Source organism: Zingiber officinale, chromosome 9B (assembly GCF_018446385.1).
Source record: "Zingiber officinale cultivar Zhangliang chromosome 9B, Zo_v1.1, whole genome shotgun sequence".
NCBI classification, from domain to species: Eukaryota; Viridiplantae; Streptophyta; class Magnoliopsida; order Zingiberales; family Zingiberaceae; genus Zingiber; species Zingiber officinale.
Window position 1 is genome coordinate 19,354,097 of NC_056003.1, and position 72,089 is coordinate 19,426,185.

Consider the following 72,089-nt stretch of genomic DNA (forward strand, 5'->3'; position numbering starts at 1 on the left):
GGTCGAACTATGTCTCTCTTCTTCGTGAAACTTCTCATCAATGATAAAGTCTTATGGTGAGCATAGATGAAAATGGTAAAAGCCTTGGATTGCTCAATCACCTTTTTATATCGTGGAAGTTTGCCAATACTTTCAAGCATGAGATTAATAATGTGAGTTGCACATGAACTCCAAAAGATCTCAGGTCGTTTTTCTCTCATCAATTTAGCTGCAGCCATATTGTTGGTGGCATTGTCTGTAACAATCTGAACAATATTCTGAGCTCCTACTTGTTCAACACACTTGTCAACATACTCAAAAATAAGTTCAGCTGTATGCACCTCCTCTGAAGACTCCTTAGACTCTAAAAATGTAGTACCCTCCTTGCAATTAACACACAAATTTAAGATGCTTCTTCTTTTTCTATCACTCCATGCATCTGTCATGATCGAGCATCCATTCTTTGCCCATTCTTCTTCATGTTTCTTCAGCAATTGTTTTGTTCTTTCAACTTCGGCTTTCAATAGTGGCTCCCTAAGTTGATATTGAGTTGGAGGCTTGAATCCTGGTCCAAATTGACCCACTGCCTCCATTAGTTGCTTGAAGCTATCATTATCAACAGCATTGAATGAGATTCCATTTTCATAAACTCATCTCCCAACATATTGTTGAACTTGTTGAGTTCTCTCTTTGAAAAGAGCCTCATTTATATTTTTTTGACGAAACACTTTACTTCCATTGGAGCCTGCATTTTTTTGAGCAATTGCCGATGCATATCTATCCATGGGGCCAAGTGGAAGAGGTTTTTTAACTCCATCCATCCCTTCAATTTCAAGACCTTCTTCTTCATCTAAGGAAATAGCCACCTCTACTCTACAACTTTGTTCTTCCATTATTTTGTTCTTCCATTATTTTGTTCTTCTTTCTGTTCCTCCCTTCTAAAATAGCCTGTTTGCACTTATTTTTGTCTTCTTGAGATGCTTTTCGACAACCCGATACATTTCCAGGTATATTTCCAATGTGCTCCTTTATCCTATACACTCCTCCTGACACTGCTTTTCCACATAACTTACATTTAATTTTGTCGAGGTTCTTAGGATCAATCAATATCCCAAACTCTCATCCGATGTCATTTGATTTTCTTCTAAGAATTCCGGATTCGGGTTGAGTGACAGATGCTGTTGAAGATGGATTGCTTGCCATTGATAACAGATAATCTGAAGGAAAAACAATTATATATAACAAGACATAATATGATAATAAAATTTAATTATACCATACAAATATACAATACAAAATAATGAAAATATGAAATATAACATTAAGTCATTAACAAGTCTGAGAATATTTTTTTTATATATCTTAATCTAATTAATAAAATTTATTAGATATTTGTTTAAATAAATTTAATTTTAAATATTTTTTTATATTATTAAATCTGTTATATACTTATATATAAATTAATAATATTTATTAGAATTTTTAAATTTTTTAATTTAATTTTCATATTTTTAAAACTGATTTATATAAATTAATAATATTTATTAGAATTTTTAAAATTTTAATATAATTTTAATAATTAATATTTATAAATCCGATTAATATACATTTATAATATATAAAATTTATAAATATGATTTATATAAATTAATAATACTTATTAAATATTTTAAAATTTTAATATAATTTTAATATGTATAAATCCGATTAATATAAATTTATAATATATAAAATTTATAATTTATAAATAATTAAATGTGATTTATTAATTTATTAATATTAATATGTATTATATGTTTTTTAATTTTAAATATTTTTTATATTTTTAAATCTGATAAAGTGATAAATGATAATATTTATTATAATTTTTTAAATATGTTAATATATAAATTAATATTTAATATTATTTATTTAAAAAAATTAAATATATTATTTATATATTTAGTTACATATGATTATATAAATTAATAATGGTTATTAGAATTTTATATATAATTTTATATATTTAAATTTGTTTTATATAAATTAATAATATTTATTATAAAAAAGATAAATTTTAAATATATTTAATTGGGATCTTAATTTTATTAGGGTTTATGAACTCAACCTTATTATGAAAATTACCCCGTTAGGAGTTAGGAATTGTTTTAATTTATTAAATCTAAAAAAAATAAAAAAAGAAAGAAAAAAAACGCTAAAAACGTGTCTCTGTCGCGAGTCTCGCGACTCGCGCGACGGCGCGGACGCCACGGGCCGCCATCGGCGGCTCGCGGGAGGGCTCCGGCGCTGCCGGAAGCTTCGCCGGACGAGTCTGATGCGTCCGGCGAAGTCCGGCGTTGCTTCCAGCGGCGCCGGTAGCGTCGCACGGAAAGCTTTTGGCACAGCCAGAAGCATCGCGACTCTACCGGCGTTGCTCGAAGCAACGCCGGACACGTACGGCGCGTCCGGCGAAGCTTCCACCAGCGTCTGACACCTGCGATGCGTCCGGTGTTGCCGCGACGAAGATTTGAGAAACAAAAAAAGTGCGATGAAACAAAAATGAACAGAAACAAAAACTTATCGGAAGCAACGCGATCAGGGAAGACGAACAGTCGGCGAAGAGTCGGGGCAATGAAACAAACGAACGCCTGGCAAATACCTAAAAATCGGGTTTAGCATGCCTTAAAAAGCTTGGCCCGCCGAGCCCGCCGAGCCCGCCGAACCCGCCGAAGCCCGCGGAGGACCGTCGAGGACCGCCTAGGCGGGCCAGCTGCCTAGGGCTTCTGCCTCGCTGGTTTCCGGCGCAGCATCCTGCCGCACCGCACCTAGGCGGCCGCCTAGGGCGCAATTTCGAACACTGAACAAAACATTTGCTGTTCTTGCTTGATCTTGCCTCGTTGTGTGTGTTCAGCTTGACGTTGGCATTGGATTTTGGCATTTCCATTTGAATGGGGTATTTCTTCCCGGATTGAAGTTTTGATTGGAAGCTGTGTTAGGTTTCCATTGTGGCTTTGTTTTGGTTTAGCGGTTTTGATTTCTATAGAATAAACTTGAGAAGTTTTGAACCTGATTTATTTTTCCTTGCACTGCTTCTACTGGATTGTTTGGTTTTGAATTAGCTTCGATAGTAGAGATTTGCTTCTGTATCACGATCGTGTTTCTGGTGTTGATGTTGGACAGATTGAATTATGTGGATTCAATTCAAAGTGGTTTTGTTTTTCTAATAGATGTGGATTTGGTTTGGATTCAATCCAAGTTTGTTCTGTGTTTCTGTATGGTTGGGTTGGAGTTTGTTTTGGTTACCTTTGGAATTGATCAATACTGGATTAAATTACTGCTGTTTATTTGGTTAGCTTTGTTGAATTTGGGGTGTCATTGAATTGCTTTTGAAATGATGGAATTCAGTTTTTCTAAAACAGATTAGAGGATTGAGATTTTAGTTCATATGTTCTTTTATTGTCTACGGTTTTGGGATTGTGGCCAGAACTATGATGCTCTACTTATTCTTCTTATCGGATTTGGGATTTGGGATTTGGTTAGTTTTAGATAGTAAATTTTGTTTGGGGAAATCGAATCAATGGTTTTGGGATTCTTTTTGGGTGGACACGTTTTTGGTAGTTAGACTTATAGAAAGAGGTATGAATTCTGTGATTTTCCACTTGGAGATGGGAATTCGAGGTGGATTCTTCTAGTTTTGATAATTGCTATAGGTGTTGAATATTTTTTTCCTTTTGTACTCAGTTACGTATTGCAAGCTTTTAGTTGTTATTATTTTATTTTGTTACTTCGTTACATATGAGTGCAGGTACGAAGGAGACGAAGCACAACATCACTCTAAAGACATCGAGAGATGAACCTGAGTCAGAATCCTCTTTCGACGATGAAAAAATGGTAATGATGGTAAGGCTATTTAAGAAATTATGTAAATTTAGAAAAATTAACCATCCGCAGGGTAGAAAGAAAAGGACGATCCGATGCTACCACTGCAATGAAGAAGGGCACGTCAAGGATAACTACTCCAAGCTAAGAAATAAGGACAAAGGAAAGAAGCATGTCCAACCGAACAAATTCAAGATATTAAAAGCGACGTGGGACGATACGTCGTCCGAATCAAAAGTTGAGGTCTTCTCCGGACTTGCATTAATGGTAAGTCATCAAGACGAGGACTACGATTCAAGCTCGTCCGAAATGAGCATCGATGAAGGGGGAGCTACGTCGGAAGAAAGTAGCAGTTCAAGGGGAAACACGGATAACGAGATCGACAAGGTAAGTCAGGTACGATCCCTTTCTCCCGATAAATTATTTAAGTTTGTTAAATTGTTAACTAAGGATTGATGTAAGTTAGAAAAAGAGATTAAAAATTTAAAAGTAATTCTAGCTAAATCTTTCCTATAAGAAGAATTAGACAAATTAAAATTAGAAAATAATGATTTAAAAATACAAGTAGATAAAAAATCATGCATGTTCACATAATTTTCGAAAATACAACAATCTAAATTGGTATTTTAGATATCACAAGGGAAAAATTAGGAATATTTCAAAAAAGTATATCCCTAAAAAATTCTTAATTAATCCAATTGGTTGGAACCTATATTGGGTTCCAAAGTCTTGTTTAACCTAAACTCTAAATTAGTCTTAGCGCTTTCAGCGAGAAAATTAAACGTTAAATTTCTTTATGAGGCTTTGTCTAAGAAAGTGGTTGTTACTCCAATCCAAGAAGGCCTAGTGCCTCGCCACTGCTTGAAAGCCAAAATATTGAAATAAAATATTCAATTAACTTACTAATAAAGCATTAAAATTGAAATTAAATAATTCTTTAAAAAAAATTCAAATATTTTTTTTAAAAAAATTACTTAAATTTCTTTTTAATCGTAGAATTTTTAACTTAGAAAATTTTCTTGCTTTAAATTCTTTGCTTAGAAAAATTCTAAAAAATATTTATGATTGCAAAATTTTAGAAAAATTGTTTTCTTGCAAAATTGTCTAAACTTAGATTTTTTTTAAAAAAAGTATTGAAATAAGTTTTTTAAAGTTTTCAAAATTATTACCCTTAGATTTTTCTTAGAACCCTATTTTTTTATGTGATCAAAGGGGAGAACGAAAAGGTTAAGTCTAGGGGGAGGTAGATGATCAATTTTTATTTTTTTTTGTACTTTATTGCAATATTATTTGTTTTACTCTTATGTCTATTTACCCTATCTTAACTTAGGTTTTTCACATCAAAAACGGGGAGATTGTTGGAACCCCAAGGTTATTTTGATGTGATCAACAAGTTAAGTTAGGTCCTGTGGTGTTTTAACCTTGTGTCTAAGTGTGCAGGAGCTTAGGAGCACATGGGGTCGAGCAAAAGACGTATCTAGTGAGAAGGACGGCATGGGAGAGAGTCGACAGGCTCGGTGCATCCAAGGAACGAGGTGCTGCGGAAGAGTACGCGAGTGGACGAGAAGGAGGCGCGCGGTGTTTCAGAGGGACGAGAAGCCGGAACGGAAGGTTGCTCGAGAAGGCCGAAATTGGGTTCGGGTGAGCCTTATTTTGGTTGGCTAAAATCACCCAAACGAGCGGAGCTGGAGCAGAAGACTCGGAGTGAGGTGAGCAGCACCGGGCCAAAAGTCAACTAGGTTGACTTTAGTGGTCCAGGCGCCCGAACCCATTCCTGGTGCCCGGAACTGTATTTTGACTGGATCACGGTCAAATGTGATCCGTTGCAAAGGGGATAAAATTTTATCCCCCTCCTAGGCGCCTGGAACCATCCAGGCGCCCCGACCAAGGCTATAAATATAGTCTTAGTCCAGAAGCTATTCATTCATTCAAGCAATTAGCAAACCAACACTTGTGCACATCCATTTTTAGTTTAGCTTCTATTTTTTGTACGTCATTGTTGTAAGAGTCTTCTCCACCTGAAGGAGATACTAGTGCGGTTCATTCCTTGGATTAACAACCTCCTCGGTTGTAACCAAGTAAAAATTCTTGTGCATCTATCTTTTTAGTTCTTTCTTTAATTAATGCAAGTGTTCTTTTGAAAGCCCGAAAATGGTAGTCTTGTTTTGTATTTGGGCAGGCTATTCAACCCCCTTCTAGCCAGCCAACGTGGTCCAACACATTGTAACAGCTAACCGTCGAAGTAGCTACTACAACGTTGTAGCATCTAACATTCTAAGTAGCTGCTACAACGTTGTAGCAACTAACATTCCAAATAGTTGATACAATGTTATAGCAGCTAGTTGTCGAAATAGCTGCTACCATGTGTAGAAATTAGTTGTTGAAATAACTGCTACACGTTGTAGCAGATAGTGCAGGGATTTTACGTTTTAGCATAAATCGTAATATATTATTAGGATTTGAGAGAATTAAGACTTAAATTTAAACGCCTTACAATCAAATGAAATGTGGGAAATTGAAGCTCTCTAAATTGGCAAGTTTGCTGTAAATTATACAACTAAAAAAATATAAGGCATTATTTAAAAAAAAAGGAATAATGTTGTAAGATAGTATTTTGTAGGCTTCAAAAGCTCTTATTGCATCCTGTTTACACTTGAAGAACTAGTGTATAGCGCCCTTAAAATGAATAACTTGTATAGATACTTTTATCCAGGTGTCATAAACACCCGACGAACGTCTAATAAAGACAACATATGTTTTGTCCTATATTAATTAAATAGATCATTTAAAATCACGTATAAACAATACATATTATGAATAGAAGGCATTACAACTTAAAATAAAACGACCTAGCAAGTAGTCGTTATACGTTGAAGAAGTTACCTTTCAAAGTAGCTGTTACACCCTGTAGTAGTTAACTTTCCAATTAACTGCTACACGTTAGAGTAGCTAACTATCGAAGTAGCTGCTATAATGTGTAGCAATTAGTTCTTATATGTTGTAGTATAAATCTTAATAATATCTTAGGATTAGAGATAATTAAAGATTGAAATGATTTTAAATAAATTTTTACCAAGTTTATATACATAACGAAAATATTTTTAGGTGTACTATCTGTTAAAAAATGTAGCTGCTACAAAAACATTACATAACCAAAAAATTATTTAAATTTATTAAAAAAATATTCACAATGAAAGAACGGATTATTTGTCAAATATTTTTTAATAGAGTTTATGCTATAACGACACGATGTATAGACCATAGTAGCTACAAAGTGTAGCAGATAGTTAGACAGTTATCTGCTACCGGTTGAAAATTAACATTTTAATGTATCATCAAAATTATCATTATTATCTGATGTATTCCTTTGATAGAATTAAATGGTGAGTCAGAGAACTTCTTGACTTATTGTATTACAGGTGTGGTGTAGATGTGTGAACACTGGCATCTAATTGAGCCTTACAGACGCCACCATGGCATTCCAATAATATGCTAGTTGACTAGCTGGTTGCCCTTCTTGTCTTTTCCATTTACCTCACGTACTGGTGGGAGAAGTTTGAGTGATCAAATCAACAGAAGAGGCTTCTTGAAATTCATAGAGACAAACAGTTTGGAAGATGAAATAATAGAACATGGAAGACACATGGCCAAATTTCTGACAAAGATATTCCTTTCTGAACCCCAAACTGGCTACGTACAGCCACATGAAAGCTTACAATACACTGCGGAAGACAAAATGACCGCCTTGTCATTTCCATTTTGGTAGGAACACACAATACCAGATTTCGAACAAAGACAATGGATGCCATTAAAGGAATTATGAAGGTGATGTAGGGAAGATGGTTGCATAGTTATGCTACTCATAAAAGTGTCATGAAATGAAGAATGACGGAGAAAGTGAGAAGGCTCGTAAAAGAGTAATGATGTGGAAGTGACAATGCCAAGCGTCTCTCTGCGATACCATCATTTTATAAGAAAACTAGGCCGCTATAAAATCCGAGAATGGAAGTATCATGTGCCCACAGTTACCCTTCTACCAAATTCAGATTCTGCTTGTGTTCACGGGCCATGATTTATAACAAGTATGAGTGGTTATTCTATCGATGTGACGAATCAATGATCCGGAGTCTGTATGTCTCCATTATTATTAATTGATGAGTCGTCATATATTAATTGGTATTAGCTGGCTGCTATAATGCCTAGCAGCTAATGTAGGGTAGCTGCTATAACGTGGAGAAGCGATAACGTGGAGCAGCTACTATAGGAGGGTAGCAGTCTACATTGTGGAATTAGCTGCTATACTGTTATAGTAGTTAACATTTCAAGCAGTTGTTATAACGTTGTAGTAGCTAGCTATCGAAGTAGCTATTACACTATTGTAGCAGTTAACATTCTAAGTAGCTGCTACAACGCTGTAATAGCTAACATTCCAAGTAGCTGTTGCACCGTTATAACTGTTAACATTCTAAGTAGCTATTACACCATTATAGTAGCTAGCCATCGAAATAACTTCTACACTGTTGTAGCAGTTAACATTCTAAATAGCTACTACAACGTTATAGCAGCTAGCCGTCGAAGTAGCTGCTACATCGTTGTAGTAGTAGCATTCCAAGTAGCTTCTACAATGATGTAGTAGCTGTTGGTGCGGTTAGCACTAACGATCTAACTCAAGTTTTGATGAATAACAAAGTAGGTTAAGTTAGTTTCATATTGATCTAACACTTCGACGAAGTGTGTAGGAGAAGTCCATCTAGGTCAACAGGTCGACCTGATAGCTGGCACAAAGCCCAGACTGGTCGACGGGTTGACCATATGTCTGGCATGAAGTCCAGCTAGGTCAACGGGTCGACCTGATAGTTGGCACGAAGCCCAGACTGGTCGATGGGCTGACCGGATGTCTGGCACGAAGTCCAGCTAGGTTGACGGGCTGACCTGATAGTTGGCACAAAGTACAGATGGGTCGACGGGCTGACCGGACATCTAGCAGGTAAGTTGAGGTAAGTCAATAGAGGGGAATGACTGTGATGACGCGTTCTCAAAAAGAGAACTTAGGCGCTGATCCAACTTAGAATCATTTTGGAACTCTAAGTTGAGATCTTGACTAGATTCCGATCTTGGTGAGATGGAATGTAATTAATACTCCTGTTTAATTATAAAAATTGTGCTAACACTTTGTTTTGCAGGATATATAATTTGCATTTGTACTTCGGACTAACATTTTCTTGCAGAGAGTTGAATTGCTGGAAAACAGAGGTCTAGGCGCCCGGAATGCAAATTCTATCCCCGATGCAAATTCTATATAAGGAGGATGCACCCTGGAGCAAAGAACAAAAAACAACAAGATCTTCCAACGCTTGCTCTGTTGTGCTGTGCTCCTGCGACGCTGCGAAGCGACTCCGACAACAAGCGGCTTAAGTTTTTCTTTTCAGTGTTGTCGGTATTCCTTTATAATAATTCGTGTACTTAGTTTTTGTAATAACTTTGTGAATTATTAGTAATTGCCCAACGAAAGCACTCAACGAGTGCGGGCCTTGGAGTAGGAGTCGACCAAGGCTTCGAACCAAGTAAAAAATTACTTGTGTTAGCGTTGTGTTTTCATCTTTCTGTTGCGTACTTGTTTAAATATATTCGATCGATATTCACCGCCTCCCCCTCTATCGATTTTCATGATCCAACATGTGGTATCAGAGCGGGTACCGCTCTGAATTGGTGCAACCACCAATCGAGTAAGGGGGGTTCTTTTTAAAGAAAAATAGATATCATTTGTGTTTAAAATAAATCCTTAAGTCTTTCATTTTTTTCCCTCCAAAATTATTTTCGAAAAGTCATTTTCATCTTTTCACCATTTGTTAATATTAGCAAAATAGTGTACTTTTCAAAATTTATAATAATATTTTTTTATAATATTTTATTTAAAAATAATAATTTTTTCGCATATTTTCTTATCTCTCACATTGCTTACCCCAAGACAAAGTCTTGGAAATTGTCTATTTTTTTTGCATATACCAATGTATATTCAAGAAGGACAAAGCATCCACGAACCACCATCATACGAAAGAAGATTTCAACTACTGGAGGAGAAGAATGGAATATTTCTTAGGAAATCTAAATTTTGATTATTGGCTGATATTGAGAAAACCTTCTCAGAACTCAGAACTAAACAAAAATGTAAATAAAATTATTTATAATATTTTACCTAACAATGTTTTATGCAGACAAGAAAAGTACAAGAATGCACATGAGCTTTGGACCCAATTGATCAAGCTTCACGAGGAGCCGATGGAACTAGACGATCAAGTCAAAATCAAATCTGGACTTGAGTCAAATCCAATCAAAAAGCCTATTGAATTAGGGGGTTGCACTCAAGGTTAGTAATATTTACCAAAATACCCCTGCTAGTAGTAGTTTAAAAAATATGCATGTCAATATTTCAGAAAATATACGTGAAAATAGTGTATTTGATAATACATGCAAAAATATCCCTAGGATATTATCTGATGTAACAAATTTAATTAATTTATAAAATTCAGAAAATCTGAAAATAATTAATAACCCTAAAAATTCAAATGATAACCAAATAAATTTGAATGACTCTACCTCTAAGAAAAATTCAACTAATAATATCAAAAATATTATTTTGCACAAAAATTTAAATAAATTAGCAAATTCAGAAAAGTTAAATATTAAAAATTCAAATTTAAACTTAAATAAATTTGAAAATTCAAATGATAATGATGACAAGGTCAATATTGATCTAGATAAAATTAATAAATTTCTTAATAAATTATTTAATAATCTAGACAATATCAATCCAAAAAATCTTATCCAAACCCAAGATAATTTAATTAACAAAAAATTAAATTTTAAAGACAAGACTAATCTAATAAATTCAACTAATCATATTAACTTAAAAGGTAAAGAAAATATAAGGATAAAATTAAACACTTTGACAAAATCAAAACTAAATTTAACAAACTTAAATGTTAAAGATAACATGTTAAACAAAGATAGTCTCGAAAATTAAAAATTAACAATAAGGTTAAAAATAAACCTTTAAAGAGATATAATTCAATTAATTCAAAATTCAAAATTAATAAAAACTTAAACATTAAATACACTCTTTTAAAGAAGGACAATTTGACCAATTCAATTAATTCAAAATTTAAAACTTAAATTAAAGTTACAAATTAAACATTAAATCTTAACCAAAACTAAAACCTAAATCAGATCAATAATTCAGGGGAAGACTCCAGAATATCTGACACCTCCAAAACAAACCTACCTGACATGGTAACCAAAACCAACCTATTGGTGTAGTTAGCACTAACGGTCTAACTCAAGTTTTGATGAATGACAAAATAGATTAAGTTAGTTTTGTTGTTATCTAACACTCTGGTCGAGTGTGCAGGAGAAATCGAGACAGGTCGATGGGCTGACTTGATGTCTGGCACGAAGCCCAGCTAGGTCGACGGGCAGACCGGATAGCTGGCACGAAGTCCAAACGGGTCGATGGGCTGACCGGACGTTTGGCACGAAGTCCAGCTAGATCGACGGGCTGACCGGATAACTGGCACGAAGCACAGACGGGTCGAAGGGCTGATCGGACGTCTGGCAGGTAAGTAAAGGTAAGTCATTGGAGAAGAGTGACTATGAGGATGCATTCCCGGGAAGGAAACTTAGGCGTCAATCCGACTTAGAACCATTTCGGAACTCTAAGTCGAAATCTTGACTAGATTCCAGTCTTGGAGAGATGGAATCTAAGTTATACTCTACTTGTTGAACTTAAACTGTGCTAACATCTTGTTTTACAGGGTATATACTGTTAGGATCGATGGACGCGGCTAGAGAGGGGGGGTGTGAATAGCCGACCTCAAATTTTTTCATTTTTTCCTACGATTAGGGTTAGTGCAGCGGAAATAACAAATAGAAACGAAAAAGGAGAAGCAAACCTCAACACGAAGATGTAACGAGGTTCGGAGATGATACTCCTACTCCTCGGCGTGTTCGTAAGGTGGACGAAGCCTATCAATCCGTCGGTGGATGAGTCCCCGGAAAATCGGCTAATATAAACTCCTTATGGGTGGAGAAACCTCGCCACAAAAACTTACAACAGCAAGAAGGAGTACAAGTACAGCAAGAAGCAAAATACAATACAACTGTAAAACCTTCGCTTACTTGCCTTCTCTTCGACTGGATGAAGCAGCAGCTTCAAGCGACGCCTACAACAGTAGGAACCCAGCCGAAAGGAAGCTCACGCGAAGCTTAGACGAGAGCTCAGAAAAGCTCTAGAGAAATAGTAGTAGCAAGAAGGAACAGAGAGGAAGAAGAAGAGTAAGAGAGAGACTCCACTGTAGAAGCCCTCGACCCTTTTATAGCCTGCATCCACCTGCGAGAAGAACAGAGGCCAAAGACAGCAGAAGAATCTAGCCGTTGTCTCTCAACGGCTAGGGCCAGACCGATCAGACATCACCCTGATCGGTCTGGGGCTGATCTGATCGGTCGTGGGGACCGAACAGGCTCTATGCTGATCGGTCCCTAGACCGATCAGAATGCTTCACAGAGAGTTGCCCAACTCTCTGTGCGTACCCTGATCGGTCCCGGGGACCGATCAGGCTTCATGCTGATCGGTCCCCAGACCGATCAGTAAGCTCACAGAGGCATCACTGGATCGGTCTGCCGACCGATCCAATGGCTAGGTTAGAGCTTCCCAGCTCTAAACCCTAACGTCTGGTCTAGAGAACGAGCTACCGAGCCCTCTCTGACCTAGTCCGGAGAACGAGCTACCGAGCCCTCTCCGACTTCCACGTCTGGTCCAGAGAACGAGCTACCGAGCCCTCTCTGACCTAGTCCGGAGAACGAGCTACCGAGCCCTCTCCGACTTCCATGTCCGGTCCAGAGAATGAGCTACCGAGCCCTCTCTGACCTAGTCCGGAGAACGAGCTACCGAGCCCTCTCCGACTTCCACGTCCGGTCCAGAGAACGAGCTACCGAGCCCTCTCTGACCTAGTCCGGAGAACGAGCTACCGAGCCCTCTCCGACTTCGTCCGGTCCAGAGAACGAGCTACCGAGCTCTCTCCGACTTCCCATGCCAAGTTTCCATACTTAGACTTCTCCATGCCAAGTCTCCATACTTGGACTTTTCTCGTGCCAAGCTCTCTGCTTGGACTTTTCACCAGTTGTCTGGTCAATCTTGACCCATCTGGATTTCCCTTGCCTGGTTTCACTCACCAGGACTTTCCAACTGCCTGGTTTCACTCACCAGGACTTTCACAACTGCCTGGCTTCACTCACCAGGACTTTCCCACTGCTTGGCTTCACTCACCAAGACTTTCACCAACTGCCTGGCTTCAGTCACCAGGACTTTCCCACTGCCTGGCTTCACTCACCGAGACTTTCACTTTCACCTAGCTTCACTCACTAGGGTTTTCACCTGGCTTCACTCACCAGGATTTCCAATCTGCTTGGCTTCACTCACCAGGACTTTCCGTCTGCCTGGCTTCACTCACCAGGACTTTCCAGTCAAGTATCCGGTCAACCTTGACCTACTTGACTCTTCTTCATTCAACCTGATCAGACCCTGATCAGTATCTCTCCGCATGGACAACTGCACCTGCATTGTCCATGTCTACATGTCTTTCTGCATTGTCAAACATCGAAACCATGACCAAGGTTTACGCTTGGTCAACTAGGTCAACCTTGACCTACTGGAAATTGCACCAACAATCTCCCCCTTTTTGATGTTTGACAATACCTTTAAGTTAGGCTAATCCAATAGCCTCAACTTTCTTCATGCACTAGGTAATGAAACATAAGTTACAACCTTACATTCTCCTTCTAAGAAGGCAACCTCCTTCTTAGATAATGAAGGCCTAACTTAAACCCTTCATTCTCCCCCTATTGGCACACATCAACAAACTCTCCCCTTGAAGAGTAAGTTATCGTTGTTCACAACTTCATTTGTTGTGATCAACAAACTCTCCCACTAACTCCAATGTTCTTCCTTAAACATTCTCTAGACATTCTCTCCCCCTTTTTGATACACATCAAAAGGAGTAAATCAAGGTCAAGAGTTTCTTCCTAATGAAAGTCTCATACCTTTCATTGAAACCCTTAATTTCCCCCTTGAAACTAAATTCAACAATCAACTTAGTGATAATCCCATATCACTCAAGTCTTTAGGAGTAAAAACTCCCCCTAAAGGTCAACTCCCCCTTGACCATTGCACCAACAATGTCTTGGTGAGTTTCAAACCTTTATAACTCTAAACCACCAACTTCCGTAGCTGAAATTTCAGTCAACAAGTCGAATTTCAGCAATTTGGCACGCCCTGATCGGTCACCAGACCGATCAGGCTCCCTCTGGATCGGTCCAATGACCGATCACACAGACCTGGACCGATCAGGGAACCTCCTGATCGGTCCACGACCTCTGATTTCTGATTTCTGAATTTTTCTTCTCCCGAAATTCAGAAACCTCTAGAAAATCACAGAAAATTTCAAAAATTGTAAAATTTTGAGGATACATTCCTTATAACATATACTATCATGGAAAAATAGTTTTCTATGAAAATAGCTTCCATTTTTCAATATTGATACAAAGTTCACAAGTCTTTGAAATAGCTCAAAGTTAAGTCATCTTTGTATTAACTTGTTCAATGATGAAGGCTATTACTAGAAAAGCTTCATCAAGGTTTTTCAAATCAATTTTGAAATGATTTTAAACCCTTTAATTTGGGATCACAATCTTAGAACTAAATGTACATGACTTGTACACAAGCTTTCCCTATGATCCCCCATTTAGAATTAGGTTCATCTAGGTACAAGAACCATGCACCTTGATCCTAACTCATCATCCTAATATCTCACACACATCTAAGGTGTATCAAACACATTCAAGTCAATTTTGATGTGAGATATGGGTTTAGGTCATCTTAGGCTAAGTTCTCATGCATTTTCTAAAACAACAACTTGATATCCATATCAAATTGTGTGGTTTATCCTTAAGTCAATTTAATTGATCCTAAATGCAAGAGAAGAGATGATGACATGGCATATAATGATATCATAAATGAAACATGTGCCAATGTCATGATGTCATGACATAAAGTGTGAAACTTAAATAAAGCATGACATTTAAACTAACCTAAGCATTATCATGACATTTTAAATGATCATAAAATAAATATGATGTCATGACATGGCATATGGCAAACAATATATGGCAAATAACATGTAAAGGTATAGAAAATACCTAATTCTAGCCTTAGTTGCCATTTTTGATAATTTCGATCATTTTGCCATAAATTCTATATTCCTAAGTGTAATAGACCTAGCATCTTATACCAAAGATTTTTAGATCACTATGTGCCAATTAGATTAACCCTAGAGAATTCCTCGAATATGGTTGGCACATGCTAATCATCTTAGGAATAACTTTCCATTTCATTTTCAAGGCTTGATTACACCTTGAAAAATCCTAAAGTGCTAGAGAGGGGGGGTGTGAATAGCCGACCTCAAATTCTTTTGTTTCTTCCTACGATTAGGGTTAGTGCAGCGGAAATAACAAATAGAAACGAAAAAGGAGAAGCAAACCTCAACACGAAGATGTAACGAGGTTCGGAGATGATACTCCTACTCCTCGGTGTGTTCGTAAGGTGGACGAAATCTATCAATCCGTCGGTGGATGAGTCCCCGGAAAACCGGCTAATATAAACTCCTTATGGGTGGAGAAACCTCGCCACAAAAACTTACAACAGCAAGAAGGAGTACAAGTACAGCAAGAAGCAAAATACAATACAACTGTAAAACCTTCGCTTACTTGCCTTCTCTTCGACTGGATGAAGCAGCAGCTTCAAGCGACGCCTACAACAGCAGGAACCCAGCCGAAAGGAAGCTCATGCGAAGCTTAGACGAGAGCTCAGCAAAGCTCTAGAGAAATAGTAGCAGCAAGAAGGAACAGAGAGGAAGAAGAAGAGTAAGAGAGAGACTCCACTGTAGAAGCCCTCGGCCCTTTTATAGCCTGCATCCACCTGCGAGAAGAACAGAGGCCAAAGACAGCAGAAGAATCTAGCCGTTGTCTCTCAACGGCTAGGGCCAAACCGATCAGGCATCACCCTGATCGGTCTGGGGCTGATCTGATCGGTCGTGGGGACTGATCAGGCTCTATGCTGATCGGTCCCTAGACCGATCCCACCTCTCTGTGATCGGTCCCGGGGACCGATCAGGCTTCATGTTGATCGGTCCCCAGACCGATCAGTAAGCTCACAGAGGCATCACTGGATCGGTCTGCCGACCGATCCAATGGCTAGGTTAGAGCTTCCCAGCTCTAAACCCTAACGCCTGGTCTAGAGAACGAGCTACCGAGCCCTCTCTGACCTAGTCCGGAGAACGAGCTACCGAGCCCTCTCCGACTTCCACGTCCGGTCCAGAGAACGAGCTACCGAGCCCTCTCTGACCTAGTCCGGAGAACGAGCTACCGAGCCCTCTCTGACCTAGTCCGGAGAACGAGCTACCGAGCCCTCTCCGACTTCCACGTCCGGTCCAGAGAACGAGCTACCGAGCCCTCTCTGACCTAGTCCGGAGAATGAGCTACCGAGCCCTCTCCGACTTCGTCTGGTCCAGAGAACGAGCTACCGAGCTCTCTCTGACTTCCCATGCCAAGTTTCCATACTTGGACTTCTCCGTGCCAAGTCTCCATACTTGGACTTTTCCCGTGCCAAGCTCTCTGCTTGGACTTTTCACCAGATGTCTGGTCAATCTTGACCCATCTGGATTTCCCTTGCCTGGTTTCACTCACCAGGACTTTCCAACTGCCTGGCTTCACTCACCAGGACTTTCACAACTGCCTGGCTTCATTCACCAGGACTTTCCCACTGCCTGGCTTCACTCACCAGGACTTTCACCAACTGCCTGGCGTCACTCACCAGGACTTTCCCACTGCCTGGCTTCACACACCGGGACTTTCACTTTCACCTAGCTTCACTCACTAGGGTTTTCACCTGGCTTCACTCACCAGGATTTCCAATCTGCCTGGCTTCACTCACCAGGACTTTTTCGTCTGCCTGGCTTCACTCACCAGGACTTTCCCACTGCCTGGCTTCACTCACCAGGACTTTCCAGTCAAGTATCCAGTCAACCTTGACCTACTTGACTCTTCTTCATTCAACCTGATCAGACCCTGATTAGTATCTCTCCGCATGGACAACTGCACCTGCATTGTCCATGTCTACATGTCTTTCTGTATTGTCAAACATCGAAACCATAACCAAGGTTTACGCTTGGTCAACTAGGTCAACCTTGACCTACTGGAAATTGCACCAACATATACATCATATGTTTGCCTCCGGACTAACGTTTTCTTGCAGTAAGGAAGCTGCTAGAAAACTGGGGTCCGGGCGCCCGGGATGGTTCCTGGCGCCCGGAGGTCTGAGTGCCCGAGAGGCGAAATTCTATCCTAATGTCGCCTCGCCAAGTGGAGCTCACTGATTAGCTCGGCTACGTCACATCCAGGGCGCCCTGAAGGTTCCAGCGCCCCGAACCTCATATATAAGGAGGGTCAAGGCTGGAGTCAGAAACACAACTCTCAATTCGATCTCTGGTGCTCCTATGACGCTGCTGACAACGCTCCGGTTTTTCATTCTTCATTTTTGTCAGTATTATTTTCTTTATTAGCGTTCATGTACTTTAAATTGTAAATATTTTCGAATTGTTAGTGAATTATCCATCGAAATCACCCTCGTGTGCGGGCCTTAGAGTAGGAGTCGACACATGCTCCGAATCAAGTAAAAACCCTATTTGTGTCACTTCTTTTTGTTCATTATTTTTCCGCTGTGCACTTACTCTACGAAAATTTTTAAACCGATATTCACCCCTCCCCCCTCCCCCCCTCTATCGAACGCTTCGACCTGGTGCATTTGACTAAGTGGAACTAACTGAAGGTACCCTTTCGGATCCTAACTAGTTAGACCACGGTTTTGTACTAAGTTCAATGGATAAGACTATTTGAAAAACCTCAAAAGCATGGTTACTCTAATGATGTCCAAGTGACTCATCATAGCCCAAACGTTTATCCAAAGAATGTCTATTTGTTGAGCCCAAAGTTAAACCTGAATCTAACATAAAGTTAAATCAAACCCTAAAATTAAACTTAATTTCATCTCACAAAAATTATAGGATTTCCTGATTGAAAATTTAGATTTCGTGAGATGACTAAGAACTAAACTTTAAAATTAAATTAAATTAAATTAAATTAAATTAAATTAAATCAAATCAAATTTAATTTAAATTAAATTAAATTAGATTAAATCAAAGCAAATTAAATTATTTAAATTTTAAATCTTTTTAACTTAAAATTTATGTTAATTTTTTTTTAAAAAAAAATATTATAAAAATCATTTTAACTTAAAACTTATTTTAAAAATCCTTTTAATTTTAAAATTATTTTAAAAATCCTTTTAATTTAAAAATTATCTCAACTTAAAAGATATTTTAAAAAATGATTTTAAAAACCTTTTTCCTTTTAAAAACTATTTAAAAATATTTCAAATTTTTTTTAAAAAAAAATCTTTTAAAAAATACTTAAAAATTCTTTTAAAAATTATTTTAAAATAATTTCAGAAAATCTTTTTTAAAATTATTTTAAAATCATTTTTAAAAAACTTTTTAAAAATTCTTTTAAAAATTATTTAAATTTTTTTAAAAAAAATTATTTTAAAAAAAAATTAAAAATCTTTTTAAAAAATATTTTAAAAATTATTTAAAAATCATTTTAATAATATCTTTTAAAAATTATTTTTAAATCATTTTTAAAAAACTTTTTAAAAAATATTCTTTTAAAAATTATTTTAAAATCATTATAAATAATCTTTTTAAAAAATTCTTTAAAAATCATTTTAAAAAATCTTTTAAAAAATCTATTAAAAAATTATTTTAAAATTATTTAATAATCTTTTTAAAAATATTTTTAAAAAATTCTTTTAAAAAATTATTTAAAAATAAGTTTAAAAAAATCCTTTAAAAAAATTCTTTTAAAATTTATTTGAAAATCATTTTTAAAAAAAATCCTTTTAAATATTATTTTAAAAATTACTTAAATATTTTAAAAAAATTATTTTAAAAATTATTTTAAAATATTTTTAAAAATTCTTTTAAAAATTATTTAAATATCTTTTAAAAATCATTTAAAAAATTCTTTTCAAAAATTCATTTAAAATAGTTTTTTTAAAATCATTTTAAAAATCTTTTTAAAAATCCTTTTAAAATTTATTTTAAAATATTTTAAAATAATACTTTTAAAAATTACCTAAAAATTATTTTTAAAATTATTTTTAAAATTATTTTAAAATCATTTTAAATCATTTTTTACAAAATTATTTTAAATTTATTTTAAATAATTCTTTTAAAAATAAAATTATTTTAAAATCCTTTAAAAATATTTTTAAAAAATCTATTTTAAAAATTAATTATTTTAAAAATCTTTTTAACTTAAAAATTAGTTTAACTTAAAAAGTATTTCAAGTAAACTTAAAGTTAAACTAAATCTAAATCCTAATGAAATTATTAACATTTGATTAACTTAAAATTATAAACTAAATTAAATAATTAGTAAATAATTGAAGTAAAAACTTCAAATTTTAACTCTACTCTAAATGAGACCTAACCTTAAAAATTAACCATAATTTAACTCAATCAATCTTAATTTTAACATTAGTTAATATCTTATTCACTATAATTAAATCATAATTTATCATTATTAACGATTCAAATTGAACCTTAATAAATTAATACTAATTCTATACTTAGCTAATCCTAATTAAACATAACTTAAGTTACTTAATCAAAACTTAAAGATTAAGTAAAAGAAAAACAAAATATAAATTATAACTATTATTTTTAATCCATTTCAATTAATACGAAATTTAATCAGATAAGTCAAGTAAAATAAAAAGTTAATCAATAAATTATTGATAATGATTAACTATTATTAAGTTTGTAACAAATTACTTATTACTTATTACTTATTATTGAGAATAATTGATTATTGATTAATTTCAATGATCTTATTTTTATCAAACAATTATACCAAGTATATAAAAATACTTATGTAAATAATATACTCGATAAACATAAGTGTTACTAACACTAAATCCCTTAAACACTTAGGTAGAAGGGGAGAGATAAATTAAGGAGGAGTAATAAATTCAGGAGAATATGAAATTTAAAGAGAGAATCAATTTTTTTTTAAAAAAAAACTCTCCTAAATTTTATTTAAATTTCTTAGATTGCTTTTCTAAAATCCTACCTCAATTTTTTTAAATATATATATATACTTTGAAAATATTACTTTAAATATTTTTTTCTGGTAAATATTTTTAAAAGTTTTATTTAAAAATTATATTAGGTTCAGGGGAGGATTAAATTGCCCTCATACTTATTTTCCCATAATTAAAAATATTTTGAAATTACTTTTTGAAAAATATTTCCTTAAAAGTATTTTAAATCCTTTTAAACTAACTAAGTTTTTTTTAAATTGAATCTTACTTAGTTTTGAAAATTGGTTTTGAAAATCGGATTTTACAAACTTAGTTTTAAAAATTGGATCTTACTTGATTTTTGAAAGTTGGATTTGAAAATTAGATTTTACAAACTTAGTTGGATTTGATTTTATAAACTTGGTTTTGATAAATTTATTTTTGTAAAGATGGTATATTTGAAAATTAACCTTTATAAAACTTATTTTTTAAAAAAATTGTGTTTCAAAAGTTTCTTAAATTTGTAAAGCTTATTTTGAAAATTGGGTTAATTTTGTAAAGTTTATCTTTAAAAAAATACTCTAATTTACAAAGTTATTTTTAAAACTTAACTATGTTTTGAAAAGGCCAGAAGTTAAAGTTTAAAGTAAAATGTTCTATGGATTCTATTTTAGACTCTCCCAAGTCAATCTGACTTTAATTCAAATTCTTTATTGCATTTTCGTTCATTTCCTTAATTGCTCAATTTTTTCTGTGTTATTTTTGATGAATGTCAAAGAGGGAGGGTTAGGTGGTTTACGTTAGTTAAAACAAAACAACGAAATACAAAATATAAACCAACTTAAAAAAACCTTATAATTGCTGGTTTTACTTGCATCTTTTTCACTAACTTAACCCAGGTTGTCATTGCATCAAAAAGGAGGAGATTGTTGGTGTGGTTAGCACTAACGGTCTAACTCAAGTTTAAGTAGGTTAAGTTAGTTTCATATTGATCTAACACTTCGACGAAGTGTGCAGGAGAAGTCCAGCTAGGTCAGCGGGTAGACCTGATAGCTGGCACGAAGCCCAGGTTGGTCGACGGGCTGACCGAATGTCTGACACGAAGTCTAGCTAGGTCAATGAGTCGACCTGATAGCTGGTACGAAGCCCAGACTAGTCGACGGGCGGACCGGATGTCTGGCACGAAGTCCAACTAGGTCGATGGACTGACTTGATAGTTGACACGAAGTCCAGACGGATCGACGGGCTGACCAAACGTCTGGCAGGTAAGTTGAGGTAAGTCACTGGAGGGGAGTGACTGTGATGACGCGTTCCCGGGAAGGGAACTTAGGCGCCGATCCAACTTAGAACCATTTCAGAACTCTAAGTTGAGATCTGACTAGATTCCAATCTCGGTGAGATGGAATGTAATTAATACTCCTGTTTAATTATAAAAATTGTGCTAACACTTTGTTTTGTAGGATATATAATTTGCATTTGTGCTTTGGACTGACGTTTTCTTGCAGGGAGTTGAGCTGCTGGAAAACAGAGGTCCGGGCGCCCGGAATGCAAATTCTATCCCCAATGCACGTCGCCACGTGAAGCACTCAGGTTGGACGGGCTACATCACACTCCAGGCACCCGGAAGGGATCCGAGCGTCCGGAGCCTCCTATATAAGGAGGATGCACCCTAGAGCAAAGAACAACGAATAACAAGATCTTCCAACGCTTGCTCTGATGTGTTGTGCTCCTGCGACGCTGCGAAGCGACTCCGACAACAAGCGGCTCAAGTTTTTCTTTTCAGTGTTGTCGGTATTCCTTTCTAATAATTCCTGTACTTAGTTTTTGTAATAACTTTGCGAATTATTAGTAATTGCCCAATGAAAGCACTCAATGAGTGTGGGCCTTGGAGTAGGAGTCGACCAAGGCTCCGAACCAAGTAAAAAATTACTTATGTTAGCGTTGTGTTTTCATCTTTCCACTGCGTACTTGTTTAAACGTTTTCGATCGATATTCACCCCCCCCCCCTTCTATCGATTTTCACGATCCAACAACAGCTAGCCTTTGAAATAGCTGCTACACCATTGTAGCAGTTAACATTTCAAGTAGCTGCTACAACGCTGTAACAGCTAGTTATCGAAGTATCTGTTACACCGTTGTAGCAATTAACATTCCAAGTAGCTGTTACAACATTGTAGCAGCTAGCCATCGAAATAGTTGTTATACCGTTGTAGTAGTTAACATTCCAATTAGCTACTACAATGTTATAGCAGTTAGCCGTCGAAGTAGTTGTTACACCGTTGTAACAGTTAACATTCCAAGTAGCAGCTACAATGTTATAGCAACTAGCCTTCAAAGTAGCTACTATACCGTTGTAACAGTTAACATTCCAAGTAGTTGATACAACATTGTAGCAACTAGCAGTTAACATTCTAAGTAGTTACTACATCGTTATAGCAACTAGCTGTTGAAGTAGCTGATACATTATTGTAGCAGTTAACCATCGAAGTAGCTGTTACAACTTGTAACAGCTAACTATCCAAGTGGCTACAGGCGTCGGCCTTGTACCTTGTAGTGTAAATCCTTCCTTCTAATATATACTAGGATCACAGTTGGGAATTATAACTTAAAATGAAATGAATTACCATTCATTATGAATTAATAATTGGGAAGTTCTTTATAAATTATATCCACAAAAACTAGTAAGAAAGTAGCTAGGGTTTGTGTGTTGTAGGATATATCAAAGTTGAAAAATATTATACAGAGCTGAAAAATAGACAGTTGAGTGGAAAGACTTACGATTGAGAATGGAGATGGGTAGTAAGCAAATCAACATCAGCTATGTATTCGGTGGCAGTTTCTCAAGCTTCCAGCCAGTTCGAGAACAAGCATACGATTATAAGTTGTCCAAGTAACTTGTAGCGTCTTTGCTTTTGCTTGCCTGGCAGAAACATGCTGCGATGGAAGATAGCGACAAAGGAAGGGACGAGAGGGAAAGAAAAAGCGAGGAAAATTTAGATTTGGAAAAATACCTTCACCTCCCATTTTAAATAGAGAGTGGAAGGAGAAAGAATAAAACGAATATTTTTTTTTTAAAAAAAATCGAACTATCAACATTATATTTATGCATCGCTCACGATCATGCAGAAGCCTTGCCTAGCATTTCATTTATATATTTGCATATTTTAATATTAAAATCAGAATATTATAAGATACACTTTAATTTTTACCGATAACAAAAAATTATCATTCGGATTTAACTAAATAACTTATTTTTAAAAAAAATTAAAATAGCAAATCAACAAAAATTAAAGTCCGATTCAATTATTTCAAGTCGTGGGACCATCCACGCCGTCATTACCGGATTCCGCACGGAAATTAAAATGCATCTAATCGATTAAAGAAAAAGCAAAAAAGAATAAAAACATCTTCTCTCTCTCTTTAGAGACACGCGTCCATCGTTCGTTCACGCGATGGAAACAAGGATGAATCACGCGAGCCAGCAAATGCGAGAGCGAGAACGGGAGACGGCGACGGGTGACTCTGCCGCGGGTCCCACGCCACGCCACACTTCTTAATCAGATGCCCTTTCCGTTCCTACTTATTTACCTTCTTCACCACCGCGAACGCTACAAGTCCCGTAGTGACCGAGAGGTAATTTGGACGATATAGAGTTGTAGCAGTACGTTACGTTATAATCAATGTCGAGCAGGTGACACGTTCTCGGATCCAATTGGTTTGTCGAATCGTAACTTGGCCGCCGCCAGCTTACGACAACAATTGGGAAGGGACAGGATAAGGGACCGCTGCTCCACTGAGTCCGAGCTCCGCCACGTGGGCCACTGCGGGTCGCAGGATCACGAAAGGGACCGCAGCGGGACCGTCCTTCTCTCGCCGCCATCAATGAATTTTATCGATTGATAAATCATAAATATGCTGCATATGACGAATCTCATAAATATTTAATACAATTTCATGTTGAGATTAACATATGGATAATGTTAATACTATTCAATTTTTTTGGTTCTTAACAGGGAACAATTAGATTTCTTCTCTAGTCGCAATCAGAGAGTTGTGTGGATAAGCCAGCAATTTCCAGGCATCATGAATTGATGATCTGTAAAGTCAGTCAAGCACTATGCTGCCCTCCTAAAAGCATATTTTGGATTCAATGGGTAATGGATTCTATGTGTGTAAAAAGCATGGATATTTTTATAACTTTTACAAGATTTTTTTGATGGTAAATTATTTTGTGATTAAATATAAATTTGATATACGATTCGTCTTCTAAAGTTTTTTAGGTATCTAAGTATTAAATTTTAGTAAATAAAAATCAGATCTAAGAACGTTACAGATTTAAGAAGGATGAAAATTTTCTATAGAATTAAATCAATCATTTTTATAACTAATCGGTGTAAGATAAATATTTGATATCAATTAAAAAAATTGAAATAGGATTGAATTTACACTTTTCAATATAAAATCAGAATAAAAAATGAAAGATGACTCACATAGAGTCTAGGATTTACTCTATGCTTACTAAGAATAAAAATGTATAAATTATAAGAATAAATTAAAATATGTAAATAGACTTTTTAAAATCCAAAATAAATTATCAATCTATTCAATTGATTAAATAGGGGAAAATGAAAGTTTAAATTGATTCGATAAAAAAAATAAGAATAAAAAAGATCTTTCATTAGTTGTCAAGCTAATTTAGAAACTCGGATAAAAAAGATATATAGCCGTCGATAAGCCTACGGTGTTTAGAAACTCTCAACCTTCCTGATTCTTCCCTAGATATTGGTGTAAAAAATTACAACATTATTACATCATAGTCCCCAAATGCCAAAGAACTTTATAATAAGAAAACTCTTGTTTAGCTAAACTTTTATGGAGTGTAATTGGTAAGCTAATGTATCAATCCAATTATGTTCACACTCAACCTTTGCAACAAGAGATAAGAATTGTCTCTAATGATACGGTGCAATGGCAAAATATTCAAGGAACAACTATAATTAAGTTGCCATAATATTGTCATGTAAAGTGAGATTCATCAAGTATTTTTTTTCTTGATGTTGTACATGATGTAATAGACTTAATATAAAATTTAGAATTCTTTATAAATATATTTTATTTTGTGATAATCAATATGTAGCGCTCAATCGCACTCACAAGGTAGAAAAAGTTATTGGTGAAAACAAGATACTACATGAGTGTTTGTGTGAACGTCATCAATCTATTGGACTACCCTTGAATTGCTAAACCAATCAGTCAATTGATTCACCCTCGGAAGAGACATACATGCATGAGCGCTCCTTGTGATAAATCTTCGTTTTTAAATTATGGATAATGCTAAATGATCAAAATTTGGTCAGTTAGAATCAATATATGCAAGTGTACACATGAGTATTTTAGTAATATCATATGTGTATATTAATTACATGCATGTACATGCATGCATTTTAATTGGAGGATAAAAAATTCTAGCTGGCCAGATTCTGGCCAACCAGAATTACCGTTAAATTATTGATAAGTTATTCTTCACACTATGAAGAGACTGTGGCAAAGGAGATAGGCATGAGGTGAATCGACAATAGAACATTTATGACTATACGCGAGAATAATTCCTTTGTAATTATTGATCGGAAGTGAGTTATGAATTACTATCATGAATATAAGTGAGTTATGAATCATTCTCGATGAGAATTATGTAAATATATTATGAGTCTTAGAGTATGAATCTAACTATAACAATTCATTTAGATAAGTATAATATGAATGTACTTATTGATAGTTGATCTGGGGTGATCAGTGGATCTCACATGGACAAGAAAATGTAAATTTGCATAAAGTGGTTCCCATAAAGTGGATGTCGAGTCGATGCTTGACTCACTAACCTTCTGGTTTCCAGGCCGGAATAGAAAAAAAAAGTTTGTTATCTCTTTATAAAAAATAGTTCTTTTCAGCATCCAAGATACATATACACACATACGTCTAAACCCTAAGATTGTTCCTTTCCTCCTCCATCCTCTAACTTGAGTGTCAAATTAAAGTGTCTACATTGAGAACCCCCTAACTGTCATTCTAACCTCTTTTCTTCTTATCGGTTGTCATCCAGGCTTGCATAACCACACCATCCTCGTTGTCACCAAGCAATTGGCGATTAAGTTAGCAACAAATCCAACTCACCGGTGATTCACTCATAGACATTCAAGGCAGTATCAAATTGGCGTCGTTTGTTAGAAAACTGAGTTAAAGACCTGAATTAATTAAAATGTGAAGATGGATGATACTAGAAAACTAACGTCATCATCATGTCAATAGAGGATTTTGACAAGTTGTTGGCGGCAACGATGCAAGTAGTATTAAAGGGACAACCCTCGCATCCTCTAATGATAAATCCTTCAACTGAACTACCACCCAAATCGATTGAAGCGACACCAATGCATAAAAGGTACCTTGGCCTATGGGTACACCGCATATGGCTTCTCCCATATCAATCGGTAAGTCAGTCGCAAGAGAACATTCTGTAGAATCTTTTGGTGAAACCCCTCATCCAGATTTTTCAAGGGAAAAGGGCGTTAGATATGGTAAAATAGAAGCTCTTCGAGGCCCTCTATTTTCAAGGGGCATCGTCCAAGATGAGTTACCAAGGCACTTTCAGACATTGCAGATTGAGAAATATAATGGTACTACAGATTCTAAGGATCACAATTGTAAATTTGAGAACGTTTCTTGGTTACATCAATATATAGATATCGTCAAGTGTCGAGTTTTCTCAACCACACTCTCAAGCTTGGTGCAAAAATAGTTTAGTAAACTCTTTGCCTCTTCTATTCGAACTTTTGAGGGGTTTAAAGCTGTCTTTATGTAGCATTTTGCAACCAGTCGAAGATACTAAAAAACACCGCATTATTTATTTGCCCTCAGGTAGAAATTCAAAGAACCCCCGAAAGAATATTTATAACGATTTAATTAGGTGGCCATGGATACTCCCTTGGTTACCCCAAAAGTGCAGGTTAGTGCTTTCTCACAAGGCTTGATTTATGGAGATTTTTTCAGATCTCTAGTGAAAAAAAAACTCCTAACTAATTTCAAAGGATTACAAGTCTGGCTACTTAAGTATATTCAAGTCGAGGTCTCAAGGAAGCTAATCCGCAAAACGAAAGAAAACTCTAACTCTGACTCCCATCCTCACTCATTTAGATCGTAGAGCTCCTCCTCCACCCCTACGAAATTAGGAGCTCAGAAATTAAAGAGGGGAAAAGGTGGTACAGTTGGTAGAAGTAGCCCCGACTCCTGCTCTCGAGTCTAGCCGAAGATCCCTCGAGGTAATTCAATATTGTGTCTACCATCAATTAAATACTCATTCCACTCAAGATTGTCAACAATATGCAAGAAATGAGTGGTTGATCAGCATAACGCCAATCAAAGTGGACCTAGCAAAAGAAGTCTCCTATACTTTACAAGCATCATTGCCATCATGATGCGGATATCGACTGACCCACAAGTCAGCAATCTCGTTTTCTCTTAAAGGAACCCTGAGATTCCTCTCAGTCTTGTCGGAAGGCCAAATAAAAAGATACAAGCAAGAACAAGATTGATGCTCGAGAAATTGTAAATATAATCTCGGGTAAACCCATAAATGGGGATTCCACTCGACCTTGAAGGGCTAATGGTAGAAGGCTGGAAAGTTATGCCATTAGCACTAGTCGGGGAAGAGGACAAAGTCCTTCCATAAATTTCAGACGAAAAGATTTGGCAGAAATTAAGGCCCCCAATGATGATGCTTTAGTAATTGAGACTTTCATCGTCAATTATCAGGTGAAGAGAATATTTATTGATACTATCAACTCTATCAATATCATCTTTAAAACAACTTTCGATCTGATGTAGCTGGATGAGGAGGAGCTTCATTTTATACATATTCCCTTATATGGTTTCACGGGGCATGACATACAACCCATTGGCCAAATTAACCTCTCCCTTTCCTTGGGGGAGGAGCCACTAATGCAAACTTGACAAACATGTTTCAGCATTGTAAACACTGTCTTAAGCTATAATGTCATACTAAGGAGGCTGACACTAAGTACCTTCCAAGTGATGGTCTCTACTTTTCATCAAAAAATCAAGTTCTTAGTGGGAAGTCAAGTCAGGGAGTTAAAAGGTGACCAATTGGTGGCAAGAAAATGCTACGTGGAAATAATCTAGATTGACTCACATAAGACCCATCAAACTTAAGATAATGATGTCCAAGCCGTCTAAGCGACGCTGATATCCTGACCATAGGAGAATCATGAAAGTGCACGGATTCATCCCAACCATCTAGATGGGGTCACTCGACTAGCTATCAACATCCCTTTGTGGCTCAAACAAGAACTAATTACATGTTTCTCATGCAATCATGATATCTTTACCTAGTCATTAAAAGATGTTACAAGAGTTTTCCCAATTGTAATGGTTCATCAGCTAAACACACTGCTAGAAGTTTGACTCATTCGATAGAAGAAGTGAAATTTCTCACCAAAACAAGACTAGGTGATTCAAACGGAGATCAACAAGTTAATGGAAGTCGAACACATATAGAAGATTCAATTTCCTGCTTGGCTCGCAAATGTGGTACTAGTGTCCAAATCGAGAGGCAAATAGAGAGTTTACATTGACTTTCGTGGCCTCAATAAAGTATGTCCAAAAGATTGCTACCTACTGTCTAGTAATGATCAACTGATAGACTTTACTTTCGGTTATGAACTTGTAGGATCGAAAAGCGCTAGAGGGGGTGAATAGCACTCGTGGCTTTCACTTTCATTTTGTAAGTACACAGCGGAATAATAAAACTCAAACGCAAATACCAAGATTTACTTGGTTCAGAGCCTGTGGCGATTCCTACTCCAAGTCCCGCATGTAAGAGTGCTTTCAATGGGCAATCACTATAAATTAAAAATATTACAAAAGAGTACAGTTGATTAGATGCAGTAATCGAAATTATACCGACAACAAAATATCTTAAATTCGAGCTCTTGGTTGTCGAAGCAATGTTTGGACTTCATCGGATTGCCTTTTGAGCAGCACATAGAAGGAAGGATTGCGATTTCTTGTTGTCTCTAGGCATCTCCACAGACCAGCCTTATATAGGCTGTTGAAGGCGCCTTCCAACTCCATGGAAGGCGCCTCCAACTCAGATCCTATCCCTTCCACGTCAGAGACGATGGTTTCCGCAATCTACACTGCTTATCCACCCAAAGGCTCCTTCCATCAACTGTCCAAGGCACCTTCAAGCCCCTTCGAATGCGTCTTCAGCCTTGCTTCCTGCGCATCTATAGCCAAGGCGCCCGAGGTGCCTCCAATAGCCCGGAGGTGCCTCGGACACTGTTCATTCGAGAGTTCTCTTATGTAACTGCATTCCTGCAAAGCATATTAGTCTACAAACAAAGTATGCCCTATAAAATAAAGTTAGCACAGTAAAATAAGATAAATATAAGTGTTTGACAGTCATCAGACTGTCCGGTTCTTACTTCAAATTTTTCAAAAGCCTTGGGTCAAATCGACACATACTGTTCCCTCACCGGGGAATGCGTCCTCACCTACTCCTCTCAGGAGAGTTTGCCTATTGCCAGATCCATCCTCCAGATCGACTGGACTTCCTGCCTAGAGTTACCACCCCCTAGGATTTTTCTCAGCCTAGGGTTACCACCCCCTAGGACCTAGGGTTACCACCCCCTAGGACCTAGGGTTACCACCCCCTAGGACCTAGGGTTACCACCCCCTAGGGTTTTCCACCTGCCAAGAATCCACTAGGACTTTTGCCTAAGACAACTTAGGATTTTTCTACAAACTCAATGAACCTTGTTAGATAACAAATAGCCTTAACTTTGAACCCTTTATCATTATCAAAACTCAGGTTCGATCGTCGAATGATTCTCATACCAACAATCTCCCCCTTTTTGATTATGGCAATAAGATTCAAAGTTAAGTAAAACATAATTCGATTATAAGAACATAAATGCGTACAAGTTAAAAAGATGCAATATCAAGTGCAATTAAAAAAATGCAATATTTATAACTTAGAGAACACTTGTTGTAGCTCCCCCTTAATCACTTATTCATTTTTTTATTACTTAACTTTCACTTTTCTCTCCCCCTTTGTCATATATCAAAAATACTAAATAGAGTGAAGAAAATTTTTAACTCCCCCTTGAAAAGTAGTACTTAAAAAAATTAGCTAATTTTTAACTTTGAAATTACTTAGTACAAAAAAACTTAGTCTTAGGTTTTGAAGCTATCTTAGTTAAAAGTTCTCAGCTTAAAAAGGATTTTGATTAAAGCTTTAAGAAAATTTTTCGATAAAAACTAAGTTAAGTACTTAGCTTTGATAAGAACTTAGCTTTATAAAGGTTTTGAAAAAGGCTTAGTTTTAAAAATAATTGTTTTGTCAAGTACTTAGGTTTCAAAAGAAGTTGATAAGACTTTATCTTTTGATAAAAAATATTTGTAGCCTTAAAAATATTTAGGTTTGAAAAAGATTTTGATAAAGCATTTAATTTTAAAATGAATTTCTTGTAAAGAAAAATTGATTAAAACTTTAGTTAAGTATTTAGCTTTAATGAACCTTTGGATAAAAAGACTTTTAGCTTAAAAGTAATTTTGTTTAAACACAAAGAAAAAAATTAAATTTTCTTTTTCAAAAATACTTTTAAAAATATTTTAACTTTCAAATATATCTAACTTCACTCCCCCATGATTAATGAAAAAAAAACCTCTTTAAGTGTTAAAGTCCTAGAGTCCAAGCATAAGTAACAATTTATTTTTAAGCATAAACATCTACTTTTAAACAAATGTCTAACCGTTAGCTACTAGCTGTCTACCATGAGGTAGTAGCTTTCACTTGATTAGTCGAATTAAGTAAGTGTTTCAGTTAGTTTAACTAAGCATGGATAACTTAATTTGATTAATTTGAATTTGGTATTTATTACCCAGACTTATGCTGATGCACAAACATAAACATTATGAAGTCCAGGCAGTACCCTATGCATCTCACACCATTCTAAGTATTTTTCATACACAAGTAAGGTAATCCTAGTGTGCTTGTGAGATGCTCTGGCTGAGAACTAGGGGAACATGCTTTCTAGAGAGTAAATACCTAAGCTAAGTCCAAATTTTGAAAGACTAATAAAATTAGAATTTTGAAAATATTTCTCCTAGAAATTTTAAAAAAAGTTATTTTTAAAATAATAAAGAGTATTTTCAAAATAAACCTTATTCTACTAAGCACATTCCTAGTTGTCTTCTAAGTGCATTGAACTCAAGTTCAGGTAAGGATTTTGTGAAAATGTCAGCCAAGTTTGACTTGGACTCAACATAGTTAAGTATAATATCACCCTTAGCTACATGATCTCTTACAAAGTGATGTTTTACTTCTATGTGTTTTAGTCCTTAAGTGTTGGATATGATTTTTGATTAAGTTAATAGAACTTACATTATCAATTGAAATTTTTATATTTTTATATTCTAATTGATAGTCCTTTAAGGTATATATCATCCATAATAGTTGAGATGCACATTCTGTAACACCCACTAAGCTTTTAAGATAAATATGAGAATGATGAATTTGCCTTAGAAAAAAATATTAGTAGAATGTTGAACCAAAAAGAAATAAAAAGAAATAAAAATAGGGAGTTGTCAAGGATTGAACCTTGAATCTCTCATGATGTAAATGATAGGATTAATGGGTAATAACCAGTTGGGATAGGAATAATATATTGATAGCAAAGGAGGGAAACTCATGATAAGGATGAGAGTAAAAGCTAGCCAAAAGAAAACAAGAAAAGAACAAGAGAAAGGCAACTTGCCTTCCTTCTTTTCTCTCCCTCTTCCTCTTCTTTGCCGTGACTTAAAGAGGGGAATTAAGGGGATTCATTCCCCCTTGTTTCATCATGAATGATGAGAACAAATAAATAAATAAAATAAATATAAAAATGAAAAAAAAAGGGTTAAGGGAGAAGGAAAGCAAAAACCAATTTTACTACCTCTTCCCCCTTAACATAAAAGGGAGCATGTGAAGAGAAGATTTGATTTTTCACTCATTTCTCTCATTCTCCCCTCTCCATCACTGAGAACCTCAGCCCCCTCTCCTCCATTTTCAGCCCCCAAAACAAAGTTCCTCCTAGGATACAAGTAAGGCTACCAAGGGAAAACAAAGGAGGAGAACAAGAAGAAGAAACCCTTTCTTCCATCACCACACTTTAGAACCCCAAGCGAAAAGGATGTAAGTATCCCCTCACCTGTGGTACAAGTAGTTTTGATGTGTTTTTGGATTTTATGAGGATTTTAAAACCTAGAACAAAGTTGTGAAAAATTCGGCCAAAGGAAGGACTTGTGATCCTAGGAATGTTTAAAATAAGCCTTGATTCATGATAATTTTTCTATGCTTTGTAAGAAGGTTTTCTCTCATATTTTTATATATATGTGATGTTAGATTAGAGATGTATCTAACCCTAGAGTTTCGGCCAAAAAGGTTTTATAAGGGCTAGAGAATTTATTTGTTTACCTAACTTGCACAAAACCCTCTAAATAAATGGTTAAGGATCCATTATTGTTTTCATACTTGAAGGTTACTTGGAACCAAAAGTATCCCACACACAAGTTTCGGCCAAGGAAGGGTTTAGGGTTAGGAATACTTTGGATTTAAACTCACCATGTTTATATGATAGAATATAGAGTTTCTTAAAGAAGTTGCATGCTTGTATGTTGATAGAAACTCATGAACACCACTCTTAATGTTTCGGCCATGGTAAGGTGGATGGCTTAGAATATCTTAAACATATTTTTTAACATGCTCAAAACCTCCATGATAATAAGATATGAAAGTTGTTTAATGCTCCCATGCTTAATTAGAGTATAGGAAAATTGGTTGCATGATATATGATAATTATGACCACAAGGGTCCTAGCTTGTTGTGAACCAAATTTATATGTATAGTTCTTGGATATTTTTGCCATAAAACTTGTTTAGGTTTTCCATACTTTAGGCCACCTAAAACCTAGTTTAAAGACTTGGAAGGTTTCGGCCAAACATATGCTATGAGATAAAGAAAGGAAAAACCTAGGAAACCTAAGACACAATTTAAATGTATGCTTATAGTGCTTGACTTTTATACATGTTATGAAATGTGTTATGACTTTCTATGCTTTTATGCCATTTGAACAAATTCTATGCTTGATGAGGTTCGGCCATGTAGGGTTTAAAGACCTAGAAACCCTAAAATTTAGACCTCATGTGTTAAAGATGCTTCTTATGAAATGGAGATAACATGTTGATTGTGTTCACATGCTTATATATTTAACTATGATTCAAATGGACACCTTAAGGTCTCGGCCATGAAGGGATACATGCCCTAGAAACCCTAGAACTTACATTAAACATGCTCATGTCACTCTCCATGAAATATGAAATGTAGAAAGCTAAAAAAAAATTCACATGCTATATGTTGTTAGTGACCTAAATTGATGCTAAGGGAAGTTTCGGCCATGATCACTTGTATGATGCCATTTATGAATTTATACATGATGTTAGAGTAAGTTCACATGCTTGTATGCTTGCTTGAAAACCTAAATGAGTACTTGTAAGTTTCGGCCAAGACATAAATTTAAGGGCTTAAAGAATTTAGGAACTAACTCAATGGTGCTTACCATATTCCTTGAAATGAATGCTATAAATATGGTTAAGGTTTCCATGCTTTATGTCCTTTAGAACCTTGTTTCACACTTGTTAAGATTGGTCCAAATGAGGTTTAAGGACTTGGAGAACTTAGAGTCCAAGTAAACCTTGTTTATGATACTTCCTATGAAAATGATATGTGAATTAATTAGGTTCTACATGCTTGGATGTGTTTAAAACCTAAATGGGCACCTAAGAGGGTTTCGGTCATGATAAGAACCCAAAGGATTAGGAAGCTTAGTACCCAAATTAATCATGTTACATTGTTCCTTATGATTGGATGAGCACATGATATACTTTTATGCTTAGACATGTATGCTTGTGAGCTATACCAGAGGAGAATTTCTACGATATGTTATGAGTTCAAAATATGCATGTTTTATGTTATGATATGTGGGTAAATCTTACATGCTTTGGTGATATGATATGAGCTGAAAATATGCATGCTTATGTTATGATATGTGGTTAAATTATGCATGCTTTGATGCTATGTTTAGTGCTTAAAATATGCATGCTTTCATGATATGCTATGTGGTTAAATTATGCATGCTTTGATGCTATGTTTAGTGCTTAAAATATGCATGCTTTCATGATATGCTATGTGGTTAAATTATGCATGCTTTGATGCTATGTTTAGTGCTTAAAATATGCATGCTTTCATGATATGCTATGTGGTTAAATTATGCATGCTTGATGATATGCTTTATGCTTAAGATATGCATGTTTTTATGATCCATGCCTAAGTGATGCATATTGTTATGATAGGATGTATGCCTAAGTGATGCATATTGTTATGATATGATGTATGCCTAAGTGATGCATACTTTTATGGTATGATGTATGCCTAAGTGATGCATACCTTTATGACATGATGTATGCCTAAGTGATGCATACCTTTATGATATGATGTATGCCTAAGTGATGCATACTTTTATGATATGATATGTGCCTAAGTGATGCATGCTTTTATGATGTATGATATGTATAAGTATGACATGTACTTTACTTTATATGGATTGTACCAAGGGTGGGCTCCATAAGCGCCCCGGGGTCGATGGAATAAGACTCGGGCCTCGTTAGGGATGAGCTCCTAAGTGCCCCTAGGTCGATGGAGTAAGACTCGGGCCTAGTATGTTGCCTTGTAGGGTTCAAGACTTGCTACCTTGGACCTACATAGGTTGCGCGCAATATGTAAGTGGTACATAGCCGGGATCCCCTTTAAGTTGAGATTATGTTAAAGTATATATGTAAGAAGAAATGGTTTTTAAAGATCATGAGACATACACATGTTTTACGGATACATGTTTTACAAAATCATATTGCATATACCTTATGATCATTTATGATATGCCATGGTTAGATATGATTATGTTATGTTCCATGATATGTCCATGTGTAGGATATGCCATGACTCCTTATGATGATATGCCATGATTAGATACGATTATGTTATGCTTCATGCTATGCTTTACGCTATGATATGCCATGACTAGTTATGATTTCTTCATGTTGCATGATATGCTTAAAAGAGTATGTTACATTATGTCATGACTAGTTGAAGTGATGCCATGTTGAGACATTCTTTGATTATACTATGATTTTCAGTTTTAGTGAGTAGGAAAGGAACTTACTGAGCCATGAGTGCTCACAGCTTACTGTCCTTGTACCACAGATAAAGGAAAAAGTTGGATGAGCTAGAGGAGCAGCAGGAGGGGCAAGGAGATGTGTGTGGCAGTGGCTAGGCAACCAAATAAGAACCTGCTTTAAAAACTTTTAAAGAACTACGCTTTGGTATCATGAATTGTAGTACCTTATGTGTGACTTGATGTTATGTTTCTACTAATTTTGATATCATGTTATTGAGGCCATGATAGTGTAGTTCGGTTTTGATGAAAAGAAAACAAAAGAAAAGTTTTTATAAAACTAAGAAAATTATTTTAAGTCTTCCGCTGTTATTTGTACATAGAGTATCATAGCCCCGTCCCTTAGGGTTAGCAGGGAGGGCTGACGTTACACATTCCCCCATGACCATGTACTCAGCTTCAGTAGTGGATAAAGCAACACAGTGTTGCTTTCTGCTTGACCAACTTCCTAGGTACTAACTTAAAAATTGACAGCTTCCACTTGTACTTTTTCTATATAGTTTGCACCCGACATAATCTGAGTCAGAATAGCCAATTAGGTCAAAGGTGTTAGTCCTAGAGTACCAAAGGCCTACATTTAAGGTTCCCTTAATATATCTAAGTATTCTTTTAACATTTGTTAGGTGTGATTCTTTTGCACAAGATTGGTATCTAGCACACATACCTACTGTAAACAAAATATCAGGTCGACTTGCAGTTAGGTATAAGAGACTTCCTATAGCACTTCGATAATATTTTAAGTCTACTAATTTTCCTTCTAAGTCAGAGTCAATTTTTACATTAGTTATCATTGGGGTATTGATATTTTTAGAATTTTCCATGTCAAACTTTATAATTATTTCCTTAGCATATTTTGTTTGAAAAATGTATATTCCTTCGTTGGTTTGTTTAATTTGTAAGCCTAATAAAAAGTTAAGTACCCCAACTAAACTCATTTCAAATTTACTTTCTATTAATTTGGTAAATTCTTTTAGAAATTTAGCATTGGTTGAGCCAAAAATTATATCATCTACATAAATTTGGGATATAAAGATATCTTTTTCTAAGGCTTTTACAAATAGGGTTTGATCTATTTGATATTTAAACCCTTTAGATATTAGATAAGTTGATAGGCGTTCATACCAAGCCCTAGGTGCTTGTTTTAGTCCATGTAGGACTTTCATTAACCTAAAGACATGGTATGGGTGGTCCAAATCCTCAAATCCTGGGGGTTGACTTACATACACCTCTTCCTTGATGAACCCATTTAAGAATACAGATTTTACATCCATTTGGTATAACTTGAATTCTTTATATGATGCATAGGCTAGCAATATCCTTATGGATTCAAGTCTGGCTACGGGTGCATAGGTTTTATCATAGTCTAACCCTTCCATTTGGCTGAACCCTTTTGCTACTAGTCTAGATTTATTTCTTTCTATTGCACCCTTATCATTAAATTTATTTCTAAATACCCATTTAGTGTCAACTATGGTTTTACTTATGGGTTTAGGTATAAGTTCCCAGACTTAGTTTCTTTCAAATTGAGCTAACTTCTCTTGCATTGCTAAGATCCAGCCTGGATCAGGTAAGGCTTCTTCTATAGTCTTGGGTTCAATTTTAGAAATAAGGGCTATCTGACTTAGGTTTCCATAAAATGATCTAGTTTGAACTCCTAGGGTTGAGTCACCCAAAATTTGATCAGATGGGTGATTGGTACCTATTCTTGATGGTCTTATATTAGTGTCAATAATTGATTCCTGTGATTTGCTAGATTTAATTTGAAAAGTTTCATCATCATCTATGTTTCTTATATTATATTTTTATTTATATTTATATTTTTATTTTTATTTATATTTTTATTTGTTAAATTAGTTAAGTTATTTTCTTCATCAAAAATTACATTGGTTGTTTCTTCAACTTTTAGGGTATTTTTATTATAGACTTTATAAGCCTTACTAGTTGTGGAGTATCCTAAAAAGATTCCTGGGGTTGATTTTGATGTAAGTTTTCCTAAGTAATCTTTAGTGTTTAGAATGTGGACTTTACATCCAAACACTTTTAAATAATTTAAGTTGGGGATTTTATTATAGTATAATTCATATGGAGTTTTATTCTGCAATTTATTGATTAAAATTCTATTTTGAATGTAACAAGCAGTATTTACTGCCTCAGCCCAGAATTGATTGTTTAGGTTATATTCATTTAACATGATTTTAGCGGCTTCTTGTAGGGTTCTATTTTTCAGTTCTACTAGACTATTTTGTTGGGGGATTCCAGGGCATGAGTACTCATGTTTGTATCCATTAATTTCATAAAATTCAGTAAATTTATGGTTTTCAAATTCTCCTCCATGATCACTTCTAATTCTTTTAATTTTAGTATCTTTTTCATTTTCTATCAACTTAAAAAGTTTATAAATATTTCATAAGTTTCATCTTTAATTTTTAGAAATTTTACCCAAGTAAATTTTGAGTAGTCATCAATTACAACTAAGAAATATTGGTTTTTGCTTAGTGACTTAGCTCCATGTGAATCAAACAGGTCTAAGTGTAGGAGCTCAAGTATCGAGTTAATTCTATTTAAGTTGGTTAACTTATAGGTTGACTTGGTTTGTTTACCATGTTGGCAAGCATTACAAATTGTATTTTCTATAATTTTTAATTTGGGTAAACCTCTAATTAAGCCATTTTGACTCATTTTTGAAATGAGTCTGGTATGAATGTGACCATGTCTTCTGTGTCACAACTTAGTTTCCTCTTATTGTGTCAGGAGATACTTTAGTGAAGAGGTTGGTAGGTCATGTAACACCCGTAAATTTCCTCTATTCTAAAAGAGCAAAAAGAAATAGAAGAAGAGAAAAGAAATAAAAAAAATATATTCATAAATGACCCGAGCTAAGATTTAAACCCGCGACCTCTTATTTGAGATTGGTTTAAGTAACCATTAGGTGGTGGTAAAGCATCACAATGGAAATAAGAAATCATTCATTATATGTAGATTATGTATGAAGAGATGCTCCAACTTCCACTTAGTATAAAAGGGGATGTATGAGATCAAAACCTAATTTTGATCTCCTCTTCTCCTCTAGCCGAAACTTCTCCTCCCTCCTTTCAAGTTTTGGCCAAGAATCCTAGGGCTCCAAGTCTTAAGGCTTTCTAAGGGGAAAATCTAAGGAGAGGGTCTCTCCCAAGGAGGTAGTTCGCGCGAGAAAGGGTGGCTTAGAGATTAAAGCGTGCAAGAGAGAGGATTGTCTTCCCTGCATCTTATAGTAGTAAGATCTAGCGAAAAGATGTAAGTATCTCTCACCTACAATATGAGTAGCTTCGATAATACATGTTACGATATGTTGCATGTTATGATATGTTTATTGAATGTTAAAGGAGATAGATGCTATGATATGTAAGATGCCCTCTAAAGTTTTGGGATTAAGAGCATGTTTAGATCATCTTGATTTTCTTCCCATTAAATTTTGGGACTAAGAAGTATAATCAGGTGCCTAAAGTGCTTCCCTATAGGTATGGAGGAAATTAAGCGCACATAAGGTGTTTGGCTAAATGCCAAGCAAGTGTAAGTGCAAGAAATTAATAGTTAAAAGAAAGTATTTTACTTTAGAAAGGCATGTACTGGACACAAGATCCATGGGTAAGCTCCTAGATCGCCCCTAGGCTCCTAGACCGCCTAGTAGTACCTTGATAGGTTCGGGATTAGCTACCTCGGATCTTATTAAGGATGCGTGCAAAGTGGTACAATACCGGGCCCAAGCAAATGATTATTATTTTCATTAGTTATGCAATATAAAGATTTCAAAAATTCATTGGTTGTTTTAGTGGAAGTTTCTTTTAAGTTGTGAACTCTATAATGTGCCAAGATTCATGTTTTCATTACATCGCTAGCATGGTTTGAGTTGATGTTTTGCATGATCAATCTATTTAAAAATGCATGTCATGTATCTAATTCTGATTTATGTGTTTTAACATGAATTACGGTCAAGTGTAAGTTTTGTGTTTTCCGCAAGCAGTTTTTAAAAAGCATGTCCTCTTTTGGTGTATCATTTTGTGAGTAGATGGTACTTACTAAGCATCCGCTTATAGATTTTCATTTCCTTATACTGCAGATAAAGGAAAAGGAAAGCTTGAGTAGGAGGAGGCAGCAGGAGTAGTGTTTGTGTGTGTGTGTGATAGAACAATGGAAGGAGATCAGAGAATTTGTTATTGTAGGGAACATGTTAGAACTTGAGTATTTTCTTCTCTCCTTTTTACATGAGATCGGAGAATTTGTTATTGTGGGGAACATGTTAGAACTTGAGTATTTTCTTCTCTCTGCTTTACATAAAATACTGTCACTAATTGTTTAGGATGAATTTAACGGTTTGGCAGAATTTAGAATGACAAGGATAAGTGAAAAAGGGAAGAACAATCTCTTTTGGTAGAGCAGGGGGTGACCCTCCGCATGGCCCGTGGCACGGCCATGCGGGTTCACACGGCCTTCCACTGCCTGGTCTCGGCCAAGGTGACACGGCCGTGTAGAAGCACATGGTCGTGCCCTTCTTCCTCTCGACCAAGGTAATGCGGTCGTGTGGAATCACACGGTCGTGCACCTCTTCCTCTCGGCCAAGGTGACACGGCCGTGTGGAATCACACGGCCATGCACCTCTTCCTCTCGGCCAAAGCTACACAGTCGTGTGCTTCCACACGGTCGTGTCTCTCTTCCTCTCGGCCGAAGTGATACGGCCGTGTGGATTCACATGGTCGTGCCCCTCCTCTCCTCTGCCAAGGGTCACGGTCGTGCGACCCTCACACGGTCGTGCCCTGTGCCAGCTGGGAGTACACTACCTGTCAGGGCCACACAGCCCAGACCCGTTAGAAGCTTTAGACTCCCTTTTGGCTCTACTTGGCTACAAGTCATGTCCTACTAGTTGTGACAAGTTAGAATAGATCTATGGACTGACCATCATATAATAGGTAAGAATGCCAAAATTTCAGATGTACAGGTCAATTGTATAAATGTTTTGTTTCCTAATTCCCTTAAGTGAAATTTTAGGATTTTTAATATTTTTAATTAATCACTTAGATTTTGAAAATATGACTAAGTACCCAGAGTCACATAACTGACTAATGCTAAGTAAGTTAAAATTTAATTTATCAACCAACAGTACTTTTCTAATAATCAAATCGGAACTCAGTTCGATATTACTTGTTCCGATTACCTTAAGTTTTTTATCGTTGCCGAACATAACTGACCCTAAATTCTTGTGTTGTAGCTTGGTGAATTTCAATCTGTCTCCAGTTATGTATCTGGAGCATCCACTATCTAACATCTATTGATCCAAATCTTTATTTTTCTACACGTAAAGTATTTGATTTGGTTCAATTTGACGGATCAAGAGATAGTTTGATTGAAATTAGCTCCTTAATATTCCATCTCACCCAATCTAGATTGTCAAACATGTAACGACCACCCTTCTCACTACTCTCTAAAGGTGTTCGTTACATAACTACTATAAACTCTTACTTACTAGTGTAACAAACTGTACTTAAATTTTTCCAGAAAACTTAAAATTTCGGCAGAGTATATGCTGTTCGGTAGGACTAAAATACAATACAATGCTCCAAAATTCAGAACATGCACATATAACTCATAATAGCAGAAACATATGAAACTATATCTCAATGCAAACACAAAAGTATCTACTTACTAAACAAAACTCATCTTAACATGCGATCTAAAACAAGAATAATCTCAAATGTCATGGAACATAAAGTAAAATCTCAAATGTTTCTTAACCACTAAAACACGGAAACTTAATAATGCCCCAAGTCTCTCCCATAGTCCTGGCATCACACATCATCGAACACCTCCTTGTCGCCTTCCTTTGCTATAGCTTTTCCTTTCCTTTATCTGCAGTAAGAGGAAATGCAATCTATAAGTAAAATTGCTTAGTAAGCGCTATCTAACTCACAAAACTCGGATATGCATATATTCAAAAAGAAACTAGAAACTGAATGCTTTAACAGGGAAGCTGCTCATGCTCATCTGATAGCAAGGAAAATTACTCAAGCTCAACTAATAGCAAGGAACTAGAAATAAGAATCAATACTTCTCATGCTCGAATCAATAGCAATTGAAAACTAAAGAATCTGCTCATGTATATCTAATAGTAAAGAAAACTGGTCATGCTCAACTCATGGCAAATAAAAGTTGCACGTGCTTAATAATAGCAAATGAAAACTAGAAAATCTACTCATGTAATTCTAATAGCAAAGAAATCTAGAAATCTGCTAATTAAAAATTATTATCTGCAATGCTTCATGAAAGTAGCAATCAAACTAAGGTTTGCAATGCTAAAAGAAACCATCAATTCTAACTTGCTCAACTTGGAAATAAAGAAGCTAACTTGCTGAATTAAACTTTTATGACACTTGCTTTGCTAGTTCAAATACATACAGTTTAATACTTCAAAATAATAATAAAGCTTCTCTTGGGCCCAGGCTTAGTACCAATGTGTGATCCCTAATAGAGACTGTGGTAGCTAGTCACCAGTCTTACGAGGGTAAAGACCTTGGTCTTACCAGGGCCAAGACCTTGGAATTGACCACTTGGATTTGTTTAACGACAACCTTGGAAGTCGAGTACTAGCCTTTTAAAAATAAAATACTTGTTATCTTTAATATTCTTATAATAAAATGCCTTGGCGTTTCTTTGAGCACTTGGTGTGCTGCTGATCCCAATTCTTAAAATTTAGGAATCCTATCAAGACCTTGGTCTTTTCTTGCTTATAATTACTCATAAATGCATATGTACAAAAGTCCGAAAACATGGTAAGAAACTATTCATATGACCATTTATTCTAATCAACAAGAAATCTATCTATATACTCGGAATAAGAGGGCAGTTCAGGTTCTGTACAGCAGCAAAGAAAACAAAAGAAAACTCAAATATGATATGCACTTGCTAAAACACGAGTTACTTAAAGAAACTGCACTAAAATTCTGCACTACAAGGAGATATACTGCACTAAAATTTTGCACTACAAAGAGATCTAAACTGCACTAAAATTCTGCACTACAAGGAGATCTAAACTACATGCTAATCAACAAGCTTTCTCATGTTCAGCCAAAATAGCCGAATTGCACAGCAACCCCAAGGGAGCTACTCGTGCACCTTTTCTTTGCATAAGATCAAGTTAAACTTGCTGTAAAATTAAAAAAAAACCTATGTAAACAAATTCATAGCTTAAACTTTTATAAAGCAACCGAAAATCTCTACTACCAAAATCCGAAAGCCAAAGAAGCAATTCCTCCTGGAACTGTGGCATGGCAGGAAACCAAAAAGGAACGAAATGCTCCACACACTTAATCTTTTTCCATGTTCTTCCTTTCAACCTCACGGCAAAAACTTTTAAATTCATCTATCTTCACGGCATACTCAAAAAAAACAAAGGAAACACCAAATCAAACTTGAAACTACCCTTACCATAGGTGAGTAGCAACTTACCTTGGTGTTCTTGGACTTACAACCGAAGGGGAGATTCTAGGGTTTCGGAGATGTGCTTCCTCAACGATCTCTTTGTATCTACTTGCTCTTCTCGACGAGGGGATCATGAAGGTGTGAAGACCTCACGGAGAAAGGTGCTCGCCGACCGCCAGAGACAAAGCCATAGCTTCGTCTTCTTGTTTTCGCCCGAACAGAGAACGGCGCACGCGAGAGAAGGGAAGAGAGGAATTAGGTCTCGGGAAAATTAAGTCCTCTTTTTATAACTAGGGCATTCTGTTATCTAACTACTGCTTAAATATAATTCCGACCTCTATTTGATTAGCAACGCCCGCTTGGGCACTTGGTCAGCCGGATCCGCTTAAGGTTCGGGTCGGAGGTCGCGGGTTCGAACCTCGGCCGAACCTATTTATTTTTTGAAACTTCCTCCTTTTGGTAAAAATGTCAAACGAACTCCAAAAATTATATAAAAATACTCTAAAATTTTTTAAAAATCTCTAGAATATTTCTAAGGCATTTCTAAATATTTTTTAATTACTATTAAGACTAGAAATGAGGAAATTTGGGTTGTTACAAAATATGTTATTCTTATGGGTATTTGTGAGATGATTTTGTGTTTAATTGAATTTATTAAATTAAGTTAAGTTATGAATTTATTAAAATTTATTAAGATTTATTAAAATTAAATTAGATTTATTAAGATAAATTAGATTTATTAAAATTAAATTAGATTTATTAAAATTTATTAAGATTTATTAAAATTAAATTAGATTTATTAAAATTTATTAAGTGATTAATTCTAAATTTTACCTAAGTCCATCTCACCCTTTTCTAAATTATCAATTAGGGAACCTTATAGATTTTTGTGAGATAGTATGAGATCATCCACCACTTCTAGACAAAGCCTTTCAAAGAAATTAGATATTTAATTTCCTTTTTGAAACCCCTAGGTCTAAGTAGTCAAGTGTAAATCACGCCTAGGTCCATATCTAGCCTACTCTAAGCATGTATAATAAAGGCAGTAAAAACAAACATCAAACAAATTTATTTATCGATAAAGATGGTCTTTCTATTGGCTCCCCTGGATTATAGCCTCGATAGGGTCTATAAAGTAATGGATATGATCCTTGGGGATCCAATATTGACCAAGTCCAACTTGATTAACCAAGTTCGACTTGGGGACCCATGCTTAGACTATTTTTATATTAGTTCTATTTACAAGTGATAAGTAAGACTTGTATTTTCATTTAACCTTAAATCCAAGCCCAGATCTGTTGTATACGACTCTCTGTTTTCCAATAATCAGATCAAGATTCTTGGAACCCAAGGTAAACCATTCTAACGTGTCCTTAAGTTCTTTAATTTGAGTTTTCAAACTGGAATTTTCTTCCTCAAGCTGTTGGACTTGAGTTGAACTTCCATTTTGAACTAGCTCAATTAAAGAACTTAGTTTAGTCTCCTCCTTAAGGAGTGTTACCTCCTTTTGGAGTCACTTGACCCGGACGTTGGATTTGGCTAATTTACGCATAAGATAATTAACTAAGTTATGCAGTTTAGTTATCTGAGAAGTACTTGCAGTGGGGTTAGGCCCTTCGAAAAAAGATACGGATCTGTGGCTTCTCTCGAACTCTGTTTTCGACTCTCTCTCGGTTTCTGCTTTGTCGACTTATTCGCGGGTCGTAAGCGCTAGGAAGCTCATCTGTTCAAGCTCTTCTCAGAATCTTCAGAGGAAGACTCATCCCATGTTGCATGTAGTGCTTTCTTCTTCTTTTGCTTCTTCGCTTCCTTCTGATTCGGACAGTTGGCTTTGATATGTCCCTTCTTATTGCAACCATAGCAGGTTACCTCGGTCTTCATTTTTGGACTTGCTTGCACCGTCTTGGACTAAATCACCTTCTTGATGCCCTTCTTGGTGAATTCTTTCTTCTTCTTGTAGAGTTTTCATACCAGATTCACCAGCTCGCCTGTGATTTCATCATCATCGTTATCTAAGTCTGGCTCTTCTTAGGACTCGGGTTCAGTTCTGCGCTTTGCTTTTGCTTCTCATGTTCTACTCGTACCTACAATTAAAGCAATACCTTTCTCGGCCATAGGTGTATTATTTTGTTCATGTAATTCAAACTCTGAAAATAATTTATCTAATCTAATGGAGGAAAGGTCCTTAGAGACCTTGTAACCATCTACCATTGATGCCCATAAGGTGTTCCTAGGGAATGCATTTAATGCATACCTGATAATGTTGCGATTTTCCACCTTCAGTTCGATTGTGTGGAGACTATTGAGAAGGTCTTGGATGCGTGCGTGTAGTTGACTCGTATATTCACCATCATGCATTTTTATGTTATACAACTTATTTAAAATTAAATCTCTTTTACTTACTTTCGTGTCAGAAGTTCCCTCGTGGAGCTCGATCAATTTTTCCCATAGTTCTTTCGCGCTTGAGAATGAGCTTACTCGGTTTAGCTCCTCCTTTGTTAAACCACATTGAAGAGTACATGTCACTTTAGCGTTGGCCTTAACCTTCTTCATCAGACTTGCGTCCCAGTTCTTGTTGGTGCGGGAAGCATCCGACGATCAACCTGTGTTTTGATTATGTCAAATGGTCCAAAGTTAAGTTGTTTTGTGATTTAACATGTTTGAATGAGTTTGTAGAAAAGTCTTAAGTGTACTTAGGCAAAAGTCCTAGCTGCGGTTAAGCAGGTGGAAAACCCTAGGGGGTGGTAACCCTAGGTCCTAAGGGATGGTAACCTTAGGTCAGAAAAAGTCCTAGCTACAGTTAGGCAAAGGGAAAACCCTAGGAGGTGATAATCCTAGGTCCTAGGGGGTGGTAACCCTAGGCACAAAGTCTTGGCGGGTCAAGAGCTTCGGGCAAAATCCTAAGGGGTAGTAACCCTAGGTGTTCCCCGATGAGGGAACAGTAGGCGTCGATTCGACCTAAGATTTCCGGATGGAAATCCGAAGTCAGAACTGGACAGTCTGGTGACTGTCAAAATTACTTTTATTTGTCTTATTTTATTGTGCTAACTCTATTTTGCAGGGTATACTTTGTTTATAGACTAACATACCTTACAGGATGTAACCTTGGAGGCGCCTCGGGTCACATGGTCTGTAACGCCCCGCCTTCTATTGACTAAACTGTAAGGCCAGGGGTTACGGTTGCTAAACTATTCTGTGGCTACCACTGATGTATAATGTGCGAAAGGCTGAATTAAATTAAAAACTCTGCCAATTGCTATTAAAGCTGGGATGTATGTTCAAAAACTATTTCATTGTTGTACATATGCTGAAGGATGGAATCTAAACTTTCCATGCTATATCATACAATAGAACACCATTCTAAGCTATTTAATACATGTTTCTATCAAATTTAGCATGCTTGGGCAATTACTAAGCAGGTGAGTGGAACCATGAGTTTTGTATCAACACTCATACTAAAACTAAGCATTTATGCAAACTAAACATGCCGCTAGCAGCACCCAAACATCCCATTTGATCAAGGAGCTGAAATCAGACGTTTCCAGCTGAAATCAGACTTCCCAATCGATTGAAGATGAGGCTCGATCGATTGAAAGGGCTTCAATTGATCTACTGATCGATCCAACGTGCTTCTGCGCATGGAAATCCCTTCTGAATCAATCGGCTGATCGATCCGGCCTGGGCCAATCGATCAGCTGATCGATTCAGCAGCTCTCTGTTCGCGAAAATTACTTTCCGATCGATCGGCTGATCGATCCATGGCCAATCGATCAGCTGATCGATTCATCAGCTCTCTGTACATGGAAAATCACTTCCCAATCGATCAGCTGATCGATTGAGGACCCTCCAATCGATCAGCTGATCGATTGGAGCTCTGATTTCTCCTGCATTCCACCACTAATCCATATACAATGTAAATGTATCAACTTAAAAGCATAATAAGATTCCTAGGCATGTCATTACTGTCATTATTCGTGGTTTATTAACTAACATCAAGATAACCAGTGGTCTAGGCATAGCATGGTGCATACTTTCACAATTCAAGATATTTAAACATTCTAAATGTGTGGAGTAATAAGAATATGAGAAATTCCAATTCTTTAAACTTGCTAGTCCCCGAGAGTTTTTATTCCAAGTTCCTTCTCACACACATCTTGACACATTGCCCTCCAGCCTCCGCTAATCCATCTTCCCTTTACCTTTATCTGTAGTATAAGGAAAAGGAAACTATAAGCTTGGGAGCTTAGTAAGAACCATCTACCTCACAAAACATGTATTCGATGTAATCATGCTTTTAAAAGATGCTATTGGAAATGCATGCTGATAGTTATACTGAAAATGCTAAAACATGGCATACTGATATATGAGTCATAACAATCAAATACTGATCATAGAGTTATCTTCTTGTATCAATAAGAAAAACTGAATGGATACATAAACTAAGCTAAACTAATGCTAGGCTAATGCTAAATCTGAATTGTATTCACATAACTGAATTGTGAAGTTTTGAAAACTATTTTTCATAATAGATAAAAATAATAATCGTGCCGCTGATGGGCCCGACAACTGTACTTGCTATGCGCGCATCCCTAACTAGACCTGAGGTAGCTAGTCCCGAATCTAGTAGGGTTTACTAGGTTATCTAAACCTAGGGACGACTATGGGAGCCCAACCCAAGGACAACTAAGAGTCCAGCACAGTGCCACTGATAAAAGTAAAATACTGATTCATAAGCTAATTTATCTTATCTTGCTCTTACTAGGTTATCTGAACCTAGAGCTAGGTTATCTGAACCTAAGGGCAATTGTGGGAGCCCACCCATTGGACCGTAGTCCCATATAAACTGAAGCAAGGCTAAGCATGCTATTTAAAAATACTTCTATAGTATTTAACTGAGATATTAAAATGTCTACTGTAGCATTTAACTGTACTAGTCATTTTATCGAACACTTGGTGTGCTCTATCTCTCCTCTCTATTAGGGGACCACCTCTAGGCACCCGACAACGTCTAAAACCCCAAAACTGGAGAGGGAAACATGTTTGGCCCATCTAGAGGTGCTCAAACAAACCCTAAACTTGCGAGGAGGGTCAAATACACCCTACGTGCCGAAAAATCTGCATATGGCTGAACTAAAAAACATAAAAACATACGATTAACTACTTATACTGTAGGTGAGGGGTTACTTACTTCCTGCGCTAGGTTTCTTACAGTTCTGATTGTTAGATTTTCGAAGAAGAAGATCTCCTCGACGATCTTCTTATGTCTACGCGTTCTTCTCGCGGAGCTGAGCGTCCTCGTACTAGAGTCGTCGCCGGAAGGTGCTCCTACGACCCTAGGGATGGAACCCTAGGTCCCTTGGGGCTTGGTGTGCCGAGAGGGTGAGGAAGAGGGAGAAGGCGACAAGTGAGGGTGAGGAAGAGTTGCCAATCCAAAAATAATAAACCCTCACTTAAATTCCCTATTTATATTAAGTGATTAATACGACCCAACTAAATCATAAATATAATTTCTCTCCTCTTTTTTCAGCACACCCCTGCTGGGGCCGCCTGGTTACTAAAGTCATGCTATAAGTTGTAGGGTCTAATAGGTCACGGGTTCAATTCCCACTTAGGCTATTTTACGTTTTTTATTTAATTTTGCTACTTCTGTTACTCCAAAAATTCCATAAAAATATTCTAAAATTTCATAAAAATAATAGAATATTTCTAAAATTTATTTGAGAATTTTCGGGCGTTACATGGTTGACAGTCCCTCAGCAAGGTACCCTGGATGCTGGATGGAGGGCGCCCTCCATGGAGCTTGGAGGCGCCCTTAGGAGGATAAGCAGCGATGAAACAGGGTTTATCCACGTGCGGCTGACACGGGGATTGGAAGCGCCCTCAATGAGGTTGAGGGTGCCCTCAATAGGTTATATATGCATCTCTCAACCAACAGCAAGTACAATAACTGAAAACACAATCTTTCTTTCATGTGCTACTCAAAGGATGATCCGATAAAGTTGCAACTTGACTCCAACGATCAAAAGCTTCAAGTTTACTAATTCCTTGTTTGTTGGTATAAGTTTTTCATTTATATTATACTTCAAATTGTAACTTCTGAATTGATAATGATTGTCCGAAGTAAACGCTCAATGAGTGTGGGCCTTAAAGTAAGAGTCCCCACATTCTCCGAACCAAGTAAAACCCTTGGCGTTTGTGTTTGTGTTTGATTATTCCGTTGCGTATTTAATTGAAGTTTTCCTAAATGAACGTGAAAGCAACGAGTGCTATTCACCCTCCCCTCTAGCGCTTTCGATCCTACAATTGGTATCAGAGCGGGGTCGCTCTGAATCGCTACAACTATCGTTCGAGCAATTTTTGCTTTTCCGTCCGTTTTTTCAAAAAATAAAACTTTATACCTTTCATTTTTCCCCTCCAAAACTATTTTTTTAAAAAATCATTTTCATCTTTTCACTATTGGTTGGTATTAGTGAAATATCGTATTTTTAAAAATTTGTAATAATATATTTTTTATTAATTTTTTTTAAAAAATTATTATTTCTATTTTTCTCCCGCACTACTAATCCAAGACCAAGTCTTGGAGTATTTGGTTCTTTTTCTTTTTGTGTGCGAGAGTTTCCTTATAAATGGGCCATCAAGAAGGCTATAGCATAGCCCACCCATCGCTCTTCACCGGCGAAGACTTTGGCTACTGGAAGGGCCGAATGGAGTTCTACCTCCACACTTAATTCGAGATGTGGATGATCATCAAAACTGGCATCTCACTCCCACTCAACGGCACAGGAAAACAAGTATCATATGAGAACTAGGATGCAAATATAATAAAGAAGGTCGAGGCCAACACTAAAGCAATGTGTACTCTTCAATATGGTCTTATAAAGGAACAGCTGAACCGAGTTGGTCCATTCTCAAGCACGAAAGAACTATGGGAGAAGCTGATCGAGTTGCACGAAGGCACCTCCGATATGAAACTAAGTAAGCACGATTTAATTTTGAATAAATTATATAACATAAAAATGCAAGAAGGTGAGACGGCTAGCTAGCTTCATGCTCACATACAAGATCTACTGAACGGACTTGACGCAATCAGGCAGAAAGTTGAGAACCGTGACGTAATAAGGTATGCACTTAATGCTTTTCCGAGGAATACCTTGTGGGCATCAATGATAGATGCTTACAAAATATCCGCTGAACTTTCTTTAATTAGATTAGACGAGTTATTTTCCGAATTTGAAATGCACGAATAGACAAATGCACGTCCAGCTGAGAAAGGTATTGTTTTTATTGCAGGTACGAACAGAATCCGAGAACATAAGCAGACAAGCTTTGTTGCTCTATCAGCACAAGCGTACATTGCTGAAATCGAGTCCGAGTTTGATAACGAGAGCAAATTAGAAATCGAGTCTGAGAGAAGCCATGGATCCATATCCATTTTAGAAGGGTCAAATAATATTGTAAGCTCTCTAATTTCTGATACTAACGTAGATGAATTACAAAATCTAGTTTCATACTTATTAAAAGAGTTGGCCAAATCCAACGTCCGAGTTAAGTCACTCCAAAAAGAGGTAACAACCATTAAGGAAGTGACTAACTCGAGTTCTTTGACTGAGCAAAAGAATTTTAATTTAAAAACTCAAGTCAAAGAACTCAAGGACTCATTAGAACAGTTCACTTTGGGTTCCAAGAACCTTGACATAATTCTTGAAAAACAAAGGGTCGTATACAACCGAACTGGACTTGGATTCAAGGACAAAAAAAGATTTAGATCATACTTATCATTAGCAAATCAACCAAATAGAAAAGTAGTCCAAGAATGGGTCCCCAAGTCTAACTTGATTAATCAAGTTGGACTTGGCCAATATTGGATCCCAAAGGATCAAACTTATTACCTTGATAGATCTTATCGAGGCTAGGATCCAGGGGAAGCCAATAGAAAGAATATTTTTATTGATAAATAGATTTGTTTGATGATTGCTTTTACTACTTTTACTATACATGCTTAGACTAGGCTAAATAAGGATTTAGGCATGATTTACACTTGACTAGTTAGACCTAGGGGTTTCAAAAATAAAAATTAAATATCCAATTTCTTTGAAAGACTTTTTCTAGAAGTGGTGAATAATTTCATACCCAAGAAAACCTAGTGTCTCGCCACAACTTGGAAGTCAATCATTGAAATGAATATTTAATTGACTAATTGAAAAACTTAAGTCTAACTCAATTGTAAATCAATCCTTAGATTGGAATTTAAATTGAAGATTAAATTAACCATCCCACAAAACTATTAAGGCTCCCTGATTGAAAATCTAGAAAAGGGTGAGATGGACCTACGTTTAAAGTAGTTAACCAAATATGAATTAATTAAATTAAAGCTAACTCAATTAAAATTTATAATTAATTATAAAATCATGATTAATTTCAAAATCTAATTAATTATAAAAAGTTTAATTTCAAATCTAATTAAATTCAAAATGTTAATTATTTTAAAATCATAATTAAATTATCATTATTTTTAAATCATAATGAATTTCAAACATCTTAATTATTTGATTATTAATCATAATTAAATTTCAAATTATTAAGTCTTAGATTTTTAAAATCTTAATTATTTTTAAAAGATAATTAATTTTCAAATCAAAATTAATATATAAGTTTATAATTTCAAACTTAATTAATTTTCAATATATTTTCAAAATCTTCGAAATTATAATTATTGTCAAATGTTTAAATCTAATTAAACTCATATTTGAAGTTCAAACTTATATTTTAAAATTTTAAACTCATACTTTTATTGATAAAATTAAAATAAAGTTAATTCCATCTGACAAGCACTCATAAGCTGATCATGCTTGATAACCTAGAATAGGTGAGATGGAAAATTAAAAAAATAATATATTTTTTTTATTTATTTACATGTTGGACTCTAGGTCCTCAAAATTTTTAAGGCATTAATCAAGGGGGAGTGAAGGGGGTCAAGTTAAGTTTTTTTTGGGTTAAAGTTTTCTTTAAAAAAAAAAGGGTTCAAAATATTTCTGGAAAAGAAAGTTCATTTTTAAACTATTTTTGGAATGAAAAATAAATCTTTTTTTTGAAACTAAGTATTTGATAAAGTATTTTAAGTTTTTTTTAAATCATTTATTTATCTAAGCATTTTTACAAGAAAATATTTTTAAAGCTAAGTGTTTTTTAAACAAAATATTCTTCAAGCTAAGTGCTTATTAAAATATTTTTGGGGCTGAAGTTTTTATCACAATATTCTTAAAAGTAAAGTATTTTTTCTTTTTAAGCTGAGTACTTTTAACAAAGTCTTTTTTTCAAAATCTTTATAAAACTGAGTATTAAAACTAAAATTCTTATCAACTTCTTTTGAAAGCTAAAGTACTTGATAAAACAATTATTTTCAAAGCTAAAATTTAGCTGAGTTTTTTTTTTGGAAAAAGCTAAGTTTCAAAACCTAAGATTGGCTAAGTTTTTTTTTAAAGTAATTTTCAAAGCTAAAATTTAGCTAAATTATTTTTTGAAAAATCTAAATGTATTTCAAAACACTTATTTTCAAAAGCTAAGTTTAAGTCACTTTCAAAAAACTTAAAAGTTTTGCTAAGTTTTTCTTTCTTCTTGCAAAAATAATATTCAAATAAGAGCTACCTTTCAGGGGAGCTAAAAATTTTTTATCTTTACATTTTTTCTCCCTACTTAGTATTATTTTTTATTTATGAAAAGTGTGAGATAAAAGTCAAAGTTAAGAATTTAAGAATTTAAACTAATTAAGAATTTAAACATAATGAAAGGGGGAGCATAAATTTTTTTTGAATTATTGCATTCATGCTCTTGTTTAAATTCCATTATTTATTATTATGTTTTACTTAACTTTAAACCATATTGCCATAATAAAAAAGGAGGAGATTATTGGTGCAGGAAGCATTCGACGATCAACCTGTGTTTTGATTATATCAAAGGGTCCAAAGTTAAGTTATTTTGTTATCTAACGAGTTTGACTGAGATTGCAGGAAAGTCCTAAGTGTACTTAGGCAAAAATCCTAGTTGCGGTTAGGCAGATGGAAAACCCTAGGGGTGGTAACCCTAGGTCCTAGGGGGTGGTAACCCTAGGTGAGGAAAAGTCCTAGCTATGGTTAGGCAAAGGGAAAACCCTAAGAGGCGGTAACCCTAGCCGGAAAGTCTTGGTGGGTCGAGAGCTTCTGGCAAAATCCTAGGGGGTGGTAACCCTATGTTGAAATTCTGGTGTCGCGAACCGGGTGGAAGACTGGACGGGTCATGGAGTGGACGTCCAGCATGAAGATCGGAAGCTTCGGACGCTGAGCAAAAGTCCAGTTGGTCTGGAGGATCAACTGGGAACAGGTAAACTCTCTTGAGTGGAGTAGGTGAGGATGTGTTCCCCGGTGAGGGAACAGTAGGCGTCGGTTCGATCTAGGGTTTCTGGATGAAAATCCGAAGTCAGAACCGGACGGTCCGGTGACTGTCAAAATTATTTTTATTTATCTTATTTTATTGTGCTAACTCTGTTTTATAGGGTATACTTTGCTTATAGACTAGCATACTTTGCAGGACGTAAAGTGAATAAGAAAGCCTCGGATGAACAGTCCCGGGGTGCCCTCCATGGAGCTTGAAGGACTCTCGGGTCACATGGTTGACAACCCCTCAGCAAGGCACGAGGGCGCCCTCCATAGAGCTTGGGGGCACCCTGAACACTGGATGGAGGGCGCCCTCCATGGAGCTTGGAGGTGCCCTCAGGAGGATAAGCAGCGACAAAACAGGGTTTATCCACATGCAGCTGACCCGGGGATTGGAGGCGCTCTCAATGAGGTTGAGGGTGCCTTCAACAGGCTATATATGCCTGTCTCGACCAGCAGCAAGTACAACAACTGAAAACGTAATCTTTCTTCCGTGTGTTGCTCAAAGGACGATCCGATAAAGCTACAACTTGACTCCGACGATTAGAAGCTTCAAGTTTACTAATTCCTTGTTTATTGGTATAAATTTTTCATTTATATTATACTTCAAATTGTAACTTCCGAATTGATAGTGATTGTCTGAAGTAAACACTCAACGAGCATGGGCCTTGAAGTAAGAGTCACCACAAGCTCTGAACCAAGTAAAACCCTTAGCATTTGTGTTTGTGTTTGATTATTCCGCTGCGTATTTAATTGAAGTTTTCCAAAACGAACGTGAAAGTCATGAGCGCTATTCACCCCCCCCCCCCTCTAGCGCTTTCGATCCTACAGTTCTCACAAGATATTGGTTTTCCAATGCCGTCAAGTGGGAGTGAGATGCTGGTTTTGATAATCATCCACATCTCGAGTTGAGTTTAGAGGTAGTACTCCATTCGTCCTTTCTGTTGGGATCTTAGATGGCTAGAGGGGGGGTGAATAGCCCCTTCAAAAACTTAAACAAAACTTCTACACAGATAATTGTTAGCACAGCGGAATTAGACAACTAAAGGAAAGAAAAACACAAGCACACTAACACTAGGATTTACAAGGTTCGGGGATAACTTGCCCCTACTCCTCGGCGTGTCCGTAAGGTGGACGACTCCTTGATCTTTGGTAGATCGCACCCCGGATAACTTCCGGCTACAAATCCTCCTTCTCGGTGGAGTAACCTCCCCACAACGTCTCAAGAAATATCTAAGTTAAAGCACGAGACTTACAGAAGTTCGGTGGCAAAGGAGAATAAAAATGCTTACAACCACGCGAGGATCAGTAGCAGAACAGAGATCGCAGTTCACCCGAGAGCTCAAGAACTTCGCACAACAGCACAGACTTCTCTTTCAAGCTTTCTTGTTGTCGTTCTATTCTCTCCTCTCGCTGTTTTTACTGCTTCTCAAACCTGATCTCTGCTGTCACCGATCTGGTCCAAAACTGCGCAAATCAGCGCTGCAGCCAATCCCTCTTCCTCCTTACCTGGTTCTCTGAACTCACACCAATGATATCACAGTCATCACTGGCGTCTTGGATCGAACCAATCCCTAGAGTCAAGCTGAGCAGCCCAATCGCAATCAGAAACCCAGTGAACGTTGATGCCTCAAATGCATCTATTGCAGCAAATCACAGTGTAAAGAGCACTTGTCTTCTTCTCTTAATGAAGCTCAATTTGAATTCAACCATGAGAGTGTGACCTGCAACCTGCAAGCTAAAAAGACTCACAGCAGATGGTTAAAAACAGATGGGTGAAAACAAATACGACAATCAGAAAAAGTGCATGCAAAACAAACAATACCGTGGATCGGTCGCACCGATCCACGCTTCGATCATCGATCGGTCCGCGGACCGATCAGCACTAACTGATCGGTCCCGGACCAATCGATGTCGCTCTTTCCAAATACGCGCGGCTTATCGGTCTGCGGACCGATCATGCACTAATCTGATCGGTCCGAGACCGATCGATGTCGCTTCTTCCCAAGCGCGCCTCTGATCGGTCTCCATCCGATCGGTAAATCACTGATGAGCTATCGATCGATTTACGATCGGTCCGCAGATCGACCGCAATCGTTCGAGCCATCGATCGATTCTGATCGGTCGGCACCGATCAGGTGTCCAATTTCACCGGATCGGTGCCGACCGATCCAGCCACTCGATCTGCCGAGCCCTCTCTGACCTAGTCCGGAGAACCGAGCTCCCTAGCCCCCTCCGACTTCATCTGGTCCTAGAGAACGAGCTACCGAACCCTCTCTGACTCCGCATGCCAAGTTTCCTTCTTGGACTTTTCAACACCAGATGTCCGATCAACCTTGATCCATCTGGATTTTCCCTTGCCTGGCTTCACTCACCAGGACTTGCACCTAGCTTCACTCACTAGGGTTTTCACCTGGCTTCACTCACCAGGACTTTCCAACTGCCTAACATCCCAGTTAGGACTTTCTCAATCAGGTCAACCTAGTCAACCTAGATTAGTAATTAATCTGAGTTAAATATCTGATACAAACTTAAATCAGTGTCAACAGCAAAACAACATCCAGGTTAGACTGTATCAACAATCTCCCCCTTTTTGTTGTTTGACAACACGATTTAAGTTTAGATCAGAAATGCTCATATACCCATAATTTTAGGGAAATCAGGATCCTCCCCCTAAGACGGATATACCTCAGTTATCTTCTCCCCCTTTTTCATATTGACTTGATGAAGTCAATTCATCACTTAACTTAGTCGAATAGGTGCGAATTAGGTAAGAGGATTCAAAAAGACTCAAAGTCATCTTCTCCCCTTAAATCAAAGTCATCCTCTCCCCTTAAATCAACCTTTCATTCATTACTAAACTTAGTTATCTTCTCCCCCTTTGTCAAACGCCGAAAAGGAGCGAACAAGGTAAGATAACTTAAAGAGCTCCCCCTTAATCCATACTGTCCTCTGCTTAATCCCCCTAGAGTTCCTTCTAAGTGTATTTTAGGACAGTAAATGAATAAAGAAATAAAAGACATATGAAGAGTATAGTAACAACCAAGAAAAGAACAGCAAATATATAAAGAAGAATGAGTAGCGTAACAGTAAGTAGCATACAACCAGGTCAGACATAAGTATCTAGCAACCATCATCCAAAACATACAATCAATATGATATCATAGAACAGTGTGTCTCAGTCAGCCTCCTCATCATGAGGAGCATCAGCAATATCAGCGGGAGGAAAGGATCCCTGAGGTGGCAAGCCGCTGCTCGAAGATGGATAGCCCGGGAAATCCTGCGGAGGTGGGTATCTGGTCATCCAGTCCATAATCGTCTGACGGGTCGCCAGCTGCTGACTGCGCAAATCATCGTAGCGCTGGTCAATCCGGACGCGTAGCCATTCGAACTCAGCAGCCATCATCTCCTCGTGGAGATCAAATCGGCTCTCCAACTCAGCGATCTGCCAGCGCAGATCTGGATCCGCCTCGCCATATGCAGCAGCAGCAGCAACCTGTCGTCAAGGTAACTCACCTAGTGCCCTCCCATCCTTCCACCTAACCACCCCAGCCTGTCCTAAGATTCCAGACTTGGAAAATGCACGTTTCCCAAGTCGACAATCCTGCCTAACCATCTTTACTATCCTCCCCTTAGAGACGTCAATACCCAGGGTCTCAAGCCAGTCAGTAATTACATGCCCATAAGGCATATAGATGGTGTAACCGCTTGACTCGCTATGGGATATGATAGAAGTATAGACACTCGACATGATATCAAAGTCAAGATGCCTATGCAACCCATAAAGCATCAGACAATGATACGGTCGAATCTCTGCCAATGGTTTAGAGGTAATAGGTAGAAGATAGTTTGTGATAATTTTGAAAAGAATGTAATCAGGAGCAGAAAGGCCAAGGGCTGCAAATGTAGGAAAATCGACATCTAACTCATCTAATCCATCCGGTCTCGGATGTCCAAAAAAGTACTCATAAATCGAGTCAGATGAGACATCAAGAGGATGAGGCACGGGTTCAGGCAAAGCAGGATAGAATGAGAACACCGTCCCCGAACACATACGACAGCCTAAATAACCAAAGAAGGCAATTAAGCTGAAATCAACGTTTTGCTTAGCCACTCTTGATCTATAACTACCATCAATAGTCTGATGAAGGTTGTTATAGAATTCAGAAACTAGGTCAAAGTTGATATCCCTCTCTAAATATACCAAGGAATCAAGTTTATAGTAGGCAATGGTCTCCGTAATCGCTGGACAAAACTCATTCATGTAGTTTTTATCGACTGATCTACATGGGAGCAACTTGAAGGTCCTTTCCTTAAAGGATTTTTCAAACTGTTGGTTGAGGAATCTCCCCGAACTGGACGGTTGAGGTCGGGAGGTTTCTTTGGACTTGGATTTATCTTTGGACTTGGAAGTACCCTCACCTACTGGTTTCTTCCTAAGGGGTTAGCAATGTGGTAAAATGGGGCAATGAGTGAGCACCGGAGCCACCAACAATCAAGAACCGAGACAACAGAACAACAGAAGATTTAGTGAGAAATGAAAACGCAATGCCAAGTTCTAGAGAGGTAAGAAGTTACCTTGGTGCCATTTGAACTTTAGGCTAGGGCTTCCGAGGGCTAGAGCTTCGGCTAGGGTTTGGCGTGCAAAGAGAAGAGAAAGGGTGAGCTGGTGGGAAGAGTCAGCTAGGGTTTCGCGTGAACGAGGAAAAGAAGGGATCGGGAGGTTTTAAGGGTTTAGATGGGTGTACAGTGAAGAAATGATCGGACGGTTGTCCGATCAGAAGGTATCAGAAGCCTCCTGATCGGTCCACGGACCGATCTGGAGACGATCAGTACTCACTGATCGGTCCCTTGACCGATCAGCGAGATTTCTGATCGGTCGGTAGACCGATCAGAGATTGATCAGTGGCTTTTGTGCCGAATTGATCTGATCGGTCTCCGGACCGATCAGGGAACTCTCTGATCGGTCTGTAGACCGATCAGAAAGGGATCAGTAGCGGGCTCGAGCGTTCCAGGCTGACCTGATCGGTCCGTAGACCGATCAGTGTCTGATACTAGTATCTCCCGTAATTTCAGTAACTAAAAATAGTAATTTCAGTAACTCGTGTTTGATAATTCGTGGAAGTTTCTCTAGGAAAACTTCCAAGTTCAGATCCTAGAACCTGGAGGATCGACAAGCATAACTCTTACCTAAAATTTATGGTCTGAACTTGTTTATAGCCTTAAGGTTGCAGACATTAGAAAACAAACAACTTAAGGCCTGAAAATTGAAATTTTTCACCTTTGTTATGTACAATTTCAAGTTTGTCAAAATATATTCAAAATGCTAGAATTACTTCAATAGCCTGTCTTATTTTTCATTCAAAATCATTTACAGCCATATCAAACAACCCATTAATCAAAATCAGATCAAATCTAGGCAAAGGCCCAACCAAGTTTCCTTGGTTGGAATATATGAGTAAGATCTAGGAACCAATTACACATGAATTATGTAATGGTGTTCCCCATACTCAATTAATGTCTCTCAACCTAATTATTCAAGAGATGCATGATACATTTTGAATAATTTGGTTGTTCCTAGCATCTCACCCCATTTCTAGCAAACAAAAATATTTTGTTAAACCTTATAGTTTGTGTGAGATGTTCCCAAGTTGCCCAAATTATTGTCCCAATTACTCTTGTCATTTTAATAGTCCTTATTGATCATGGTGAAGTTCTAATGACCTAAGGAGCCAAACACATTCCCAACTCCCTCCTTAAATGACTAAATTCATTCTCCGGAAGGGGTTTGGTGAAAATATCAGCTAGGTTTGACTTTGACTCAACATATGTGAGTGCAATGTCTCCCCTAGCTACGTGATCTCTTATGAAGTGATGACGCACTTCAATGTGTTTGGTCCTCGAATGATGGACTGGATTTTTAGTTAGGTTGATCGTGCTAATGTTGTCACATAGCACTTGTACACCCTTATAAGAAAGTCCATAATCCTCTAGGGCGTGTATCATCCACAACAACTGTGATACACTCTCTCCCATGGCAATATATTCGGCCTCGGTCGCGGAGAGAGCAACACAATGTTGCTTCCGACTTGACCAACTAACTAAAGATGAACCTAAAAATTGGCAGCCCCCACTAGTACTTTTCCGTTCCAATTTGCACCCAGCATAATCGGAGTCGGTATAACCTATCAAGTCAAAAGACTCAGTACGTGGGTACCAAAGACCTACTCTAATTATGCCTTTAAGGTATCTCAGAATTCTCTTAACTGCAATTAAGTGAGATTCCTTGGCACAGACTTGATACCTAGCGCACATGCCCACAGCAAAGAGTATATCCGGTCGACTAGCTGTGAGATATAGAAGACTACCAATCATGCTTCTATATTGCGTTAGATCAATTGGTTTTCCACTCTCATCATTGTCAAGGCGAGTGTTTGTCGCCATTGGAGTGGACACTTCCTTAGAGTCACTCATATTGAATTTTCTAAGCATCTCTTGAGTGTATTTCGTCTGATGGACATAAATTCCATCTCGAGTTTGTTTGATTTCAAGTCCGAGGAAGAATGTCAACTCTCCTACTAGACTCATCTCAAACTCACTTTCCATGTGAGAAATGAATTCATTCAAATATCCCTTGTTATTTGAGCCACAAATTATGTCATCGACATATACTTGGGCTACAAAAATGTTTTCACCATCTCTACGTAGAAATAGTGTTGGGTCTATTTGACCTCTTACAAATCCCTTCTCTAGTAAATAAGTTGACAGCCTTTCGTACCAAGCTCGAGGTGCTTGTTTAAGCCCATAAAGAGCTTTCTTGAGCTTGTATACGTGGTTTGGAGCTTCGGTACTCACAAACCCCGGTGGTTGCTCAACATAGACCTCTTCTTTGATGAATCCGTTTAAGAAGGCCGATTTAACGTCCATTTGATAGAGCTTGAAACCTCTATGTGCAGCAAAAGCTAGCATCAAACGAATGGACTCTAATCGGGCCACGGGAGCATAAGTCTCATCATAATCGAGACCTTCGACTTGACTATAGCCCTTGGCTACAAGTCTTGCCTTGTTTCTTACAACTTCTCCCTTTTGATTTAACTTATTTTTGAAGACCCATTTAGTTCCAATAATGGTGGTCTTCTTAGGTCTAGGAACTAAGTCCCACACTTGGCTCCTTTCAAATTGACCTAACTCATCTTGCATAGCTAAGATCCAATTAGGATCGTGCAATGCCTCATCAACTATTTTTGGTTCAATCTCTGAAATCAATGCGACTTCATTAGACTCATTTCTAAAGAATGACCTAGTCCTAACCCCTTGTTGGATGTCTCCCACAATTTGGTCTTGGGGATGACTAGTGGCTAACCTAGACTGCCTTGGTGTTGGCGGTGCCTCATGAGTGGTCTCACTCGGCACAGGCAAGGACTCAATATCAGGCAAAGGATCAGATTGAGTTCTTTGTTGCCTTTGCTCATCAACATCAGAGTCAACTTTGACTCGTTCTTCATTTTGATCATTCAAACTTAGATTTCTAAGTTCAAATTGAATTTCTCCTACATCCCTTGGTTGATCATTTAAGTTAGGGATTTCTTCAAAAGCTACATCAGAGGACTCTTCAATCAATTTAGTCCTATTGTTGTAGACTCGATAGGCTTTGCTGGTAAGAGAGTACCCGACCAGTATCCCTTGATCAGCCTTAGCCGTGAACTTCCCAAGATGATCTTTGGTGTTCAAGATAAACACCTTACAACCAAACACCCTAAGATGTTTAATTGTAGGTGATTTCCCAAACCAAAGTTCATGGGGAGTCTTTCCTAAAAACCTATGTATTAAAACTCAATTTTGCACATAGCAAGCTGTATTCACAGCTTCAGCCCATAAGTAGCTCGGTAGTGAGTACTCATGATTCATGCAACCTCTTGTAGGACTCGGTTATTTCTCTCCACAACCCCATTTTGCTGTGGGGTCCTTGGAGTAGAGAACTCATGCCTATATCCCTTTTCTTGACAAAACTCTAAAAACCTATGATTTTGAAATTCCCCACCATGATCACTTCTAATGATTTTAATTGTTGTTGATTTTTCATTTTCAGTTCTTCTACAAAAGGAAATAAAAATATCTATAGTTTGGTCCTTATGTTTCAAAAAGAAAGTCCATGTGTATCTAGTAAAATCATCAACGATTACCAAGCAATATCTACTTCCATTCAATGATATTACACTACTGCAATCAAATAGGTCCATGTGCAATAAATCTAAAGCAGTAGATGTACTTACAGTGCTTTTACCTTTATGAACACCTTTGTTTGCTTACCCTTTTGACATGCATCACATAGTTTGGTCTTGTGGTACTTGATGCTGGGTAAGTCTCGCACTAATCCTTGGTTGGCCAACTTCCGGATGTTCTTCATGTTTACATGTGCCAACCTTCTATGCCATAGCCAAGACTCTTCTTCTTTCGACATGAAACACTTAATCAAAGCATTAGTAGCACTTTTAAACGATACTTGATAAATATTATCAACCCTTATGCCTACTAGTACTGTGTCAAGTGTGTCAATGTGTTTAACCAAACATTGACTTGAATGAAATTCAATTGTGTAACCCGTATCACACAATTGACTGACACTTAGGAGATTAAAAGTCATCCCCTTGACTAGAAGGACATTCTTGATATGGAGACATTCGAATATATGAATGTCTCCAACTCCTACAACCTTAAGGCTACCATTATTGCCAAAAGACACATTACCTCTACTTTTGTTTTGAATGGTTGTAAACAGTGATCTGTCCCCGGTCATGTGCTTGGAGCATCCACTATCAACAAACCAAGTTGATAGATGCTCCCCCTCGACCAATGCCTACAAGACACGGAAGATAGAGGTTTTAGGTATCCAAATCTTGGGACCTAATGCTTCTACAACAAAAGACCTAGGAACCCATGCCTTGGTCATACCTTTCCTAGTTCCATGAGCCCTAGAAACATGTGATCTACTATTTTGAGTTCTAGACATTAGAGAAATGAAACTCGACTCCTTGGGTTGATACCCTAGCCCGGCCTTGTTGTAGACTGCCCTTTGGGCATTTAGAATCATGTCTAGAGTCTTAGAGCTAGTTGAGAACTTCTCAAGCATTTTCTTGAGTTTCTCAACCTCACCCTTTAACGCCTTGTTCTCATCCTCAAGGACTTCTAGATGTAGGTCATCGACCTCATCTTCCCTAAGGGTCCTTAAGGTTTTTACTTCTTCTTTTAACAATTTATTTTCTGTTTTTGACTTTTTAAGCAATGTAGATAAGTGAGTGATAGTCTTATAACACTTTTCTATATGAGAAGAGGTTACCTCTTCATCATCCGACGATGATGAAGCCGCGGTTGAAGCGTCGCTCGAATCTCCCTCACTTTCGGAGTCCGAAACCTCCCTTGCCATGAGTGCTAATTGTCGGGTGCTCTTTTCCATCTTCTCTTCTTCCTCCGATGAGCTTGATGAGGACTCATCCCAAGTGGCCTTGAGAGCCTTCTTCTTCTTGCCTCTTTCCTCCTTCTTTTTGGCTCGTTCCTCCTTCCTCTTTAACTTCGGACACTCGCTCCGAATGTGTCCTTTCTTGCTACACTCATAACATATAACATTAGATTTATCAAAATTTTGATCATTAGTTTTACCTTTTCCTTTGTATCTTCGGCTTCTTCTCATAATCCTTCTTACGAAGTTCGCCATCTCACTTGATGATGATCCACTTTCATCATCGGATTCGGAGGAAGAGGTGGATGAGGAAATCTCCTTTTCCTTCTTCTTTTCCTTCTTCCTTCTTCCATCCTTGCTCTTTGGTCCTGCAAATAAAGCAATACCCTTCTCTTTTTGACCTTTGTTAGCAAGCTCATGAAGTTCCATCTCACAGAAAAATTCATCTAGTTTAACAATGGAAAGATCCTTGGATACCTTGTAGGCATCTACCATAGATGACCACAAGGCATTCCTAGGAAAAGATTTAAGAGCGTACCTTACTAGATCGCGATTCTCCACTCGTTCGTCCACAGAGTGTAGACCGTTGATGATCTCCTTGAATCTCCCATGAAGCTCACTTACCGTTTCATTGTCCTTCATGGTTAGATTTTGGAGTTGATTCAAGAATAGGTCCCTCTTGGCAATCCGAGAATCTCGAGTTCCCTCTTGGAGCTCGATGAGTTTGTTCCATAGGTCTCTTGCACTCGAGAATGGACCTACCTTGACGAGTTGGTCCTTGGTGATTCCACATTGCAAGGTGACCATAGCCTTGGCATCGGCTTCTGCTTTGCGGAGTTGTTCGGTAGACCACCTTGACGAATCGAGTTCCTTACCTTCTTCATCCTTTGGTGGTGTGAAACCTTCCTTGACTGAGAACCACATGGCAATGTCGGTCTTGAGGTAATACTCCATGCGGCCCTTCCAATATTGAAAATCTGCTCCTTCGAAGTAGGGTGGTTGATTTGTGCTAAAGCCTTCCTTCATAGTCATCCTTGTTTGCTCTTTTGGGTGTTAATCCGAATCAAAGAGCCCCTCGCTCTGATACCACTTGTTGGGATCTTAGATGGCTAGAGGGGGGGTGAATAGCCCTTCAAAAACTAAACAAAACTTCTACACAGATAATTGTTAGCACAACGGAATTAGACAACTAAAGGAAAGAAAAACACAAGCACACTAACACTAGGATTTACGAGGTTCGGGGATAACTTGCCCCTACTCCTCGGCGTGTCCGTAAGGTGGACGACTCCTTGATCTTCGGTAGATCGCACCCCGGATAACTTCCGGCTACAAATCCTCCTTCTCGGTGGAGTAACCTCCCCACAACGTCTCAAGAAATATCTAAGTTAAAGCACGAGACTTACAGAAGCTCGGTGGCAAAGGAGAATAAAAATGCTTACAACCACGCGAGGATCAGTAGCAGAACAGAGATCACAGTTCACCCGAGAGCTCAAGAACTTCGCACAACAGCACAGACTTCTCTTTCAAGCTTTCTTGTTGTCGTTCTATTCTCTCCTCTCGCTGTTTTTACTGCTTCTCAAACCTGATCTCTGCTGTCACCGATCTGGTCCAAAACTGCGCAAATCAGCGCTGCAACCAATCCCTCTTCCTCCTTACCTGGTTCTCTGAACTCACACCAATGATATCACAGTCATCACTGGCATCTTCTGAGCTCGAACCAATCCCCAGGAGTCAAGCAGATCGCAGCCCAATCGCAATCAGAAACGCGGTGAGCGTTGATGCCTCAAATGCATCTGCTGCAACAAATCACGGTGTAAAGAGCACTTGTCTTCTTCTCTTAATGAAGCTCAATTTGAATTCAACCATGAGAGTGTGACCTGCAACCTGCAAGCTAAAAAGACTCACGGCAGATGGTTAAAAGCAGATGGGTGAAAACAAATACGCAATCGTAAAAGTGCATGTAAACAACACACGTGGATCGGTGCGCACCGATCCACGCTCGATCATCGCCGATCGGTCGCGACCGATCGGCATATCTGATCGGTCCCGCACCGATCGATGTCGCTCTTTCCAACACGCGAGCTCGGTTGGTCTGCGGACCGATCATGCACTAATCTGATCGGTCCCGAGACCGATCGATGTCGCTCTTCCCAAGCGCTTACGGCCTGATCGGTCTCGGTCCGATCAAAAATCATGAGGCTATCGATCGATGATCGGTCCGCAGATCGACCGCAATCGTTCGAGCCATCGATCGATTCTCGATCGGCCGGCACCGATCGTGTCCAGCCGGATCGGTCCGACCGATCCAGCTTCTGACTCGCGATCTGGTCGAGCCCTCTCTGACCTAGTCCGGAGAACCGAGCTCCCTAGCCCCCTCCGACTTCATCTGGTCCTAGAGAACGAGCTACCGAACCCTCTCTGACTCCGCATGCCAAGTTTCCTTCTTGGACTTTTCAACACCAGATGTCCGATCACCCTTGATCCATCTGGATTTTCCCTTGCCTGGCTTCACTCACCAGGACTTACACCTAGCTTCACTCACTAGGGTTTTCACCTGGCTTCACTCACCAGGACTTTCCAACTGCCTAACATCCCAGTTAGGACTTTCTCAATCAGGTCAACCTAGTCAACCTAGATTAGTAATTAATCTGAGTTAAATATCTGATACAAACTTAAATCAGTGTCAACAGCAAAACAACATCCAGGTCAGACTGTATCAACACTTTCCAGTAGCCAAAATCTTCGCCGGAGAAGAGAGACGGGCGAGCTGTGCTGTAGCCTTCTTGGTGGGCCATTTAAAAATCTAGCATAACAGAAAAACAAAAAAACTTGTTCCAAGACTTGGTCTTGGATTAGTAGTGCGGGATAATGAATTTAAAAATGCGAGCTCGAGTGGTGTGCACCAACTTGAGAAATGAAAGAACTCTATCGAAAAAACAAATCTGAATGCAGCAATTTTACCAATTCTGATTGACTCCGAAAAGTTAAAAAAATACCACGAAAAAATTGCTTGAATGGTGGTTTCACCGATTCGAAGCACCCCCACTCTGATGCTAATTGTAGGATTGAAAAGCACTAGAGGGAGGGGTGAATAGCGCTCGTGACTTTCACTTTCATTTTGTAAGTACACAGCAGAATAATAAAACTCAAACGCAAACACCAAGATTTACTTGGTTCGGAGCCTGTGGTGACTCCTACTCCAAGGCCTACACGTAAGAGTACTTTCGATGGGCAATCACTATAAATTAGAAATATTACAAAAGAGTACAGTTGATTAGATGCAGTAATCAAAATTATAGCAACAACAAAATATCTGAAATTCGAGCTCTTAGTTGTCAGAGCAATGTTCGGACTTCACCGGATTATCTTTTGAGCAGCACACAGAAGGAAGGATTGTGATTTCTTGTTGTCTCTAGGCATCTGCTCGGACCATCCTTATATAGGTTGTTGAAGGTACCTTCCAACTCCATGGAAGGTGCCTCCAACTCAGATCATATCCCTTCCACATCGAAGACATGGCTTCTGCGATCTGCGCTGCTTATCCCCCCGAAGGTGCCTTCAAGTTCCATGGAAGGCGCCTTCCATCAACTATCTAAGGCGCCTTCAAGCCCCTTCGAAGGCGCCTTCAGCCTTGCTTCTTACGCAGCTACAGCTAAGGCACCCGAGGCCTCTAACAGCCCGGAGGCGCCTCGAACACTGTTCATCTGAGAGTTCTCTTATGTAACTGCATTCCTGCAAATCATATTAGCCTATAAACAAAGTATGCTCTGCAAAACAAAGTTAGCATAGTAAAATAAGATAAATATAAGTGTTTAACAGTCATCGGACTGTCCAGTTCTGATTTAAGATTTTTCGAAAATCTTAGGTCAAACCGACACCTAATGTTCCCTCGTTGGAGAATGCATCCTCACCTACTCCTCTCAGGAGAGTTTACTTGTTGCCAGATCCGTCCTCCAGACCGACTAGACTTTCTACATAGGATTACCATCCCCTAAGACCTAGGGTTACCACCCCCTAGGGGTTTCCTCATCCTAGGGTTACCACCCCCTAGGATTTTTCTCAGCCTAGGGTTACCACCCCCTAGGACCTAGGGTTACCACCCCCTAGGGTTTTCCACCTGCTTAGAATCCACTAGGACTTTTTCCTAAGACAACTTAAGACTTCCCTGTAAGCTCAATGAACCTTGTTAGATAACAAATAACCTTAACTTTGAATTCTTTTCCATTATCAAACTCAGGTTCGATCGTCGAATGCTTCCCACACCAACAGAACTCATATGCATGTTTAATGTTTATTAAGGATATCATTAGATTCCCTTAGCTTCTGAAAATCAAGAAAATGTCAGTTTTATAAATGCTAATAGAACATTTTGTTATAATGTCATGTTATTCTATTTGAAGAGTGTAGGGACAACCTAGTAAGGACACCTGAATCAGGTCTTTAAATATCAAATTGGAGGAAATATTGAGATGTATGTTGATGACATTTTAATCAAGTATGCCTAATCTGATACCTTAATCTCAGATATCAAGGAAACATACCACACACTCAGCTAATACAATCTTAAACTTACACCCAATAAGTGTTTATTTAGGGTTAAAAATGAGAAATGTCTTGGGTATATTGTGACCGAATGGAGAATTAAGACAAATCCTAAGAAAATCTAGACGCTCCAAAATATGTCACCCCCTCGCAACCTCAAGGAGGCATAACAGTTGGTCAAACTTATTACACTATTTTTTTAATTCATCTCCCACTCAGTTGATCAAAGTTTATCCTTTTTTATGATATTGAGAAAAGATTCTAAGTTTGAGTGGAACATAAAGTGCAATAAAACTTTCATCGAATTAAAAGAATATTTATCCCAACTACCTTTACTCTCTAAATTGGTGATAAGAGAAATGCTATAGGTATATCTATCAACATCCGAAGGAGCAGTCGTCATAGTCCTACTTCAATAGGAAGATGATATATAACACACCATCTATTTTCTATGCCACTTGTTGAAGGATGCCAAAAGTAGATATACTAATATGGAGAAATTAGCTCTCGGGTTAGCTCTTGCTGCTCGTTGACTGAGGTCATATTTTCTTGCTCACCCCATCAAATCCCTCACCAATAGTACTCTGGCATGGGTGTTAACGAATCCTGAAGCCTATGGGAGGCTGATCAAATGGACCATCGAGTTGAGCGAATATGACATCCAATATCAGCTGTGGATAACTATTAAAGCTTAAGTCTTAGCGGATTTTTTAATAGAAGTGTTTGACCAGGGAGTAGATGAGACTTGGAAGATTTATGTGAGTGACTCCTCTACCCAACAAGGTAGTGGAGTCAGAATATTGCTAATCTTTATTGGGTTACAATGGTTGCAAATAAAGTTTCATATTGAAAACATATGAAAAGAATCATGAACTTATAAGGGAAAGATATCTCTATTAGTATGAGGCATTTTGAGTTGAGCCCCAAAATAAAACCATGCGGGTTTAGGCCTAAAGTAGATAATACTATATCATTATAGAGATATCTAAATTATTTTGATCCTAACAATTTATATTAGAGCTCGGACTGCTAGAAGAACTGATTGCCGACTGTGCACAAGAGTTATGGTCCAGTCAAATCATGTGGGTAGCATATTGACCTCTAACGAAGGAAGTGGGGACTCCCTTGTCTTTATCAAGATAACTAGACACTAGGCAGAGAAGTCCTAGTTGGGCTAGGTAGGAAAGTCCTAGTAGGTCGAGTGGACTGAGGGGCAAGAAAGTCTAAGTAGGTTAGTTGGACTGAGGGGAAAAAAGTCCTGGTAGGTCAAAGATCAGATGACATCAAGTAGATGGGCTTGAGAGGATGGTCCTTCATTTGAGGAGGGATTGTTAGGTTGCAATGGTTGCAAATAAAGTTTCACATTGAAAACACATGAAAAGAATCATGAACTTATAAGGGAAAGATATCTCTATTAGTATATAAGACTTTTTGGTTTGAGCCAAAAAATAAAATCATGAGGGCTTAGGCCCAAAGTGAATAATATCATATCATTGTAAAGATATCTAAATTATTTTGGTCCTAACAATCTCTCCTAGAGAAGATATGCTCCAACTTTCTATTTGGCTTGACTTTTGGGCATCCAACAATGAAGCCAAGTATGAAGGCTTACTCATAAGACTTCAAATAGTAAAATAAGTCGAGGCCTCCTGAGTAATTATCTATTTAGACTCTCAATTGATAGCTCAGCAGCTAGAAGGAAGTTTTGAGATCAAAAGTGATCGATTACGGAGATACGTAAATATTTTTGAGAAGTTAAAAGGTGATTTCCAAGATGTCACTTTATAGAAGATTTCTTGAGCAGATAATCAGAAGACAAATAAACTAACCAAACTAGCAAGTGCACTAGCAGGTTAGAGAACAAACGATTGCGTGTCTCATACTCTATTAGTTTCCCAAGTCGAACAAGCTTCAAGTCAAGATGAGTCTACCAATTAGAGAACACCCATCATTTCCTATTTTAAGCAAGGAATTTTGTCTGCTGATCTAGAACAAGCCCGATTGATCATTTCACTTTACTTAGGGACGTATTATATCGACTATCCTTCTCGCGCCTTCTTCTCAAGTGTCTCAATTTAGATGATGTCGATTATGTAATGAGTGAGGTTCATGAAGGTATTTGCAGAAACTATATTAGAGGGAGGTCACTTGCTCGAAAGACATTACTAGCTGAGTATTTTTGATCGATAATGCAAATCGATACTGCTCGATTCACCGCAGCCTACATTCATTATCAAAAGCATCAGAATCTCTCTCACCACCCGACAAATTTCTTGAAGATCTCCAATGAATTAATTCTGTTTGACTAGTGGGACATGGATATAGTAGAGTCCTTCCCGGTTGGGTACCAACAGAAGAAATTTCTCTTAGTTGTCGTTAATTACTTTTCCAAATGGGTCGAGACTGAAGCACTTACCCTAATAACTGAAGATGCAATCATCTGAGTAGAAATTAGGATTCTGAGGAGCATTTATGGACAAGTCAATTCTGAACAACGACTCTTAAATCTCAACCTAATCACTGAGACTCGAGTGGTTGCTCGACTCGAGGCATATTGATAGAGGATGTGTATCAAGTACAATAAATGAGTGATTCCTCATACTTTTCAAGTCGGGACCTGGTCTAGAAGAAGGTTAAGTCAGTTGGGGACGTGAGCAAATTGGAGCCACAATGGGGAGGGCCCTTCCGGGTGATAAGCAAGTCAAACTCAAGATTCTACTATCAAGAAGATACAAATGACAAAAAGCATGATCAACCATAGAGCATCAACTACCTGAAGTCTTACTTTTCTTAAAAACAGTTTTGAAATCCTTAAAGATTATTTCACCTATGTTTATCTATGCTTTGTATTTCTCTTATTGAATAATAACTATTTTACTTTTAGACTCAGGTCTTGCCCAAACTCCCCTGACTTAGACATAGTCATGATCAATATCCTCTAGACTGTGATAGCGGACTCTCCTTCATATAAGGGTCAAGCGAGTACCATATCATCTTGTCCTTTTTATGGCTCAAACTCCCTCAACTCAAACAAAGTCAGAGTTAAGATCCTCTAGACTGTAGTAGAGGACTCCCCTTCGTACAAGGGTCGAGCGAGTATCGTATCGCCTTATCCTTTTCAGTGTTTAAACTCTCCCGACTCGGATATAGTCGGGGTAGACTTCTCTTTGTACAAGAGTTAAGCAAGTATCGTATTGCCTTATCTTTTTCAGGGCCCAAACTCTCTTGACTCGAAAATAATCAAGGTTTAGATCCTCCAGGTTGTGATAATAGACTCCCTTTCGTAGAAGGGTCGAGTGAGTACTGTATTGTTTTGTCCTTCTCAGGGCCCAAGCTCCCTCAACTTGAATATAGTCAGGGCCCCCTTTGTACAAGAGTTGAAAAAAATACCATATTGTCTTGTACTTTTCAGGGCCCAAACTTCCTCGACTTGACTATAGTCGAGGTTAAGATCCTCCATGCTACGATAGCGAACTCTCCTTTATACAAGGGTCAAGCGAGTATCATATCGCCTTATCCTTTTCAAGACCCAAACTCCCTTGACTAGGACATACTCAAAGTAGAGATCCTCCATGCTACAGTAGAGAACTCCCTGTCATACAAGGGTTAAGAGAGTGTCATATCATCTTATCCTTTCAGGGCTCAAACTCCCTTGACTTGGACATAGCATGGTCAAGATCCTCTAGGCTATGGTAGTGGACTCTCCTTCATACAAGGGTCGAGTGAGTATCATATCATCTTATCCTTTTCAAAGCCTAAATTTCCTCGACTCAAACATATTTGGGGTCAAAATGTTTTAACAAATTAGAATTTTTTTAAATATTAGTCGAATTTATACAATTGACAAAATGTTTTTGTTAATGATTTTATTTTGTCAAAATATAAAGTATGACTTTATGAAAATTTTTAAAAATTGTTACCATTCTATTTACTATTTTTTTAAGCAGCCCTCAAAATTAATTTCAAAATATTCTATTTTTTTCCCCTATTTTTTAATGTGATCAAAGGCGGAGAAAAAGTACAAGTTTAGGGGGAGTTAGGACATTTAAAATTTGAAATTTTAATTTTGCTAACTCAATTGCAACATTATAATGTTATTTTAACTTCTTTTATGATATTATTCATGCAATTTCATTACCACTTGCAATTTGGTTTATTTGTTTTTTCCTAACCTGAACTTGGGTTGATGCACATAAAAAAGGAGGAGATTGTTGGAATCACGTGGTAGTTTTGATGTGATCAACCAAGTTAAGTTAGGTCCTGTTATGTTTTGATCCTTGTGTCTAAGTGTGCAGGAGCTTAGGAACACAGGAAGTCGAGTGGAAGACGCAACTATTGGATCCCCGAGATTGTTTTTGGTGTAATCAACTAAGTTAGGTTAGATTCTATTTTGGTTTAATCCTTGTGTCTAAGTGTGTAGGAACTTAAGAGCATAGGAAGTCGAGCAGAAGACGCAGCTAGCGAGAAGGACGACATGGGAGAGAGCCGACGAGCTCGGTGTGTCTAAGGGATTAAGTGCCACAGAAGAGTACACCGGTGGACGAGAAGAGTGTACGCGGTGTTCGAGGGACGAGAAGTCAGAGTGGAAACCTGCTCGAGGAAAAGGCCAAAAATTGGGTGCAGGTGAACCCTATTTCGGTTGGCCGCAATTACCCAAGCGAACAAAGCAGCGAAAGATCCAAAGAAAAGCTGGAGTTATTTATACGCTACAGGTAGAGGGCACCCTCAATCATTGAGGGTGCCCTCTATGATGTAGAGGGTGCCCTAGGATATAGAGGGTGCCCTCCATAGCATTGAGAGTGCCC